At 38.9% G+C, this 71,365-nt stretch overlaps 6 protein-coding genes across 8 annotated transcripts; 5 read left to right on the top strand and 1 right to left on the bottom strand.

Moving 5' to 3' along the window:
* The first annotated feature begins 363 nt into the window (after positions 1 to 363).
* LOC122657347 (probable E3 ubiquitin-protein ligase RHY1A) lies at positions 364 to 4,733 on the top strand. Of its 2 annotated transcripts, none has more exons than XM_043852019.1 (4): positions 364 to 401; positions 640 to 863; positions 2,599 to 2,789; positions 4,220 to 4,733. In XM_043852019.1, exons 2-4 carry the CDS (start codon positions 651 to 653, stop codon positions 4,671 to 4,673), a joined length of 858 nt encoding a protein of 285 aa, XP_043707954.1. In that variant the 5' UTR covers positions 364 to 401; positions 640 to 650; the 3' UTR covers positions 4,674 to 4,733. The 2 variants fall into 2 exon arrangements, with proteins under 2 accessions (XP_043707954.1, XP_043707953.1); XM_043852018.1 differs by lacking the exon at positions 364 to 401 and adding an exon at positions 466 to 577 and having other exon boundaries at positions 626 to 863.
* A 7,414-nt stretch (positions 4,734 to 12,147) lies between these two features.
* On the top strand, positions 12,148 to 12,936 carry LOC122658216. Its single transcript, XM_043853130.1, has one exon. It carries the CDS (start codon positions 12,148 to 12,150, stop codon positions 12,934 to 12,936), a length of 789 nt encoding a protein of 262 aa, XP_043709065.1.
* A 7,138-nt stretch (positions 12,937 to 20,074) lies between these two features.
* On the bottom strand, positions 20,075 to 21,544 carry LOC122658215 (hydroquinone glucosyltransferase-like). Its single transcript, XM_043853128.1, has one exon. It carries the CDS (start codon positions 21,542 to 21,544, stop codon positions 20,105 to 20,107), a length of 1,440 nt encoding a protein of 479 aa, XP_043709063.1. The 3' UTR covers positions 20,075 to 20,104.
* Positions 21,545 to 21,671: 127 nt separating this feature from the next.
* Positions 21,672 to 42,357, top strand: LOC122658786 (probable protein phosphatase 2C 63). Of its 2 annotated transcripts, XM_043853903.1 has the most exons (6): positions 21,672 to 21,677; positions 29,393 to 29,396; positions 36,870 to 37,143; positions 37,252 to 37,625; positions 40,038 to 40,274; positions 41,626 to 42,357. In XM_043853903.1, exons 3-6 carry the CDS (start codon positions 36,888 to 36,890, stop codon positions 41,893 to 41,895), a joined length of 1,137 nt encoding a protein of 378 aa, XP_043709838.1. In that variant the 5' UTR covers positions 21,672 to 21,677; positions 29,393 to 29,396; positions 36,870 to 36,887; the 3' UTR covers positions 41,896 to 42,357. The 2 variants fall into 2 exon arrangements, with proteins under 2 accessions (XP_043709838.1, XP_043709837.1); XM_043853902.1 differs by lacking the exons at positions 21,672 to 21,677; positions 29,393 to 29,396 and having other exon boundaries at positions 36,715 to 37,143.
* Positions 42,358 to 48,150: 5,793 nt separating this feature from the next.
* On the top strand, positions 48,151 to 49,086 carry LOC122658788 (probable esterase KAI2). Its single transcript, XM_043853904.1, has 2 exons — positions 48,151 to 48,544; positions 48,642 to 49,086. Exons 1-2 carry the CDS (start codon positions 48,177 to 48,179, stop codon positions 49,084 to 49,086), a joined length of 813 nt encoding a protein of 270 aa, XP_043709839.1. The 5' UTR covers positions 48,151 to 48,176.
* A 4,691-nt stretch (positions 49,087 to 53,777) lies between these two features.
* LOC122660379 (DEAD-box ATP-dependent RNA helicase 38-like) lies at positions 53,778 to 69,201 on the top strand. The gene is made up of 8 exons (XM_043855661.1): positions 53,778 to 54,043; positions 54,224 to 54,517; positions 54,608 to 54,835; positions 56,357 to 56,422; positions 66,607 to 67,008; positions 67,098 to 67,206; positions 68,546 to 68,631; positions 69,128 to 69,201. Exons 1-8 carry the CDS (start codon positions 53,813 to 53,815, stop codon positions 69,188 to 69,190), a joined length of 1,479 nt encoding a protein of 492 aa, XP_043711596.1. The 5' UTR covers positions 53,778 to 53,812; the 3' UTR covers positions 69,191 to 69,201.
* The last annotated feature ends 2,164 nt before the right edge of the window (positions 69,202 to 71,365 follow it).

Below are 71,365 nucleotides of genomic sequence, written 5' to 3'. Positions count from 1 at the left end.
ACGAAGATTGATCGGAATGGTTAGCGGTTAAGATACTTTAAAACGGTACTAGTTAACTCTGGTTTTGTTTGTCGTGTGATTCATGGAATTGACCTTTTTTAATGCGAAAACCGACGATCCATTGTTACGTTGGTTGGCGGGTCCCACTCCTGTCAGATTCTTCTTCTACTTTGCCTTTTCGATGAATTTGCCCTTTTTTCCATTCGCTCTCTACTTGACTTCTTCCATTGTTCAATTTTTAAGTTCGAAACTCTAAAAGCCAAATTCCTAAAAACTAAAATCGATCGGTGAGACGATGCAGAGTGAGCCCAGCCCAAGCCTTTAACCATTAGTCCATCTCTTGATTCTCTTCTACCATTCTACGTTAACCTGTTTATTGATTGGTTGCTGGGAAGTTACTGGTAATCTTCGCTTCTTTTTCCCCTTTCATTTTCCAGTGGGGTCTGATTTTCTTTTTCTTTTTCTTTTCTTTTTCTTAGGATTTTTAAAGATCATAAGCCTTATAAATACTAAGCACCAACCACCAAGCAACAACGCTTTATATCCCCTACTTGGAACAGATTAAAAGTTACAGAGCGGGAGGAAATAGCAGAAGAAGAAGAAGAGGAGGATACAGTGCATTTGTGGTTTCGGTTTTAGAGTGTATTTGCATGCCGGGCGCTTCAGAGCTCTTCTATGGAAGGAGGTCTCGCATAGGCCGAATCACCCCTGAACCAGGAGGAATCGGGATAAGTGAAGCTCCCGATCGAAACCCTTACCATCACCACCACCACAACAACAACAACCACAACCATCGTCACCATCATAATCGTAATCGCAGCAGCCATGATGTCAGGCCTCTTTGCTATCGCACTTTTCAATCTGTAAGCAGGAAAAAATATATATATATATGGAATTTTTTTCCTTTTTTTTTTTTTGGTAGCTCTGCTTCTTTATTTTACAATTGCTTTCTTCATTTCTCAGTTTTCCTTTCTCTGGCCCTCAATTATGTGAGTATAACAGTAACCACACCGGTTCAATTTTGATATTTTAACTGAACCTGAAACCCTAGATCGAGATAGGATGAATTATAGTTTCCTATCTATTATTTTCTTTAGTCTTCTTTTTTATTACTACCAAATTCGGAAATTGATAAGAGTAGAATATGTGGAGATTTAAGATTCATATTTAATGTTCATGGGATTGGATCAGCAGTGTTTCTTAAGATTCCATTGAAAGCCATTTTCCAAATAAAAGAGAATCCCGTTAAAAGCTTCTAATTTCATGTTGGAGTTATATTTCCAGTCCTTCTGATTTCCTCTTAGGGTATGCCACTCACTTGGTCTAGTTCAGCTGCAAAATTGTTCTTGTATCATCTTTGCATTTTCTCAGCTAATTTGTTTGAAATTTGGTGGTACTAGTTGGATCTCTCACTATATAATCCATGTGGAATGCATGCATCTGTTCATAGGATATGTACTATAAGAGCTAATTGTTGAAGTATAAAAAGGTAATTTTTTCCCCGTAAAGTTCATGAGGTATGGCTAGCTTCTTAATATCTTCATACGGTGTTTTCTCAGCACCCTAAAGTTTGAACCTTGGAGGGAAAAAAAAAGAAAAAAGAAGAAACCAAGTTTGCTATGAGCTTTATTATGCTTATCATTGTCAAAATGTGATGGAATTTGCTCTGCTGTTTTGTATACCTTCATTAAATTCTTTGGTTGTGAGGTTGAAGTGCTTATGAAAAAAGTGGAGCTCTGATGGTTGGCTGGCTAGCAATAAATATTAATGGCCACATTTTCTGAATTCCAGCATAGGGAAGTTTAGCTAGTCCCGTAATCGTTAAGAATTTGAATGCAAGCATTTCAGTGTAATTTTTGTTGCACCAGCTATATGGCAAAATTAAATCCAGAACCCTGTTTGTTAAGGGTGTGGTGGAGGTTGATGTACATTTTGTTTCCAAGAAGTTGAACTTCTTTAAGATAAATATCAGATGGAATCACTTATTCAAGTCATCCCTGGCATCCATAATCAATTAATCATACTGAACCAGTATGTTAACTAGTAATGTGTTAGAGGTAATGTATTATGGTGGAAGGCTCAATGGACTTCCCCTGCTCAAGTTAGATGTGGAAGCCGATAACATGCCCTTCATTTGGACCATACAGTATGTTTGTCTTGCAATTGAATCATCTCCTGAGTTGATGTGTTTGGATGTTTCCAACTTGTTTCATTATATGCTTTCTTTCTTTCTGTAATTGCTCTTTTAGATGATCTCTTTCCACTGAAACTGAAGAGCAGTCTGCTGACTTTGTATTGAAGTCATCCCAAGTAACTATATTTCTCGTGACGTGTTTTGTAAATTTCTGAATGACCTCAAGAATCTTAGTTCTCATGCAATAGATGACGTTAATTAGTTATCTGTTCACATGGAGTGGTAACTGCTATCTAAGAAATTGTTTGCAACTCTTTTGGGAGGTTCCTAGCAATGATATGAACTACCTACCTAATTTTCTTTGATGAATGAATGAATGTTCTGGATGAGTCTTTGTTTAATTCATTCTCGTAGTTGCAAAGCATAATCTTGAACTCATCCTTAGATGACATTTTCATTTTCAGGAGCGTGAATCAATTCGAATAGAAAATGTTGCTAGCCAATCTGGTACAAGCAATGATACCAGCACAGAAATTTCAAGCAGTAGAGCCAGCAGGCTGAGATTCACAAGGAATGACAGGCTTCCTGGAGCTGTACTACTGGCAAGGGAAAGGCTTGTTGAAAGACTGAGAGGTGTATCTCTCTCTGGTAACAGGTTTGTAAAATTTTTTAAGATTGCATTGTAGAGTTGTTCGTGTTGTTTATCACTCTCTGGTCACTGGTTTGTGAAAATTTCTAGATACACTGAAGATTTTTTACTATTCATGCTTCACACTGTTGGCATGTATGAGATGGTTTTTCTTCTTATTATGCTGTTATGTGCTCCCATAGAATAACAAATTGGAACCTGTCATTTTGTGATTCAATATGGAAAACTACCTTTCAGAGTTTGCTAAAATTAGTAAGAGATGACTGAATAAATTGAAGTTGTTGCCTTGTTGGCTCGCACAACATTTAGATATCACATATTTTATTTATATATCGCAAAAATATCACATTTTAAATTAAATAAAATTTTAATCTATAGCATATCTTGAATTATAATATACTTTTAGTCTATATGTAGTACAAGGGACGATTTTCATGTACATGAAATACCATTGCCCTGCTTTACCCAAAAAAAAAAAAATACCATTGCCCTGTGGCTCACATGTTATGACTAGGACATTTTTCTAATTGTTCTCATATTTGTATGGACCAAGGAATCACCTGAGAGGAAAAAATAACCTGATGAGACAGTCATAGCAAACATCCGTATGATCCCGTCAAAGCTTCAGATGGATAAAGCTTCTGGGAAAAATCAATTTAATTGGTCCACTGGAACAATGCTGTTATGTTCTGCATGCTCTGTTGATTGTTCCCTTTTTGTGGGGTCCCCCTTTCCCCCCTTTTCTTTTCTTCCATTCAAAAGAGAAAGTGGTTACAAATACTCAACTATGTTTTACCTCTCTCCTCCCCCCCTACCCACACGCCAAAAAAAAGAAAAAGTGCTTCTCAACTATAAATATCTTTGGCATATGTGTCTGCTAAGTGTTGTTGTTGATGCTTTGTCTGCCAAGTGGTGTAGTTTAATGCTGTGTCTGCTAAGTGTTGTAGTTGACTGCTGTGTTGTCATTCCTTGCATGTCGGGCCTATTGGTTTGGTATTAATTCCACAAGCAATAATTAAGGGTATGTGGGATACAATTAGAAATTGCCCCTCTTCCATCAATTCTCTTTTGGAGGAACCTGTGTACGTCAGTTACATATTCACAGATATTCATATGCACATATTTGGATGTCTCCATCTCTGCGCAGTAAGTCTTAAGGATAAAATATCAAAATGAATTTGCATGGATTAATTGACGCCCAAAAAATTAAATGGCTTGAATATGTTACTACTTGGATGGGGATTAAAGATTTGCCCTCTTATCTTCCATTATATTAATGTTTTGGCCAAGATTTCCATGGATGTAGAAGATGGCCTGTGAAGTCCATATGCTTATTTCAGATGTATTGATGTTTGATAGGCATTATGATGGTTTCCTGTGTATGTTTCACCCATCTGGGTAATCAGGTAATGACAGCTTCTCTTTTCTGATTCCAGACAAAGTGGCAGAGCATCATCAGGCATCTCCTGGGATGAGTTTGCAGTTAGCGATGACTTTAGGCTTGTTGACGCTGGGGACTGGGAGACTGAGGGCCCAAGGGAGTGGTTCCCATTAAGTGTTTCTGATTCCCAAACAGGCCTATCATCTTTGCCGGGTTTAAACCACAAGAAGCCACCAGGACTCAGCAGGGAGGAGGTGAAGTGTCTTCGCCATGAGGTCTTCAACAAGATGGGCGTAAGTGATGAGAGGTTGGTACTAATTGCAGCACAGGAGTGTAGTATATGCCTGGAGAGGTTCCAGGAAGGAGATTTGCTGGTCTCCCTTCCTTGTGAGCATAGGTTCCACTCTGCGTGCTTGGAGCCATGGGTGCTGACTCGTGGGGATTGCCCGTACTGTCGAACAGGTGTAGTTGTTGGTGATCACCCGGTGGGAACGAATATACTTCCATGAGCAAAGTGGGTGTTCTTTTTACTGTATACTGTAGAACCAAATGGGAGACTGCTTGGACTCCTGAGTTTCTCCACACTTTTTTGTACCAGTAGATGCTTTTTTCCATTAAGATGTCAGACTCTCCTTGTCCTGGCAATAGTTGTAGACCTCTGTATTCTACCCATAAATTCTACCCGTAACTATGGTAATGATCTCACATGTTCACCTCTTACCTCCAAATGAGGATTGGATGAGGTCGCTAAGTGCGGAGAAGAAGAGATGGGACTGTTATGTTTGAGTATCTCACAGGTCTCGAATCCACTGAACTCTACTTTGAATGCTTGAAGCAGCAGATACAACATTCACCAAGGATTTCAATTCTCATTTGCTCAATCTCCACAGGTGAGTTGGCAGCAACAACTGCAGGGCTGAAAGTGCGGCCAACAGTGAGCGCTAGCTGGCGGTACCCTAGCAGGGTGCCAGCCTTTTTGAATAAGGGGCTATGAATTCGGATATTGGTGTATACGATTTTATTTCGTTACGAAGTCACTCAGACATTAGGTCGGGTGTCATTGTGTCAACCAGTTGGGCCTGGTAGGTTTTGATTGGGCCTACTCGGCCCCTATAGGCCCCGTACCATCTCTCCCCGTTCAGGTAAACTGGCTTCATTGGCTAGGACATGGACGCGTTTCTATTTGATCGGTCGATTTCTGGGCCATAGTTGAGCTCCCGGTAATTAGATTAATTGAGCTATAATTGGATTTACATGGGCAAATTGACTAACTGGGCTATAAACAGTCCTTAAACTGGCTATAATCGAAGCTAAATGGATTTAAAATAGGCTACTCGTACTATAAACGGTCGACTATCGGTCGGTCACAGTATTCGGCTGTTCTTGATCCAATGATAGTCAAGTGTTAGGGCACTACCTTGCATCGGGACCGTCCAATTATTAATTGGTCAGTGCTCATGCTTAGTAATCAACCAGACCAGTCTTGGGTTTCAACTGGTCAATTTAAGTCAGTGCCTCCTATCGGTCACAGTTTTAGGGATTAGTATTGAATCATCTGAAGCATCCGATCCCTATCGATATCAACGGTTGGTGATACCAATTCAGGGGAAATCCCAAATTGGTGGATCGGTACGAACCAAGGGTAAAAAAGCAAAAAAAAAAATAAAAATTCTTAAAAACCAAGAGGCAAATCTTTTCGATATGGCTGATCTAGATTGGTATCGGTCTTGACCGATCTCATGTCCGATACGGATTCCTAAAACCATGCTACCGGTGTGGGAAAACTTGACACCCCTAACTTCAGGATCCACACAAATCCGTTTCGGTTGACGAAAAAAGGGAGACCAAAAGCAAAGAGAAACACCCGCCACCGTAGATTAGATTCAAACCTTTTTCATTGACTGTCCAATACGATTCTATTGCGTTGACTTTTCTTTTAAATCATCAAATCCAAAATTATTGCATTTGGATATTATTTAGGATCGGCTCTGTGTGTAGAACAAACCACGTGTACATACACGTGTCTCAAGGCCAGCTTAGCATATTTCCCTACATATTTCTGCAAATTATGTACAGAAGCCTCGACAAAACAGAGAGAGAGAGATGGCGGAACAGATAAGTAGTAAGGCGGAGAGAGCCGCAGAAGAAGAAGAGAAAAGAAGATCACAGAAAGCGTCAGAAGCAGAGAAGAAGGAAAAGGTGTTGGAGGGGCTTCCCCTTGAGAGCAGCCCTTACGTGAAGTATTCAGATTTGGAGGACTACAAGCGTCAAGGTTATGGCACAGAAGGCCACCTCGACCCTAAGCCCGGCCGGGGTGCCGGTGCCACCGACGCTCCCACCCTCTCTGGTGGCGCAGTTGCCCAGCTCCAGGGGCTCCCAGATCATTAGCCCCACTAGCTGGGGCCCCCTATGCATCCCGTTGATGGTGTGGTCTTTTTCCTGGTCAGCACCTCACCCCATGTAGAGAGAGAGAGAGAGAGAGAGAGAGAGAGATCCATGTATAGTACTTTTCACCATTTCACGGGTTAGTCAAAAGAATGTTTGATTTTGCATTTTCTCATCTGATGAGATAAAAGACAAATAAGTAAAGCTATTGTTCTTGGATGAAGTGCTCATCATCGTCCGAATCTGGATTCTCTAATAACTCTGACGTCTACGGAAAAGTTAAGCTCAGAGATTGGGTTGAGCTCCCCAACCGTTTGCAACCCAGTCCTACAGTTGGATTTTTTTTCTTTGTTTTGTTATTTTCCATCCTTATCCTAGGGTTGTATTTTTTTTATTTTTTATTTTGACTTATTTTCCCTCCTTTAATATACGCTTTTCCGATTCTATCGAACTCCGACCGTGCTCCGTGATATTATGATTATTATCAAAGGCTTTCGTAACATTAGATTTCGAAAAACCCAACTCGGGTTTATCATTGTTTGTTTTTTTTTGGTAGAAAATTTATCATTGTTTAGGATATATATTCTCTCGGAGAAGGTTGTACATGCTGTCCCATATACTCTCCGGTAGAATTCGATCTTGGATCTTCTGCACAAACATGTGAGAAGCAACCACCTGTTCTATTATGGAAACAAAAGGGATGGGTGGTTGCTTCTCACATGAATGTATCCATGTATGTGTATGATCCAATCTCAAGGATAATGGGGGCTTTTTTATGGTAAATGACAATGGGTCTTTTCCGAAGGAGGAGGGAAAAGGATGATGACACATGTTGGGCATCCGACGAAGTGTCCAATCTTTTCCCATATAACATGGCTTGTATTAGTGAGGGAACCAATGGGAATGCATGTGGAATTATCAATAGGATGGGATTTCCACTATTCATGGGCAAGAGCTGCATGACCACACTCCTGGCCAAGCTCTTTCTAGTTTTTGAATATGCGTGGAAAAACTCAGCCATATCCTAATTGAATGGATTCATCAACACGAATCTTTATAGTTTTTCCCAAGTTATAATAATTTTCATTAGAGATAAAGAATTATAATTTAGCTTTCCTCTAGCCGTGGCAGAAGCTGAAGGGTCCAGTCCAACAAAAACACCCAAAATTAAGGATAGTTTTACTCATTTCACAGGTGGGATCCAAGTAGCACCCCCCCCCCTCCATAAAATGACCACAACCCTCAGTTTGAGAGGGATTTATATTGTACACGTCCAATACTGATACGGATTGACCAATCAATACATTTAATATGATACCTTTTGTTTAAACCATGATTGTAATAAATAATGATCATCTAATCTAATTTAATGGCAAAATATCATTACAATCATAAACTCTTTAAAACAAAAAATTCTTGATTATAAATTTTTTAATATAAAAAAAATACTTAGACCCGTATGATCATATATTGACCAGTTTGTATATATGAGAAATATGGTCGTGGTGTCAGGCTTCAATGTAAGGGTGTCAATCTATCATTTGGTTGGGCTAAATCGATTTTTATCCGGTATTGATTGAAATTGAAACCAAAGCATTAAGTCGAAGTTTGGTTTCAATTGGTTTTGGATTTAAGTCTGGTTCAATCTTAGTATTTGTTAGTTTCCTCTAGCTTGTTGGGTTAGTATTTGTCTAATTTTAGTCCGGTTCGATTTCGGTGCTACATACAAGTATTTTACGAACTGGTTTTTCCATTTGGTTTTTATCATTTTGGTTCAATTTTTTGTATCAATGGTCGGCCTGGACCTTTGGGTTTTTATACCGGCTCCAAAACCCTAATCCAAAACACCTGATAAAGATTTGGTTTCAATTTGATTTGATTTTGTCCAATCGGTCCAACCGGTTCTGGTTGATTTTGACGTCCATACTTTGATGTAACCAATCAAGAAGAATAGTAAACAGCAATAGGTTGGAAAAAAAAATCCTCCCCTAAAGTGTCCTAATCTTGCAGTGCACTATTGTGTGGGTCTGAGAGGTTGACACATGGAAGATGTGACATCCATCGATGCCAATTTCAAGAAGAAAAAAAACTACCTTGCATCGAGCTCGTAGGTTGGATGAAGTTTCTTTCACGTGTCGAGCCCTCAGGCCCGCAGTGTGGGTCTGAGAGGTTGACACGTGGAAAATGTGACATCCAACGGTGTAAAACTTGAGAAGAAAAAAAAAAATTTGCCTTGCATTGAGTTTGAACCATTGGATGAAACTTCTTTCATGTGTCCAGCTCTCAGGCGGCCCACGGTGCAACGCAAAATTAAGACACTGTAGAGGGTTTTAGTTGGGAAGAATTTTCATTTGCAAACGAAGGCTCACGACATTTGATGACAGCATCATTTAAATCATAAGGTCTGCTCATCATAACCAGAGTCCCTGTGGATTATCTTTCTTCCTTTTCACAGTTTTGAGGAACAGGCAAAAATGTCAAACGTGAGACCAGTGATTTGACACAAGCGATTCATCATCTCTGTAAGAAGAAATATATAAATTCGATTAAAAAACCATAAAATTACTTGGTGGTGTGGATTCAAAATGAACTCGATCAGACTCATCTCGTGAGCGTGAGAGTAAAACCTTAATTATAGACCACAAAACTTGAAGGTGTAAAAATAGCGTGACACGTAGTCATGTTGGGTATAGCTTAATTAGTTAGTCTTGATAACAATCAATGTAGTGCACGGAAGCCTCCTATATTGACCCTTTTGCCTTACTTAATTAGGTCTTTCTCGTTGTTTGAATTACTAGACTCAAAGTAAACAAAGAAGCAATAAGAGCTTGGAAGATTTAATTTATAGTTGCAGAGGCAATAACACTTTCTTCTCTTCCAACTTCCAAGCTTGTAGGAGACGCAATCATCGGATCAGGTAACACTTTAGACTTCTTTTCTTCCTTCTTAGTGATCTAAATAGTTTCTGCAAATTGAGTTAACTAGGATAGATTTGAACCCTAGCTTGAACCAGCAAGATCCATTTGTTGGTATTAATAAAGTGTTCATGGAGAGACATTCTGGGTATGTGAATATAGGATGTATCATCAAAATCATGTTTTTTGGGGTTGGTTCGATCCACCGTAACTAATAAATGCATGGATTGTATATGGATTTCGATTGAGGAGAGAAGACTGGAACCTCACTTGTGAGTTCTACCTGATGATATTAAGATATATATCAGGAAAACAAACGAAGAGTAAGTTGAGAGTAGTTATAAGGGTGGGCGGTGGCTGGTTAAAGCATGGTTTCTCTTTTAACCTCACTTTGGTTTATTTTTGTCTCCAATAATATATATGCATTTAAACATGCATGTGGAGCTTCTTTGTTTTTTGTGTTTTTTTTTTCCATTTTCCCTGAAAGATATAAATTCCATCTATCATAGATTTTTTTATTTTTTTATTTTTTTTTTTTTTGTGTTTTAATTTCAAATTAAATATAGAAAAAATATCGCTGAGCAAACCGCGTAGCCTATGTCCCAATCATATGAATTTTTTTTTTCTTTTGAAATTGGGAGCTTATTTATCTATATTTTTTTCTTAAGAAGGGGGGAGCTAGGGAGGGGGGAAGGTAACAGTCAGTAAACTAGAACTCGAGACCTCTTGGTGAGCATGGGCATGAAGTGCATCATAGCTCACCAACTGTGGTAGCCAGTTGTTGTTATGCACAAGCTACACAAGGAGGTGCAGCAAATCGGTATAGTACATAGGAGGGCATCGAGCAAGGTTATTTCTTGTGAGAAAGAGAGAGTGAAACACAGAGGTGTAAGTGTACCTTGCACCTACGGCTCAGAGAACCTTTTCCTTAAGTTCTTTTAATAATTGAAAAAAAATTAAAAAAATCCTTGTGGGAGAGTGCATAGGCTACCTCTACTAAGACCAAGTTTTGCTTCATAGCATTGGATGGGTATCGAGAAAAATTGAGGGGGGGGGGGATTTTTGACCCGTATTGTAAGGAAGTAATTAAGACCCTACGAACTATCCTCCATGAGTGGTGGAAAAGTAATGTTCGAGTCACCATTGTGTACTTTATGCCCCTTAAGGAGAATTTTTAATGGGAAAAAGAAGGTTACTTGGATGTGCGGTCACTCAGACATAGAAGCCTACAAACTTATCACTTTACTTCTATTAAAAAAAAAAAAAATCTCATCAATGTTGATGTCCACGTGTAGACTATTATTGACCACACACTAATGCACCCCCCCCCCTCCCCTCCCCCATCATGTCAAGGCAGTGATCTCTTGCTCATTTTAATTAATTTTCTCTCTTCTCAAAAAATGAATAAGAAATTCATATGTGTGGGGGCATATGTAGCAGACGGCTCATAAAACCCTTACCCATTTTATAAATAAAGTTGTGTTAGGTCCTCCTTTTGGATCATGTCTAATACAAATAATAACAAATGACTATCTCTATTTGGCCTAGCTAGCCTTGGCCACTCTATTCTTCCCTTAATCCTTGAAAACAGAGTTTGTAACTATAGGATGCTTTAAAATTATAATAATAATAATCCTTTGATTCCAATTGGTGTTAAGGGCATGAATGCATGATGAAATGGGTTTCACACTTCCACGCATGCTTCTTCAAGCAAACTCTGTTTTTTGTTTTTTTTTTAATTAAGTCTATGATTAACACTAAAACACCTGAATTAATTTATACTTTCATACAATACAGTTATACGTTTCCTCCCTAGCAGGAAAAGGTGGAAAGAGAATCTAAAAGAGCTATACAAAGACTCCAAACAAGCTGTAAGCCCCATCTTTATGGAAAAAAGAACTTGAATAGTCACGGACAAGGATCACAGAACCGCAAAAATTAATTATGATCTCTATTAATCAACCAAGAACTATAACTAACCATCTCTGTATCTCCAAGAACCCAAAATAACCCAACATTCACAAGCAGTGCATGACAACACATTCATATACCTTTATAACTTTTTTTTCTTCTTTTTCTTGGTTGTAATGGATCAATGAAGCTTTTCAGAGTCAAAGTCGCCGCCATTTCAATAAATTCTGTTGTTGTAAGGAATAACTAGAGTTTATAGCCTCCCCTTTTTTTAATTTGGGTTAATGGGTTTGTCTTTGTCGTGTGACATAGCCAGGTCCTCTGTTCCTACTGGGAATTAAAATATAGAGAAACAAAGACACGCTCGTTCACTTGCAGTGATTCAAATCAAGAGCTCTCAGGTCTCAGCCTTCACTTGGGCATGCTCTTTCTTTTTCAAAATTTCTTCCTATTCCTAGAGTTATAGACTTTACTGTGAAATCAAATTCTCTTTCTCAAAATTTGTTCTCTTTTGTTGTGTTGTGTGTTACAGCCTTACAGGGGAATGTACATGGTGGACAACATTCCAGCCGTGATGTCGAAAAAAGAGGAAAAAGAAGAAGATGAAGAAGATGAAGAAGAAGAAGCATTGTCTCTCAGCGATCTTCCCGTCGTAGAAACATTAAAGGATGAGAAGGAATTGGGAGATCAAAGTCTAGGATTGGAAGAACTACAAGAAGAAGATTTCGAATTTGGGTCATTGGGTGCCGATGCTCGTCTCAAAGAATCGGACATGTGTGCTGCCGAGGATGTTTTCTTTCAAGGGCAGATCCTTCCGCTGCGACTCTCGGTCAGCTCCGACGGCGGAATGGCTCGGATCGGACAGGATAGTCGGAACCCTAGCAGGTGTGCTTCGAGATCAGAGTCCATGGATCATGGTTTCACCAGCAGCAGCAGGAGCAGTAGTATAAGAAGCCGTAACTCTAACTCATCCTCGAGTGGTAGCTCCGTAACCACCACCATCACCAGAAAGAGTGGAGGTTACAGGGAGAGAGATCTGTCGCGAAATAATTTTCACGCTCACCCAAGCCCAAGACCGCAGATTTGGCCAACCACAGCTCCGCCTGGAAATGGTGGTAGTCGGAGCCGGAGATCGACGGCGTGGGGTCTTTTCCGACCGGGTTTAGTGCGAACGCCTGAGATTGAATTGCATGATCTAAAGCTAAAGGTTCGAAATCGGAATAAGAGTTGTGAGAGTAGCAGCAACATCAAGAATGAGACAAAGAAGCGGGAGACGAAATTGATGAAAACGACGACGCAGAGCACGAGGGTGAGGGTGTTTGAGGGGTTTACAAGTGGGTGTAAGTGTTCAGTGAGTGCAGTTGAAACAGTCCCTTCGAGGTTTGCTATTATTAAGAAGGTGAATGTGATTGAGAGAGAAGAGAACGAACTGAAAGAAGAACAGCAGCAGCAGCAGTTGCAGCAGGAGCAACACAAGCACGGGAAGCAAGCCATGGCCCACCGTCGAACCTTTGAGTGGTTAAAGCAACTTTCGTTGGCAGATCTGCAGCAGGAGACATAGATTAGTAGAGAGGCACGCCTGCCTTTCTACTTTCTCTCTCTCTCTCTCTCATCATTATGATTTATGATCTTGATTTGTACTCTGTCGTATGTTAAGACATTTTAGGAAAGGCTCTGTTTCCTAAGAACCTTCTTTAATCTCATCTCTGTGTCTCTCTCTCTGATCTTTGTGAGTTGGAACTTCGAAGAAACGAAGTTTAAGACTGACTGTCTCTCTTAATTGGGTTTCTAATTTTGTGAATTACAGAGGAACACAGAGACATTTGCTCTGTAAGTGGATGGAAATTGGTGCGTTCGTGTGGGCAGGAAGTGGGGTTCATGATTAAAGCTGAAAGCCATGTGATGTTTCTTCTGGTACTTGTGGGGTGACTATGGACCGAGATGTCTCTCCATGTGTCAACGCCGGGCAAAGTTTATTTGGTTGGCCCAATTAGATTAACTTATTGATCAATCCAAGTTGTTCAAATTTTATGGATCTTGATCGTGTCTAGGTGTGTATGGACATGGACATACGTGGAGGTGTTTTTATTGTTTGATAGATAAATAATCTAATGAAAAACATTAAAAAAAAAAAACAGAATGTACCCGTTGCATGAGGCTTCCGTCAGATCTACGAAGTTCAAGTCCAGGGAAGTCATAATGGCCCTTGCCTTACTATTGCTTTTGCAAAGAGACTGCTTGAGACTCAAACTTTTGACCACTTGTTCACCATGGAACAACTTTTATCATTGCACAAAAGCCCACCATTAAAAAGATTTATTACTATTTAAAAAAAAAATATAGTGATCAACATCCTTCTTTACAATAGTGTACAAATCCTGAGGGATTTTCGAAGAAACTTTCAACCATTCCCACATCCATAGAAGCTACGTAGCCAATTAGTTCATTCATCTCACGCCAAACGTGCTGAAAGAGACTCTACAATAATTTGTCCACCAAATGTAAAGTGACACTTCTCAAATGTTGCACTGCCTGAGGACCTTGAACTTTTCTCTTCAAAATGTCAATAGTTACTTGGAATCAAATCTAATAGCAATCTTCTGAATATTCTTCTCCACAAATAAGATACCATCGGTAAATGGTCATCGTCTTCATATAAAATATAGACGACTTGTTCTGAACATAACAAAAAAAATTGGAGTAGACAGATATTCTACGGTGCACTGCCCTATCCTACCAATGTTGCACCGACATAAGGTAGCACGCAATGACTGCCTTACCCTCACTCGGACAAGGCACTTGGGCAAAGGTAAGGTGGTCATTGCACATGACCCTGTGTCTACACAGCACAGACAGGACAGGGCAACGCTTCATAGAAGATTTGGATCCACAAACTCATCATTGGTCAACCCACTATAAGAATCTTTATCTTGGACAATAGAACCATCACAATGAAAAGCAATGGTTATCTTTGGAGGAAATTAAAGTCCACGAACAAAATTTTGAGATTTGTGTAACCCAAGAGACTTGGAGAGAATCCACTGAATAGCAAGAAAACCATCCGAGAAGATTAGAGAAGTACTACTCCTAGCTTAATATCCTTTTGAATAGTTGCAACAATTTGGGGTAACTAACGTCCTAGTCTTATTTTGAAATAAACAACCTTTCCTATCTTGCCAAAGATGGTTAATTGTATAGAAAAATGGTAGCTTACCAATTTTTCCAAATGAATCATCTCCTCTAAAACTCATGCCGTAATGATATTGCCTTCTCTATGATGTGTCATATCTGTCTACTAAGATGATAACACAGTTTTAACACATCCTCCAACACCGTTGGAGTCAAAAGCAAAGCATCCATAATCACCCTCCAACTAGTGATTTGATTGTCTAGGAATATTTCCAAAAAACTAAATAGTATCAACCCAATCTACTTCAACAATCTTATTATGAACTATCTCCCATGTTAATCTTGTTGTAAATAGACCAAAAGCGTTACCTTTCCAAATCACCATAGTAAGATCAAAGGAATGACACTTCAGTAATGCTAAAAAAATAACGTTCAAGATGGCGATTTGCAGAACAAAACAAAAACAAAGAAGTTACACAACACACAACACCAGAGATTTACGTGATTTACCTTCAAGATGGGAAGCTACGTCCACGGTCGAGCAATAGAACAGATTTCACTATCTTTTGAAAATGTTACGAAACCTCTCTTACAGCCTTCCCAGAGATGAGAACATTATATAAAGAAGTCCTAACCCGAGAAAATACAAAAATGCGCCCAGACCGAAAAAAGCCAAACCGAATAGGGTCGGATCAAAATATTACATATATCTCAAAACATATCGATTCGAAGGTCTCAACGACCCCAACACAACTTAGAGCCTTTGACGGTGATGCACGCCTTTTTTTGGCTATTTGAGTTCATTTCGAAGCAAAAAATGGCCCTTTGAAGATCTCAACTTCATTTTTTAGACCGAAATCAAGTTTCACCAATAACAAATACATTAGGGAGTTGTCATGCTTCCATTAATTCCATAGACGACATAGCAAGCCTAGGTCTTCAATCATCATCTTGAAGGATACAATCTCCAAATCTGCAAATCAGCACGCCTATGGGATGTCACTTATCCAGCCATACCAATAAGGTATTGTACCATAGGTTCGACCCAATCTCTATATTTCATAATTTTATTCCAAATCCACAACTAGAGTTTTTAAAGTACCATTTGACCCACACTCTGTTTGATAAGAAATTTTTTTTTTAATTAGAAAATTTTTACTTCTTTTTCCTTGAATTTCCTTTCCATCTAAACGGAGCCTAAGCTGCTAAAGTTGGAGATTTTATTTCGGAAAATCCCCGGAATGTGCGTTCCAGTCTTCTAGAGGATCCGGAGTCAAAGTGGCGCATCAGACTAATTAGAGCCCCAAAATGCCAAATGGTCAAATGTAATGGACTTATGACCGATGACCCACATGGCTCACAGGCCCACAAGTGCGTAGTCCACGCTTTCCCTTTAAAAGTGGAGCAGCCCCTAAAGGCATTTCTATTTTTCAAAAAACGATGAGCCGGTTCAGAAATTTCCACTCGCTTTCACTTTTTTTGGATACAGAAACGAATTCAAATGCCTCAGCAGTTGTCGAGGGACGAGGGCCCTGGGTTGAGCAACCACCAGTTCCAACGTTGTCGAGGGCCCAGATTGGTTTGGGATCTGACAAGCAAGGCCCAAGCCCATTTCAACCTCTAGAAGCAAGACCAGGCTTGATCAAACATGGCCGTGTGGAATCATTATCCCCTCCAATTTGTTGTCCCTTTCAATTCCTCTAATTTCTCACATAGGGTGGAAATGACCATACTACCCCCAGCCCGAAAACGCTGCTTAAGATAGGGTTCACTTCCCCTTATTAGAGGAATTGGAGGTGTCCACGAATTAGAGGTGATAATTATTCTATCATAAACTCATCTCGAGGGTAAAAATTGTCAGGTCAAATCTCACGTAAGTTATCCAAGGTATATAAATCTAGGGATGTCAACCGGTCGGTCTTGGTCGGGCTAATCAGTCCCCACCAATTTAAGTTCCTGCACTGTTACCACCGTTTAGTTAATCCAGCCTCATAGGCCAAATATGGACATGTTTATATTCGGTTGGTTGGTTACTAGTCTATAACCGGGTTCATGTTAATTGGGACAATTGGGGTTATAAACGTACCATAAATAGAAAAGAGCCGAATAATAATTGGTCTAGGCCCGAACCCGTCCCGTTTACTAATGGATCAGTCTGGTTTCGATCTTTAACCGGTGAGTTTGGGTCGAGCCTAATCCTTAAATCCTTTTTTGCATTGAAAAAAAAAATTCCCCACGTGGCATTATGGTAAGGAAATGTTACCCTGTGACAAAAGTAAATTAACGAATTTTGTGACATCTAGACATTGCCAAAGTATAAAATTTACAAATTCTTGCTTTCGTATAAGCTATTGGACTCGGGTTTCATGCAAAAATCAGTCTCAATGGATGGACGCAGAAGTGAATGAAAACCAAGTTTCCTCCCACAAGAGGTAGATCCCTACCAGAAAGAGCACAACCGACCCTTTGGTATCAACCACCGGCTAGCAACGTCTATCATCATGCTGGAGTAGGGAACAAGCATGTGCCGCAGCCACACCGAAGCTATACACTTTGCTGCTAGACAATCTCGAATCCAAGACCTTTGTGATACACAGTGATATTACGAGACCTTTGCAATGCCTCATAATGTCGCTAGCCACTGAAGCAAGAGGCTATTGATTATTGGGAAGATTGTTTGAATCGCCAAAGCATCGATGATTGAAGATTGAAGTATCTATGAACATGGATTTAGTTCACGGTGATGATATTGATCTCGAGCCAAGATAAGATCATAAACCCATTAAAATTACAAAATAAAATAAAATAGAAAAAACCATATCCATATATAATTGGTTAGGTATTGATATTGATCATGACTAATATGATGTGGAACCAATGATATGACTGATCCAATACCCATGTATGTGTAACAAGAGATCAAATTCGAAAGAGGATATTCTAATCCAAAGGTACTTGAATGGATTGATCTCCTCTCTCATGATTACAGATTTACAGACACCATGCATGCGTCTCTTATGTTTGTCAAGACTCCATTTCGTTAAAAGCGAACTGAATTAAAATTGTTTACCCCCAAAAAAAAAAAAAATTTGAAGTAAAATGAAACCAAAATTTCATTTGCATAATCAGCGTGGTTCAACCATTCTGGATCAGCTGGAATCCGAATCGCGCTTGGTCAATTCGATGCCGTTTCTTAAACCTTGAGTTAGATGGAATGGAAGGAAAAAAGGAAAGAGAAAAACTTTCTAATGAGAGTTTGCTTAGACCTGAAGTAATAATAGTTTATTAATTTTACTTTCCTTCCACCCTAGTTCTAACCAAATGGAGCATAAATAATACAACTCATTTAGATCAAATAAAGCACATGGTGCTAGAAAGCCTAGAATACATATTTTTAGAGGTTTCTCATTTTATTGATACAATATATATAGTATTTAAAAAGCATCATACGAGTTTCAAGCTTTATTTAGCCAGTTTCTATCTAACATGAGTATATTATGGTATTTTACTGTCTTAAGCCTTATCCCTTTTTCAGCCATGGACTTATCATTTAGTACTGTGATGGTTGGATATATTTATATGGGCAACCATTCTTTACGTGGGAGCATAGGGGCCACATGCACACGGCAGCCAATGAGAACATGCGCTGACACGTTGGTGGACAGAAATTCCGCTATGCATGGGAGCAGGGCAATCATTCTCCCTTCCTCCCAATGTGTCTAGACGTGGCCCTTGCATCCCATGCAGGGAACTTTTCTCCTATTTATATATAGATAGGGAATCCCCTTCAATAAGATACGTGTGAAATTTAGTGTATCTTTAAATAGTATGATCTTTTCCTCATATGCGATATAGATCAACTTATGATTAAATAATAATTTAGATAATATGTTTAAAATTTTTGGATAACTGTACCATGTGGGCCTGTGGCTGCATAATCAGATACATGCCCTTTTTATTATTTTTTTCTATATTTTTTGCCTTTGTTATGCCTTATTCTTTTCTATTAGAATATAGCATTAGAAAGTCTACTTGACGTCCTAATAGAGACCAGAGAGGCTCATCTTTTAGATTTTACCAATTTTGGTGGCGTACTTTGCCCCTTTTCTGTTTGAGTACAATTTAGTTTCTTGTATGATTTTCGTACAATTCTAAGTTGCACAGATAAAATTAGGATGTGGATCCTACTTCTCTTGGATTTCATTTGCACGGCTTTGACTGTACAAGAATGGTTCTCGTATGAGAACCTGAGCCTAATTTTGATTTATACTTTTGAAAGAAACAAAAAAATGAAGTAACTTCAAAACAATTTCACAAAATTCTGGGATTTTCCAATAGAAAAATAAACTTTACTTTCACCTATGATGAAGAGAAATCTGCCATTGGAATCTCATAATGGTGAATCGAATCGAAGCATAGGCCCCATATATGAAGAGATTCTTTTTTCCCTATAGATGAATCTTTTTTAAACATTATCTAATGATATGGACAATAAGTCAACAACAAATTTTAGAGGTCAAAAGAAATTTGCCATCGGGTCCCAACCCAGAAGAAGGAAAGAGCAACAAGCCACACGTTAAGGATTATGGTGGATTGTCATCTTGCGAAGAACAGTAGTAATAATGTAATGGAAAGAGGTTTCTTATATACTTCTCTCACGTAATAAACAATGGGGTCTATGTTGACTCTCTATGTATTCTGCCCAGATAAACGGTAGAATCTATTGGAATGATATTATTTTTCAAATTGTCATTGGTGTAGCGTGTAGATTCTTTATTACATTCATGGTTTGAGGCATCGATAACGTGCCATTCTATTGAACAATACATACAAGTTTTGTATGTGACCGATATTGTATCGGTGACACAGTAGAAACAAGGGGTTAAATGATCAAAAAACTCATTTTTAAGGGAGAATGGGAAGACAAATTTATTTGTTACGGCCAATTCATTCAGAAACTTATCTGATTCCGTATCGATTTTCGGGTTGATCGATACCCATTCTGATTCTGTACACTAAAACCATGCTTACATTGGCATTTGGGAAATCCTATCCCTATTGTAATATAACATTAAATCCGTTCAAAAAATAGAGTTTAGGAATTGGAATCATTCAAAAATAGTTGTTTCCTTAGCAAGGATCTAGGTATACTTATCATATATCGTTGGAAATTGATAATGATATGAATCATATGGTTTTCAAAAGAAACTTAATTCCACTCAAAAGAGACTTGATTAATCTCAAGAGACTTGTTAATCTCAAGAGAACCCCTGATCCGTCAAAGGCTAGAGGTTCCCTCAATTTATAGATGAGAAAGACATTTAAGAGGAGATATGATCTCCCAAAACACAAGAATCAATGTATTAAGAAGCTTCATAAAAATACATAAAATGTCTCTAATAACTGAGTTGACAAATTAAAGAAGAGGTAAAGTGTTATTGAAACGTATTTGTATTTAAACAAATATTTAAGGTTATTTTGAATCTGAAATTATTTTAAAACCTCTTTTTTTTTCTCTTTTGCTAGAATCCAAGTTTTAAAAACTTATTTAAAATTAACATTTCTTCACCAAGGGTAGAGAGAAATTAGATCGTCGTAGATCAAATGGCAACGTGAGTCTTCCACTTTTGTGCCACCTTTAACAGTGATTTTGGTGTGTACCCATCCTCACAGAGAACCTTCTCTGCTGTAGCCTGGAGGTCTCTCATCTGCTTTCGAATTCTATTTCCTTCATCTCCTTCCATGAGGCATTTCACAGTGACCGCAATCTCAGCTCGTCCCACTACTCCATTTTCCTCTGCTTTGGGCTTGAGTGCCACCTTCAAATCCTCCACCAACATCTGTGAGTTCATCCTCTGTTCTGCAAAGAGAGGCCACGCAATAAAAGGCACACCATGTACCACACTCTCGAGGATTGAGTTCCACCCGCAATGGGTGATGAACCCTCCTGTCGAACCATGGCTAAGCACTCGTACTTGAGGGGCCCATGAAGGCACCACTAAGCCCCTCCCTTTTGTCCTCTCCAAGAACCCCTCAGGCAGAAATGCAAATGGGTCTTGTATGCTTCGGGCATTAAAGTAGCAAGCATTTGATTTGTTTTGAACTGGGCTCTTGATGACCCATAAAAATTTGTTCTCACTCAGCTCCAATCCAAAGGCCAATTCGGTTAGTTGCTCCATGGAGAGGGTCCCACCACTCCCAAAGGACACAAATAGAACCGAACCGGTTGGCTGGTGGTCCAACCAACGCAGACATTCCACATCATCATCATCGGCCCCAGCCTTCAAACCCTTCCTGATGAGTGGTCCAATCGGGTAAACCGGTGGGATGGTTGGGTCCGACCCATCATTCAAAGCCTTGATAGCACGTCCTTCCACGCCGTCGAAGCTATTAAGCAGAATACCCTTAGCCATCCTATAACGTTTGTAGTGGTAGAGACACGACTTGTAGGCATCGTTGCTCCTATCTTGCAATGGAGATGTCAAATCGGTTGGAAGAATCGGGATACACCCGGGTAATTTGAGTGGGTCGGGCATGTCTCGGTACTCTCCACTGTACATCTCATCCATCTTTGGGACATGGAGTGTCAACGAAAGAAGCAGAGCATCAGCAGAGAAGAAAAGGTATGGAGGAATATTGAGTTCGTTGGCCACATCGAAAGCATCAGTGCTGAAGGAATCAACTACCATGGCAACGATGGTATGAGTTGCAGAAATGAACTTTAAGGTTTCACGGAGAGAAGTGAGGGAACGAGAAGTAGTTTGGTTGATGAGGGTTTCAAGCTTGGCATCTTTGGGTAGGTCAGAGAAATCGACAGGTGTGAGATAGATGTAATTGATGGATTTAGGGAGGGCATCAAGGACATCTTGCTGAGCTTTGGCTGGGTTACCGTCGTTTGGGATGGTGAAGGTGACGGTGAAGTTGTGGAGGATGAGTCGTTTGGCTAGCTCGGCGAGAGGAATGATATGGCCAATTCCTGGACTGGGTAGAAGGATAACATGGGGATGAGCAGCTTGTTCATCATGAGTTATTGCTTCCATGGTGGCTAGTGAAGGAAGGAAGGAAGTTGGGACGTTCAAAGCAGCTCGATCTGCAAGTTGTCCTTGTTAGTGAGGGTTATAACTTATAAGGAGAGGAGATGGGTTGCTTACGTATATATAGAGAGAGAAAGAGGTTGTTGGGTTGTAGTTTTCTCTTTCAAGCTTCAACTGTAGTTTCTGTCGTGTAGTGCTCCTTCCATGGTCAGAAAGAAAGAGTTTGTTGGGTTGTGGTTTTCTTTTTCAAAGCTTCACTCAATTGTAGTACGTTTCGTTCGTGTAGTGCTTCCCATGATCTCTTATGCTAGGTCTTATTCTTATTATAATAATTGGGGAAGGTGTTTCCAATGAGGGCCCCTATATCTGGGGGCAAAAAGGTCATTTGATGATAGGAGAGGGAAAGAGCAATTTGGATCCTCTATTATTGAGCTGCCCAGCAGGACTGTACTGCCAAGACATGATGAAGTGCACAATGACCGTCTTACCCTTGCCTGAATACCTTGCCCAACTATGGATAAGGCAGTCATTGCACCCCTCGTCGTGTCTTGACAGCATGATCCTACCGAGCAACAGTAGAGGAGGGGATGCTAAGGAAGGCTATGCCCTGAGCAGTACGTACACATTTTCCTTAATAATTTTGAGATTTGACAGCATCATAAGAATCTTCTAGAGTACTTTTTATTTGCATTGCTTTGTTTGTATCGCTACTATTGTTGTGGAGGTTAAAAATATATTATTTAAAATTATTTTTCATACACTTGATTGCCTGCTTGATGAATCCCTCACTATTTTTTACTCTATCATAGACATGAAAAAATAAGAATTGATAATAGGGATCCAAAGTCCAAACAAATTTTTTTTTTGTAATCCTACAATATTCTTTTTGACAAATCACAATCTACAACTACCAAACATTCTGAAAGAGACAACAACAGTTTGTCAACCAAATGTAAAATGACACTCACCAAATAGTCAAATATGTTGGCACTACCTAAGGATCTTGCACTTTCCTCTTCAAAATGTGAATATATAGCTAACTTTAAATCGAGTTCAGATCTGTCCCCACCTCTCCCCATTTGGGTAGCTGATCCAGATTCAAATCTAATAGCAATTAATCTTCTAAATATTCTTATCCACATAAGATACCATCGGTAAATGGTCATCATCTCCATAAAGTATGGACGACTCCGTCCAAACAGAACAAAAAAAGTTGGAGTAGCGAACTCATCATTGGTCAACCCATCATTACAAGCTTAATTTATATTGGACAATAGAACCATCACAATGAAAAGCAAGGGTTCTCTTTAGAGGAAAAAGTTCAAGAAATTTTTTTTGAGATTTGAGTAACCTAAGAGGAATAATTATCACCTTCAATTCGCTGTCCGCTCCAATTTCCTTCAATTCCTCACATAGGAGTGGAAATTTTGATATTCTTCAATCATCAACTTGAAGAATATCAAGCATCAAACTGGATACAATCTCTCCACCTCTACAAATCAGCACACTATGGGATATCACTTATCTAGCCATAGTCTTGTTGGCATTCCATTTCCAACAAGGTGTTGTACCATAGACTCGACCCCCAATCTCTATATTTTAGAATTTTATTTCAAATCCATAACCAACTCTATAGGGGTTTAATTGTCCAATTAGAGTTTTTTAAGTACCTGTGATGGATTCCATTTGATCAACAGTTTGTTTGATAAGAAATTTAAGTAGTTTATACAATAATGAATAATCACATTGCATGATGATTACAGATATTTCTTGTTTTTATTTGAAATTTTTTATTTTCCTCCTCTTAAATTTCCTCTGCAACCAAACGGAGCCTAAGCTGTTAAAGTTGAAATTTTATTTTGCAAAATCCCGGAAATGTGCATTCCAGTCTCCTAGATAGAGGATCCAGAGTCTACGGCAAAGTGGCGCATCAGACTACTTGGAGCCCCAAATGGTCAAATCTAATAGAGTTATGGGTGATGACCCACACGGCTCACAGCAATTTGGATCCTCTACTGCCGAGCTGCCCGACAGGACCGTGCTGCCAAGACACAATGAGGAACGCAAGGACCCCCTTACCTTTGCCCGAGTGGGGGTAAGGCGATCATTACGCCCCTCATTGAGTCTTGGCAGCACGATCCTGCCAAACAGCTCGGCAATGGAGGATCTGGATCCGGCTCACAGGCCCACAAGCGCGTACGGTCCATGTTTTTTCCTTTAAAAGTGGAGCAATCCTTAAAAGGCATTTCCATTTTCTAAAGATAATTGGCCGGTTCAGAAATTTCCACTCGCTTTTACTTTTTTGACAGAAACGAATTCAAATGTCTAATATCTTTTGCTTCTTCCTTCAGTAAGTTGTCGAGGGCCCTGGATTGAGCAACCACCAATTCCAACGTTGTCGAGGGCCCAGATTGGTTTGGGATATCACAAGCAAGGCCCAAGCCCATTTCAACCTCAAGAAGCAAGACCAGTCTTGATCAAACAAGCCCATGTAATAAACTCATCTCAGGGTATAAAGATTGTGAGATCAAATCTAATGAAAGTTCTCTAAGGTACATGGATCTAAGGGTGTCAATCAGTCGGTCTTGGCTGGTCTAATCGGTTCCCACCAAATTAAGTCCTGGACCGCTACCAACCATGTTAATCTAGCCTCATAGACCAGGTATGAATAGGAAACAATCGAATAATAATTGGTCTAGTCTTGACCCGGCCCATTTACTTATCAATCGGTCTGGTTTCGGTCATTAACCGGTGAGTTAGGGTCGAGCCTAATCCTTATATAGATCCTTTTTTGCTTTGAAAAAAAAATATATCACCACATAGCATTATGGTAAAGAAAATTTACAAACTTTTGTGACATCTAGACTTTGCCTAAGTATAAATTTACAAATTCTTGCTTTCATTAAGCTAATGGACTAGGGTTTGATACAAAGATAAGTTTCAATGGGGTCTGCTACATAGATCTTTGTCCTCCAATAGGCTCTATCCGAGGTCATACTTGTTATAAGACCTAAACTATGTATGTCCTTCCTCACAACTTCATTTGCAATTATAAGAACCATAAAATCCCAAAACCCTCATTTTTTTTTTCCTCACTAGGAAGGAGCATCAAAACAGCCTATATAATGACATGGGGACAATCCTTCCATAGTTCTACCCAAGAAAAATAGATATAGGAAGAGCAAAACCGACCCTTTGGCATCAACCATCGACTAGCAACGTCTATCACCATACTAGAGTAAGTAACAAGCATGTGCCGCAGCCACACCAAAGCCATACACTTTGTTGCAGGACAATCTTGAACCCGAGAACTTTGCGATACACCATGAGATCGAGAGACCTTTGCAATACATCATGATGTAGCCAGCCACTAAAGCAAGGGACTATTGACTATTGGGATGATTGTTTGAATCGTCAAATCATCCATGATTGAAGATTGGAGAATCTATATACATGGATTTAGTTCACGGTATCGATGATAATATTGTTTGCCATCGAGCTAAGAAAGTATTGGTTAGGTATTGATATCAATCATGACTAATATCGATACGGATCCACTGATATGATCGATTCAACACCAATTCCTAATATTATGTCTATGAAACAAGAGATCAAATTTGAGGGAGGATAATCTAATCCAAAGGTAATTGAACGGACTGATCTCCTTTGTCATGATTATAGACACCATGCATCTCTTATGTTTACCAAAAAATAAAATATTTTTTTTAAATTAAAATGAAACCAAAATTTCATTTGCACAGTCAGCATGGTTCAACCATTCTAGATAAGCTGGAATTCGGAACGTACTTGGTCAATTCGATGCCGCTTCTTAAACCTTGAGTGAGATGGAATGAAAGGGGAAAAAAAAGAGAAAATTTTTTTCTAATGGGAGTTTGCCTGGAACTGAAGTAATGATAATTTGTTCTTTTTTTTTTTTTTTTTGATCGATAGTTCGTTAATTTTTACTTTACTTCCACCCTTGTTCTAACTAAATGGAGCATAAGTTATACAACTCGTTTAGATCAAATAAAGCACTGGGTGCCAGAAAGCCTAGAATACATATTTTTAGAGGTTTCTCATTTTATTTATACAATACATAAGAGTATTTAAAAAGCATCATACGAGCTTCAAGTTTTATTTAGCAAGTTAATTTCGATCTAAAATGAGCATACTATGGTATTTTACTGTCTTAGGCCTTATCCCTTTTTCAGCCGTGGACTTATCATTTAGTACTATGATGGTTGGATATAGTTATATGGGGAACCATTCTCTGCATGGGAGCATAGGGGCTACGTGCGCACAACAACCATTGAGAACATACACTGGCACATTGAGAGACAGAAATTCCGCCATTCATGGGGGCAAAGCGATCATTTCCTCCCTCCCCCACCCCCCCAATGTGTCTGGGCGTGGCCCCTGCATCCCATGCAGAGAATTTTTCTCCTATTTATATATAGGTAGGGAATCCTTTCAATAGGATACATGTCAAATTTAGTGCATATTTAAATAGTATGATCTTTTCCTAACATGCCATATAGATCAACTCATGATTAGATAATAATTTAGATGATTTGTGTTTAAAAATTTTGGATAACTATACCATGTGGTTGCATAATCAGATACATGCCCCCGTAATTATTCTTTTCTATCTTTTTCGGATTTGATATGCCTTATTCTTTTCTATTGGAATATAACATTACAAAGTCTACTTGGACTCTTAATAGAGACTAGAGAAGCTCATCTTTGGGACTTTCCCATTTTTGGTGGCTTACTCTGCCTCCTTATTTTGTTTGAGTGCAGCTCAGGCTATTGTAGCCGCATAAATGGAATCAGGATGTGGGATTCACTTCTCTTGGATTCCATCTGTGCGGTTCAGATAGTACAAGAATCTGAGCCTAAATTTAATTTATATTTTAGAAAGAAACAAAAATTAAGGAAGTAACTACAACAATTTCACAAAATTCTTGGATTTTCCAGTAGAAAAATAAAATTTATTTCATTTATGATAAAGAGAAATCTGCCATTGGAATCTGTTGTATTATTATTTTATAGAAGCACTTTTGGGTCAAAGCACTTGTTTCAAAAAGCACCTTTTCAAGTGTGTGTCAAAGTTTCAAAATTGTGTTTTGTTTCATTCCCTCCTTTTTGTTTCCTCCTCTATTTTGTTTGAAATTGGTTGTACTCTCTTGTGTGCAAGAGGTAGAATTGAGCTCAAGAATAGTCCCACATTGGTTGTGGGAGAGTTACTTGAGGGTATATATATAGGATTGTTTCCTTAAGGTGTGAGCCTTTTGGAGAGAAGACACCCTACTCTCTAGTGTGTGGGGGGTCCTTGGGGTGCTTTTGAATCGCTGCAGCCGAGCCGAGCCGAGGCCGGGCCGGGCCGTGGCCGAGGCCGAGGTCGGGTCGGGGTCGGGGTGTGGGTGTGGGTGTGGGTGTGGACAAAACCTTATAGGAGTTTTAATGTTTTGTTTAAAACTCGATTTGGTTCATCCATACGGTTGAACCACACTTGTCTATTCGTACATATATATGAATAGTTACACCCCCTCCCTGTACGTATATCATCTGTATTCATACGGATGTATAGAGACGTATTGTCCCTGCCACAGTCCGTTCCAGAGACAGATACTGTATTTTTGTTTAAGTATTAAGAGGGTCGTATAGCCGTTTGATATCCCTGGTACTCGTATTAGGTTCTCGCAACCTATACGTTTAGGAGTTGTATTTATCTTGGAGGGTAAGGTGCAAGGTCAACCCGTCTGCGAGTAGGGGCATCTAAATCCTTAAGGAAAGTATCTTACAGATACGACTCAACTCGATTGTCCGTGCTTCTTCCTTTCTGGTTCGTTTCACTCTGCAACTGGTGTGCGATAACAGGTATTTCTCTATTTCTGTATATCTGCTTTGTCTTACAGTATATGCCTCTTATAACAATCTTAAGGATTTAGAGCTTATTTGGCTTATTTTTGTGTAAGACTATGGCTGGGAATAATACTGTGGATACTATCTCTGTGGACCTTCCCCTATCGCTGCGCTGCCCAAAATCTGCGCTACCATACAACCAAGTATGGAGAAACCGAGAATAGTCTCGAGTTTGATAAGATAGCACAGTTCACGGGCAGAATTTTAAACGGTGGAAGCAGATGATGCTATTTGCATTAACGCAAATAGGGGTGGCGTTGCATTGATCGATCCCAAGCCTCCTGATAGTGAGGATATTGATCTCGATATGAAGAGGCTTGCTTGGATCGAAGCAGATTTTCAATGCAAGAACAGGATTCTCAATGCTCTATCGAATGAATTGTATAATGTTTACAATTCCTTTGATCATGCCTACATGATTTGGATTGCTTTGGTCAACAAATATACTGGAAGATGCTGGCTTAAAGAAGTATGTGGTGTCAAATTTTCTCAACTTCCGGATGATCAAGGTGAAACCATCTCTTCTCAAGTAGACAGATTCCAGTTATGGTTGGGAATTTGGCTAAAGAGAACATGATTTTACCGGATCTGTTTGTCACGAGTTCTTTAATTGATAAACTACCCGACTCTTGGAAGGATTTCAAAACTACAATGAAACACAAGAGGAAGGACTGGTCTTTTGATCGTGTGGTAGTTCGCATCAAAATAGAGGAACGGAACCGCATTAAAGACAAAGGTGAAAAGCCCATTGGATACATTCGATCCAATGCCCATCCGTGAAACAGAGAAGAAACCAAATCTTAAGAGGAAAGGCAATCCTGCTCGTAAAAGTTCAAACTCAAAGAGGAAGAAAGAAAATTGCTTCATGTGTGCAAGCGGGTCACTTCAAGAAAGACTCATAGAACAAGAAGAAGGTTTTGCCGTATAAGGCAAAAGTCAATCTTGTTAAGAGGAAATCTTTGCAGCAATGATAATCAAGTATTTTTGGTTGAAAAACCAAATGATCGGATAATAGACACAAAGCACGAGGCACATCTTGGGGACCGAAACTCTTTTTGAGTTATTCTATTTTAGATGATAAGGTCTATATGGGCAACTCTCATCAACCAAGGTTATCGGAAAGGAAAATTACTTTGAAGCTCTTTTCAGGAAAGACACTTGTTTTGGACAATGTCTGCATGTGCCGTAAATAAGACGCAATCTTATTTCAGGGGCCGCTTCTCAACAAGGCGAGAATGAAGTTACTTTTTGAGTCCGATGACAACTGTAGTTCGAAAAATGATGTATTTGTGGGCAAGGGGTATCTTAGCGATGGTTTATTTGTACTAAGTGTTTTCGAGATAATAAAAGAAAAGCCTAGTGCTTCTTCCGCTTACTTTATTGATTATTATGATTTATGGCATGGTAGATTAGGTCATCGCAATGCATCTTATATTTCTTATATGCATAAGAAAGGCTTAATAGACAATCATATTAAGCAACCATTGACAAAGTGCCCCACATGTGTGGAGGCAAATTCACTAAAAGACCACATAGGTCAATGGAACGACAAAGTGGCCTTCTTGATTTGGTGCATAGTGATCTTTGTGACTATAAGTCACTTGAATCTAGAGGAGGTAAAAATATGTTGTTACATTCATAGATGACCACTCTAGATTTACCATGGTTTACCTTCTTAAGTCCAAGGATGAAGCAAGTAATGCTTTTATATCCTCTAAGGCAGGTGGAAAATCAATTAGGGAGGAAAGTGAAAAGGCTTAGAACGATAGAGGAACAATACTCTAATCTTTCTCGTTTGTGAGGACCATGGTGTTATTCATGAGACCACCGCCCTTATCAACCTTGAGTCTAATGGGGTGGCAGAAAGGAAGAATCGAACATTGAAGGAAATGATGAATTCAATGCTCATAAGCTCAGGGTTACCCCTAGACATGTGGGGGATGCCATGTTATCGGCATGTTATATTTTAAATAGAGTTCCGCACAAGAAAACCGGATTGTTACCCTTTGAATTATGGTATGGAAGAAAACCTACCATAAAGCATTTAAGGGTATGGGGTTGTCTAGCCAAAGTGGCTATACCGAACCAAAGAAAAGGAAACTAGGACCAAAGACATGTGATTGTGTTTTTGTTGGATATGCAGCTCACAAGATCTGCATATCGATTTATGGTTATTAAAACCATAGATGATGTGTTTGACGAAAATGATATCATTGAGTCAAGGGATGCAGAATTCTTTGAGAATGTATTTCCTCTTAAGTCTAACCTATTAGAAAGGAAGGTTGATAGTAGTGTATCATCTTTTGGCCAAGAAGTGTCAAAGAATATTGAACCTATATCTAGTGATTCAAGTCAATTACGGAAGAGTAAAAGGCAAAAGAAAGCTACTTTTTCGGATGGTGATTGGGTTGTCTATCTTTTAGACAATGATCCTTTATCGTATAAAGAAGCGGTGACATCTTTAGATGCCGTGTTTTGAAAAGAGGCCATCAAAAGTGAACTAGATTCCATTTTAGCCAATCACACATGGATATTAGTTGACTTACCTAAAGGTTCCAAATTGTTGGACACTAAGTGGATATTTCGAAAGAAATTGAAACCAGATGGATCACTAGATAAGTTTAAAGCCCGGTTAGTAGTAAAAGGCTTTAGACAAAAGAAGAATATAGATTACTTTGACACATTTGCTCCAAGTAGCAAGAATAACTACTATACGAGTAATGATGGTATGCATCTATGTATAATTTGGTTATACACCAAATGGACGTGAAAACAGCGTTTCTAAATGGCGACTTGGTAGAAGAAATATACATTAAGCAACCTGAAGGTTATGTTGTGCCTGGACAAGAACACAAGGTATGTAAGTTGGTTAGATCACTTTATGGACTCAAACAAGCTCCAAAATGGCATGAAAAACTTGATTCGGTACTTGTATCGAATGGTTTTCTCATAAATGATGCTGATAGGTGCTTGTATAGTAAGTTCAATAAAGGCAAAGGTGTGTTCATCGTACTTTATGTAGATGACATGTTGATAATGGGAACGAGTTTAGACATTGTAAAGCAAACTAAAGGTTTCTTAATGTCTAAGTTTGATACAAAGGACATGGGGGAGGCTGATGTAATTCTTGAAATTAAGATCATCAGAAAAGAAAAAGAGATTATATTATCCCAATCCCATTATGTTGAAACCATACTAAAGAAGTATGGTTATAATGATTTATCATCGGTTAAAACACCTTTGGACATTAATTGTTTTTACAAAAGAATTTGGGGAACTCGTCTCTCAAAAGAAATACTCACAAATCATTGGTTCATTACATATCTAATGAACTCGCACTGCACTGTATATCGCTTTAGCGTTGGGAAATTGAGTCAATACACTCATAATCCAAGTATAGAGCATTGGCATGCTATGACAAGATTATTGCGATATTTAAAGGAACGATAGCCTATGGCCTTCACTACAGGGAAGACCAAGTTAGAGGGCTATTGTGATGCTAATTGGATTTCGATACCAAGGAAACATTAGCAACTAGTGGATATGTTTTCACACTAGGCGGTGGAGCGATTTCGTGGAAATCGGTAAAGCAATCCTGGGGTACAGGATCCACCATGGAAGCCGAGTTTATAGCTTTGGAAAAGGCGGAACAGCGGTGGCTCGTAACTTTGATGGCGAGATATTCCATTGTGGCAAAACCATTGCCTTCGATATCACTTCATTGTGATAATCAAGCGGCAATAGCTAAAGCTAAGAATAAAATGTACAATGGAAAGAAGCGCCACATCCGCCTAAGACATAATTTTGTACGGCAGATATTAATGAAGGAACAATAGCTATTGATTTTGTGAAATCAGAAGCAACTTAGCGATGTTTTCACAAACCGTTGCCTACAAAAATAATTCATGATTCATCTAAGGGAATGAGCTTAAGGCCGTGATATAGGTCATGTGATGGACACCCAACCTATGTGAAGAGGTAAATTCCCGAATTAGGTTCAAAGGGTACAAACGAAATCACTAGATGACACGTCTAGTACTACTACATTTTTGCTCATTCTAGGTAGATAGGAAAAGTAGTACCACCACAAAGGAAGGAGGATGAGTCTTATAGACTCTTAATCTAGTCGGATCTCATGTAAAGTGGGGGTGTGTTAACTGTGGTGCACACTATGGACTGACCTAAATAGATGTAGGAGGTGAGGCCGTCTCACCGATGAGAATTTTATAGGCGAATTCTCTAAACATCTATGAGACCAGGATAGGGGGACAAGGCCAGTTAAAAATGTCCATCTTTATAAAAGGGATATCACAAACGGTCAACTAGTAGGATGTGGTGGTGAACTAGTCGGCTACACCGATGAGGAAAGGTTCAAGAAGTCGACTTCACTGTACTCAGGGCGTAGTTCATCGGACCTAGTGTAGGTTCAAGTCCTGAAGACACCGCAACGATGTGTCCTACTATGTCTAATATACTTATCACTCGATATGTATCACTATTTTGAAACTTGTGGGGAATTGTTGTATTATTATTTTATAGAAGCACTTTTGGGTCAAAGCACTTGTTTCAAAAGCACCTTTTCAAGTGTGTGTCAAAGTTTCAAAATTGTGTTTTGTTTCATTCCCTCCTTTTTGTTTCCCTCCTCTATTTTGTTTGAAATTGGTTGTACTCTCTTGTGTGCAAGAGGCTAGAATTGAGCTCAAGAATAGTCCCACATTGGTTGTGGGAGAGTTACTTGAGGGTATATATATAGGATTGTTTCCTTAAGGTGTGAGCCTTTTGGAGAGGAAGACACCCTACTCTCTAGTGTGTGGGGGGGTCCTTGGGGTGCTTTTGAATCGCGCGCGCGCGCCGAGCCGAGCCGAGCCGGGCCGGGCCGTGGCCGAGGCCGAGGTCGGGGTCGGGGTCAGGGTCGGGGTGGGTGTGGACAAAACCTTATAGGAGTTTTAATGTTTTGTTTAAAACTCGATTTGGTTCATCCATACGGTTGAACCACACTTGTCTATTCGTACATATATATGAATAGTTACACCCCCTCCCTGTACGTGGAGGTATACATACGGTCACACCTCCCATGAAAGGGTACACCCCTGTACGTATATCACCTGTATTCATACGGATGTATCCCTTCATGAAAGGGTACACCCCTATACGTATATCACCTGTATTCATACGGATGTATCCCTTCATGAAAGGGTACTCCAGTATTATATATATACACCATGTCATGCCTGTTTTTGAAATAGAAAACAGAGACGTATTGTCCCTGCCACAGTCCGTTCCAGAGACAGATACTGTATTTTTGTTTAAGTATTAAGAGGGTCGTATAGCCGTTTGATATCCCTGGTACTCGTATTAGGTTCTGCAACCTATACGTTTAGGAGTTGTATTTATCTTGGAGGGTAAGGTGCAAGGTCAACCCCGTGCGTAAGAGGGGGCATCTAAATCCTTAAGGAAAGTATCTTCGAGATCGACTCAACTCGATTGTCCGTGCTTCTTCCTTTCTCGGTTCGTTTCACTCGCAATCGGTGTGCGATAACGGGTATTTCTCTATTTCTCGTATATCTGCTTTGTCTTACAGTATATGCCTCTTATAACAGAATCTCATAATATATGGTGAATCGAATCGAAGCATAGACCCCATACATGAAGAGATTTTTTTTTCCCCTGGATGATGAAAATTCAATTTTTTAAAAAACATTATATAATGATATGGTCAATAAGTCAACAATAAATTTTTAAGGTCAATAGAAAATTAGAAATATGAGATCGGGTCCCAACCCAGAAAAACGGGAAATAGCAATAAGCCACACGTTAAGAATTATGGTGGATTGTCATATCTTACGAAGAAAAATAATGTAATGGGAGTAATGAACAATGGGGTCCATGCTGACTCACTATATATTCTGACCATGTAGGCTCCATAGGGATGGCGTTATTTTTAGTCGAATTAAGTGAAACGAACCGAAGCGAATAAATTTGGTTTGATCCGATTTTAATATATGAGCATTTAATTTGGTTCGGTTGATTACAGTTTTAGTTCATAAATCACCAATTTGAACCGAAATCGAATTGAATATCACACTTCAATCCAAAACTTAATAGTTTTGTTTTTCAAAATGGTGTTGCCTTTCATTTTGGAACTATAATTGTGATGTGTTTCTCTGACTCTAGTGATAGGGAAGCTCAAAGATAAGATTTGAAAGTAGAAAACTCACTTGGGATTCTTATTTATTTATTGATATTTCTAATACCTTAAGGTTTTGTGAGCATTTTATTTATACAAATGGGTTTCTTGAGAACACAGCAAGGCAACAACAATCGACAACCTAGCAGAATGGAACCTTATTGAAGAACCGAATTGGAACCGTATAGGAAAACCAAATTAGAACCGTAATCGAACCTCATTTTGCGAGGTTCTGTGTTTGAGTGTAGGGGTTGCACGCCGCATATAACATTTTATTTTTTTTGTAGATATGGATATATCATGTCCTATAGTAGAATAGATGTTTTGTGACTATAGAAAAGGGAAAAAGTTTGCACAATGGCGGCTCAAAAATGAAATTGCACACTCCCTCACATATCACACCAGTCATGTGAGGGGTTGAAATGTCATAAATGTCTCTCCCTTATTGTCAGATTCCAAAAAAGGTTCCCCAATTTGCATGAAATTGCAATTGGCAGTATAAGGAACCCTCTCCCTTTAGAAAAATAATAGATAATTGTGACAATAATAATTCTTCTTTTAAAATTCGAAAAATCTTATTCTAACCTAGGTTAGTGAAAAAAAAATTGTATTTTTTTGGGGGGGTCTTTTTTAATATAATATGATTTTTCTTCTCAATAAGGGTGAATCCTATCATTTTACATAAATATTACGTTATATAATTTTTAGTTTTTTTAAAGGAAAAATAACGCTGCCTGGTCACGTGTAGCCTATGCCTAGACACAACCCCCTAAAATGACCATCTTACTTGTGGTTTGAGGTATCAGTATCGGATTGACTATATCAAGTGATTTGTATCAGTATCTCTAGCCATCGATCCTGATACCGTACCTATATTCAATCGGTGAAACAATACATACCGACGGTAAAATAACCAAAAACCTTTTTTTTTTTAGGAAAACCAAAGGCAAAACTATATGACATTGATGATTTGTGCCTATTTGTATCAATTTTGAAGGTGACTAATATCCAATCTAATATCGTGAACTAAAACCATGGCCTCATCCCCAACAAAATGAAATTCCCCCTAGTTGATGCTCTTGCTCGTGCTCCCACTGGCCCTACGTTAGTGCAAGGGCCACGTAGCCTAGTGTTTTTTTTCACGGTAATAGGTCATGTAGCCTAGTAACGACCCCTTTTTAATGTCTGTATTAAATATTAGGGAAACGATCCCTACTAGGTTGCGTGGAATCTGTGTCTAGACTCATGCATGCTCGAATTTACCACCCTCCGTCAGTCAAATAAAAAATCTCTTCCATTTGATGCCCCTTGCGTGCACTCTCATTAATCCATAAATATTACCCTACATGGTCGAGTGGCACCTATGCCAAACACGGGATGGCATGAAAGTACCGCTCTAACCGATGAAATAAAAAAATCGCATCTATTTTAATGTCCCTATGTGTGCCCTCAATAGCGATATCTTGCCCATTAAATAACTTTTGAGAATAAATCAAAGGTAATTTAAAAAAATGATATGACCCCTTAATTCAAGATGACATCATTGTTAGAAAACTAGGTTTTCTGACTCGACTCGTCTTCTTGAAAAACCTGGTGACTCGACCTTGTCAAACCCAGTCATGACAAAGTCACGTTTTTTTTTATTTTATAATACAATAAATATGTATAAATTAATAAAAAATCATAAAAATACAGAAAATATGGGGGAAAAATCAAGTAATCACATATCAATGCATTTGGAGTTTATACCATTGAACAAGAGAAGGGAGTCGAGGAGTTGAGGTTTTTTTATTGTTTTAGATTATGGATTTACTATTTAGTTAACTCCGTTTTTACGTGAACTAATCTTATAATTTTTTTAAAAATGATTAAATTCATCGATTTTGTCATGACCTCGAATAAAAACATATCAAATCATATTTGACTCGGACCATTTATGACTTAGTCTTGTCATTTTTTACTCTGATCTAATCTACATGACTTTTAACCAGGTTTTCAAAATTTTGACTTGACTACAATTTCCCCAATCAAAACCCGATTTTCCAACTAAGGGTGACATTTGCACCCAAATAAATAAATATATCACAGACTCAGTAGGTAAAACCGTACAACAGCTTCTTGATCGAAAGTAACCCCTGGGAATACTTTTTCCAACTTGGTGATTTTCGCGGAAATTAGCGGATCCAAATTCGTCAAACACAACCACGGACTTCCTGCACGTCACACCGTGAAGACCAAATAAATGTATGTATTCTCACATAAGACTCCGAAGACCTCCTAACACAACAATGGCAAAGACCTGTTATTTTCAATTTTCAAACTTTCTTTCGAAACGGAGGAAATAACGAGAAGAGCCAAGAATGAAGCTCATCATCATTTGTAGCTTTGAAATTTGAAGACGAGTTCCATTTGAAATCAAATTTTTTTTTTTTTTAATTTTGAAAAAAAAAAATCAAAGAAACACAGGAGAAAATTTTAACCCAAAATAAAAAGACCGGATTTCTCTCCACCCAAGGATCCATTCCCCACGGGGGTAGGAGAGGGCGAGAAAAGATATCCGGGGGATATTTTGGAATATACCAAAACCCTAGTATGCCCATCCCACCCACATAAACCTACCATTCAAGGGGTATAGTGATCATTTCACCCACCTCATGTGTCTGGACGTTGGCACATTGAACATTTGGGGACTATATATATGTACATATGTACGATTGTTCTTAGCTTATCGCTTATCTTGTTGCTTTAAAGATATGCACGGTAACATATCAGATGTCTTCATTTTTCTTTTGGTAATGAAAAATTAAAAACCAGATGTCTTCATCACATGTTATATTTTAGCGAAAATAATTTACGACATTTTTATTTGTTCCATGTAATAACCCCACTAAAGATAAGATCATCTACACGGTTGTGAAATGGCGATAAGGAAAGAGACAGGGAGGGTGAGAAGGAGTTGTTGGCTGTTGACAGTTCACGCGTATTAGTAGTGGGCACTCGTCTTCGTCTGATAGACTACGCGGCTTCGATACGGCTTTTACACAAACACTTTATACCCAACACAACATTAACAGCAGGGTCATCTCTCACTCGGTTTTCCAATAACTCCTTGTCCTCTCCTTCGCCTTCTGGCTTCTAAGTTTACAGACGCAAAGCCGTGCGTAGCTTTCAAGCAATCGAGAAACTGAGAATCTTCTCTATCTAAGCAATTCTACAGAGAGAGAGAAGCAGAAGGAGATGCTGCGCTCGTGTTACAGACCACTGGAGCGATGCTTCGGCCGAAGAGGAGGGGACGGACTTCTCTGGCACATGGACTTGAAACCGCATGCCTCCGGTGACTTCTCGATCGCAGTCGTTCAAGCTAACTCATCCCTTGAAGATCAAAGCCAAGTTTTTACCTCTCCTTTCGCCACTTACGTTGGCGTCTACGACGGCCACGGTGGCCCCGAAGCCTCTCGCTTCATCAACGGCCACCTCTTTCCTCATCTTCAAAGTAACGGAGTTACCTCCCCAATCTTTATTTTCTTCATCCTGTTTTATTTCCCTTTTTGATCTCTTTCCTACTGGTTACGACAATTTACTAAATTAAGTTCCTGTACAGAGTTTGCCACGGAACAAGGAGGATTATCCGCGGATGTCATAAAGAAAGCGTTTGATGCCACCGAGGAGGAATTCTTGCATCTGGTGAAGCGTTCGTGGCCGGCCCGTCCGCAGATCGCGTCGGTGGGGTCGTGCTGTTTGGTTGGGGCCATCTCCAATGATGTTCTGTATGTTGCCAATCTTGGGGACTCTAGGGCCGTTCTTGGGCGAAGGGCATCCGAGGGGCGGAAGATCCCCGTCGTGGCGGAACGCTTGTCCACCGATCACAATGTGGCAGTTGAGGAGGTGAGAAAGGAGGTCGAGGCGCTCCATCCTGATGATTCTCATATCGTGGTTAACAGTCGTGGAGTTTGGCGAATTAAGGGCATAATTCAGGTATAAACGATGATTTCCACTTTCTTGTTCTTGTTTCTCCTGCTGTCACTGTGTGATTCTGATTCCCTCTTTTTCGAACCCTCCATTTGTTTCTCCATTCATGATTGTTGATACTAGTACCAATCATGATCATTATTGGTTTAATTTTGTTGGGGAAAGAGGGTCTTAGGAAAGCTGATTTGAAAGTTACTCATTGAATTCGAAGGCAAATTAAACATGGCCTTGCAAAAAATGATTTCTACTGCTGTTAAGATTGTTTTTTTCTGCTCTAGATTAATCAATTGGTGCTTGAATCTGTATTATTCCATGGTGCTGTATCACAGTAGCATCTGCCATACTAGTTCAAACTGGTTTGAATTAAAAGTTGAAGTTACATAGCAAATCCATCAAACTCTGAAGCATGAATCAGCTTGAGGGTTCGTGTTGAACACCTTATTTAGGATCTATCTTTATGGTATAAGCTTCATGTAATCTATAATTTGGTACATAAAAGGATGTCATCTATTATCTTGTTAACTCATTTTCCCAATTCTAGCCTGTTTTTTGCTCTGGATACTTCTACAAATCGATGATTTATCTTTTGTGGCATAGTTTGCAGTTAATGGCTACTAGTGTACTTTTGAAATTGAATTCTTTGGAAGATCAGTAAGAAATTTACGGTTTACCGATTATGAAATGTATTTAGAAATGCTTTGGATATGTTAGTTTTATAAACAATCATATATTAATAGCTCCATTCAGCCGTTCTTTCTTATGATAAATAATCTTTTACTTCCAAAGTTGTATGGGTACTGGTAAGAGTAAGTTGCATCATACACACAAAAGCAAATGCATAACCGAGAATGGATTCAGTGTACTTTTATCGGTGCTGAGATGACAATTTATAATTTCAAACAGGATTCTAATGGTCTATATCATAGGTTCTCCTCTTTAAATCAATTGTATGTGATAGGCAGAAAAACACATATTTACAGTGTCTGTCTTATCAGAAAACAAAGCAGAAAAGTTATCCATCTTGGAAGACCTTTTGTGTTTTCACCATTTGGAAATTAAGGATTTTGTAAGATGGTTAAGACAGGTGGGAAGGTTCCTATTTTAGCTCTATAACCATGGTGCTGAATGATTGTGGTCCATACCATTCTTGAAGAATCTATATCTTCCTACTTTTTCTTTTCTTTTTCCTTTTTTCCCCTTTAGCTATTTTTATGTTCCACCTTTTGTAGGCCCTAGAATACACTCCCCCCTCCCCCCCCCCCCCCAAAAAAAAAAAGGGGCAACTGTGAGTTTCCATGGTGATGATGGCCTCAATTACCGCACAAGCATTTTCTTTGGCTTCTGCCTTTACTTTGTATGCACATTTTATGGTTGCAGCAACTCTTCCCGCAGCATTTCTCTTCTAGGTTCCGAACCCTCGGAAAAATATGTGCTTCACCCCCCCCCTCTCAAAAAAAAATGTTGGTCATTTGAAGCTTGCTCCATAATTCTAGAAACCTTGGCTGAAAAGTTGTACTCTTTATGTGCAGTGATGATGTCATAACTAATGATCAATTATTTTCTTGAATAGGGAAATGAAATTCAACTCTTCAAAAGAAATGATGCTGGATGTGCCATTATTTATTTATAGCTCATGAAGGATGGAACTGTAAAACAAGATATTTTTTGTTCCTATCTGTTGATGATTCTCTTCGAACATAAACCCATCTTTAGACGTTATCTTGTTCTGTACCTTTATCTTTCCGCTTTTCTTTTTGTTCTTTTTGGTATAGTAAAATCCCTTATCTGCTATTTCGTGAAAAACAAAAGAGGAAAAGGAAGAAAAAAAAAAGGGGGTTCCTTATATTCCATTATACTCATGGGTCAAATCAATGTCGCAGAAAAGGTGCCAAATTCCTTATCTTTTTTTCTAAATTATCCTTTGAGGGATCACATGTTATGCTTCTTGGGTCACACTCATGTTCTTCTAAGTAAATAAAAAGTTGTAAGCGAATGATACTTGATATATACATGTAGACCATGAAAAGCAAATACTGTCAGACTACTCAGGATATGCACCCTTTAGATTACGGTTATCTCATTGTCTATCATGTCATAATATTGTTCATCATCATGTAAGGTGATTGACAAGCATGCTCTCAATTGAAGTTCATTTTCGGGCCTAGAATGCACTTTAAAGCTTTCAAGCATAGTTGTAGCCTGGATATGGTAGTTTATCTACACATTGTTATTCACTTTTGTAACTTCTCTGATCTATTCTTCTCAGACTTCATATACAACATTTGGGAAATTTCATTTGAAGTATACTGAAGTTAATTTCTCTCTTGTTGGCTGCTATTTTGTTCATGTCATTCATAATTCAAAAGTGTCTGATGAAAAATAGAGGTATATTGTTTTAATGATTTCTTTGTTTTCTAGGTCTCTAGATCTATTGGGGACATCTATCTCAAAAAACCTGAGTTCAATAGGGACCCCCTTTTCCAGCAATTTGGATTTCCAGTCCCTCTTAAACGACCAGTGATGACAGCGGAACCCTCAATCCAGATTAGAAAGCTAAAGCCACATGACTTATTCTTGATTTTCGCATCAGATGGATTGTGGGAGCATCTAAGTGATGAAGCAGCCGTAGAAATTGTGTTCAACAACCCAAGAGCTGTAAGTACTGCATTACTACCTTACCATCATCATTTTTCTGTTGAACAACTTAGCATTTCCATTACCACTCTTTGATTGCTATTTCATATTTGTGCAATCACTGGGATAAATTGTTCAGTATGCGGGGCTGGTTTAAAGGCTTTCCTTGTCAGCATGTTCAAGATTAGCTTGTACTGATATTGTTGTCCTGTGGGCTGATACTGTTGTCTCGTGGAGCATTGGGCCAGTCTGGGCCATTGTTTTACGTATTTTGATCAGATAAGGAAACTCTGTTGAGTCTACTTAGTAGTGGTGGACCCCAATCAATTCGCTGCCCGTTCTGTTTACCATTGATACTCAGCCTGGATCGGCTTAGTCCTGGATTCTGAGTTGTAAATCCTTGTTCTGAGCTTAGTCCCCACATAGACTTGGTTCATACAGGAAAAGGTATGCAGAATCTTATACAAGTTTATCCTATGGGAGAAGCTTATGTGCAAGTAGAGTGGCTCACTAACTTTTAGCCTGGACCCTACAATCAAGGTTCAAGAACTCGGTTTCGGTACAGGTTTCATCCAGCCGAAAAACCGAGTTGTGCAGAGATCTCGGGGAGTTGGTGTAAAATTTTTTTTTGGAACTCGAAGACTGGTTTCGGTGGGTTTTAAACTTAGTTTGGGCCTGCAACTTTGTACTCAGCCTATATTAGTCCATTTAAACACAATGACACTATCAGATTTTGCAAAAACAAAGTCCAAATAGGAGTTTCACTTTGGACCCTAGGTTGGTAGGCGACGACGTATTAATAGGCCCTATTCTAAACATAATTTAGTAATTGAAAGCAATCAAATCATACAATTAATATAAAATATCTTAAATAAACATTACAAATGTAAAAGTGTACAATACATGAATCTTAACATATTACATATATCTCTTATCATAAACTACCATAAAAATTCCTCAAAATTCAGGTCAAATGCACACTTCTCTGTCAAGTTCACCGAGACAGTCGACTGTCTCGGTCTAGATATGTACATTATAAAGGTGAGTTTGGTCCAAGTCTTGGTCAAACCGACCGAGTTGGGGTAATATTTCATTTCGCCTCAAGTCTCATCTCGCTTTTTTTAAAAAGAGATTACCGAGATCTCGGCGAGTTCTTGAACTATGCCTACAATAGCCCAATCCAAGCATGAGCCTTTGACAACTCTGCGGATATGAGATGGAACATCTTAACTCCTCAATTTTGCTCTGCAAACCACCTTCATATTGAGCTGGTTGCTTCTTCATGATTCTGTACTGTCTTTGTTACTCATTTCTGGAGTTCTTTGACAAGACATTCATGGCTCAAAGTTTTTTGTGGTGCATTCTTTGTCAGGGAATAGCAAAGCGATTAGTGAGTGCTGCCCTTCAGGAGGCTGCAAGGAAGAGGGAGATGAGATATGATGACATTATGAGGATAGAGAAAGGAGTCAGACGGCATTTCCATGATGATATCACTGTGATCGTGATTTATATTGATCACATTCAAGGCTCTTCTAGTGGTAGATTCAAGAACAGTACTGTTGATTGCACCTCTGCTCCAGTTGACATCTTCTCTCTCAACACAGATGACGCAGAAGAAGAGCACATCCACACTTTATCTTGAGCGATCCTGTCAAGCTGAAGGATGCACACCGAGTTACTGACCAGTTGCCTTTGCAAATTTATTAAACAAAAAAAGATCAATAATTCAAAAGATACAAGCATGTAAATTTTATAAATAGGAACCATGGGTGTCCAAGGCGGGACGAAGACAGAAGTCCAATAAGAAACAATACAGTTAGGGATGGTGTACATAAACAGAGTCGGGGAGAGATTGGTGATAAATCCAAGCTGCCATGTGACTTTCCAAATCTCAGTTCTGAGTTCCAACCTCAGTTCCAGGATTTGTTCAGGTTCTTGGTAGCAGTCATTTGGAGCAGTTTTCTTCCGTTTTTGAGTGAAGGGGGGAAGAGTGGCAGTACTGCAGTAGGCATGAACTGTTCAAAGAGTTGACTTTTGTATTCTTTTCATTTACTTAGATTGTTGTTACTATGAAATTTTGATTTTTTGTGATTGTTCACATTGCATAGCCTCTTCCTCGTAGCTCAGTGTGGTGGTTGGATGGATGCTTTGACAGAACTAATTGTAAAGGTGCCTCACATGACATTTTGAATCCATTCAATAGCAGCAGGCGGGTGACGGGATCAAAGTTGATTTAATGAGCACTTCATTACTCTGACTTCAACTATTGGAGGAACCATGCCATGACAGGGCCAGCCCCAAAATCTGTAACATCCCATCCACTCTCCCTTCTTTATGAATTGCTCATATTCTCCTGGGGCACTTACTAGTGATTGCTCCGGGTATTGCCACTTTAACCAAAACAGTACTTGACCAACGTATGGGAATCGCTGGCATTACCACTAAGACTTCTGTTTTAACCTTGTGTTTGGCTATTCAAAAATAGTTGAAGATCGGATAAAACATAAAACCCTTACCTCCTTTCTAACCGCCAGCAAAGATTGAGACTCGCTTTTGGAATCAAGGCAGAGAACAAAAGTTTTGAGGGGATGGAATTGACTCGGTTTGGGAAAAAGATCCAAAGGCTCCAAAGATGTCTAGCAAATAACAATTTTCAATTAATGCAATCAAATAATTTATCAAAAAATTATTTGTTGACTTATTTTAAAATATCAATCTAAAATGTAAAGGGTAATTTACACGTACCACCCCTGAGGTTTGACGAAGGATATTTTCACATCCCCCAGTTTTGGAAAATTCTGCGTACCTCCCTGAGGTTTGCAAACGGTAACAAATAAGCCCATTCCGTCAGTTCATAACTAACACTGTTAAAAATTAGACTTGAACTGACGGGATTGTCCTTACAAAAAAAAAAAACACCTGCAACTCATCTTCCTCAATCGATTCGGGGAAGATAAGTTGCAGGTATCCTTGTAGTGAACACCATGGAACCGATCCTGATTCACTCTCTTTCCTTTCGCTCTTCCATTTGCTTTAGGTTTTAACCCATTTGTATCTGTGTTTCTAGCTTTTGCTTTTAACTCTACGATCAGCTTTATTTCTGTTCAGAATCTAGGGTTTGTTAATTGTTACCGTCTTCAAAACTACAGTTTAAGTTCAAAGAGTAATAACTAATGGGATTTTATGCTGCTTTGATTAGGTTAAAAAATTTCGGATTCGTGAAATGGACTTGTCATTCACGCAAGGTCGCTGGAACTACGAACGATGGGGTGGATTTGATCCTGTATCGAGCGCAAATGCGAAACCTCCCGAGGTTGAGTTGTGGGATCTCTTCGATGTCCCCAAGATCAAGCCGATTCAACCTGGAAAAATCTGACCCACACCTTCTCGGGTCTCTTCTGTGCTTCGATTAACTTCTATGTCTGCACAATTAACTCCCCATCTCCTTCTTCTCCGCCCGGGTTTCCTCTTCTTCTTCCTAATCTTCTTCTATTTTTTCTGGTCCACATTTCTTTGCACCATAGTTGTCAATGGATTCCAGAGAGCTTGAAAAAAAAATGATGGCAGCCAAAGGCTTCTGATTCTGTGTTGGGTTTGGAAAAATGGGAATAAAAGAAAAGAAATAGGGATTCGATGCTTATTGGGAGGGAAAATGGAAAAGGAAATCAAAGACATGATGGGATCAGAAATGATAAATTAGGTGAGGATGGGTGTGGTCATGGCTGGAATTCAGATTGGGGTTGGGTTTTGTTTAGACAAGGATGTGGATTAGATTAGAAGTGAAAAGAAATGGAGAGGAGAATCGGTGATGGTGGGATGAGGGTTTTTAGAATGAAAATGATAAAAAAAAAAATAAAGAGAAAAGAATAGGGATGAAAGGAGAAATAGGGGTTAGTGGAGATGATGGCGGTTTTAGCAGAGATGGGTTTTGAGAGAGGGTCGGTGATGGGGTTTCGGAAATAGAAGATGTATTTGCTTTTGGGCTTGGAATCATCTACTGCTTATGCTTCTCCACATTGGAGCTTTCGACCATTCTCCAGTACCCTTAGATATGGTGCTCTGCCACGGGAGGTTGTTTTTACTGAGAACCTAACTCCCTGGTTGAAGTTGCTTCTTTGTCGAGATAAAGCTGGGCTTGTTGTTCTAATGGACAGACCTTCTATCTATAGCCTGCAACTCATCTTCCCCAAAATCGATTGGGGAAGATGAGTTGCAGGTGTTTTTTCTTTTTCTTTTTCTCTTTTTTTTTCTTGTAAGGGCAGTTTTGTTAGTTTAAGTCTAATTTTTAACAGTGTTAATCATGAACTAATGGAATGGATTTATTCGTTACCGTTTGCAAACCTCAAAGGAGTACGTAGAATTTTTCAAAAGTAGAGAGTAAAAATATCCTTTCGTCAAACCTCACGGATGGGATGTGTAAATTACCCAAATGTAAATCAAACCAAATAGAATTAATAAGTGCCATACCGAAAAAAGGTGGACCCTACCTACCACGGCCGTCTATTCCATTATCTTTGGTTTGGGTCGTGTTTGGACCAAAGAGCTGAAGACAACTAAACAGATATGGATACATCGTACATCCCATCAACATCAAGCGTGACTTTCGCTGGATGGGTTTCCCCGTACCATTGAATTATGTTAGCAGACCGTTACAATTATGAGAGGGTGGTGTGGTGTCAATGCAAATATGAAATAAGCATAAGGGAATAGTCGGAGAGGGTGGTGTGGTGTCAATGCAAATATGAAATAAGCATAAGGGAATAGTTGGAGAATAACATTAATGCTCATGGCTAACCCGGGTGTGTTATGCGTTTAATGGGTCCATTCTAATATATGGTGGACAGTAGATTGAGACAGTTTAGTATAAGATAGGTTAAAAGACTTGATTTAATACGTTCTATCAGTTTTGGAGCTTTTGACGTATTGGTCAAGTTTCTAAGATTTTGTATCAGAGTTGGACATCATGTCACGGGTTCGAGTCACATAAAGGACTACCTGGGGTAGAGTGAAAGTCATCAAGAAAATGCTACCTACCTCTAGGCAAAAACCCTTGACCAAAATGGAGCTACTTGTAAAGTGTTACCCATCGCCAGAGTGAAAGCTACCTAGAGTGAGAACCATTGAAGACGATGGCTACGGAAGCGTGATGATCGATTATGTGCCTAATGGGGCCTACTCTAGTGTATGGACGCTAGATTGGACCAGCCTAGTATAGGATAGATTAAAGAACTTGATTTAACGCGTTCCATCTGTTTTGAAACTTTTGACGTATCGATCAAGTACCTAATAGGGTGGTATTATGTTCTCTTGTAAATCAGCTTGGCATCATATTAGACAATAAGCCCTCAAAGTAAATTGGGCTTAGAGATGTTTGAAGGATGTCTTCTATATCATGGATCAACTGCTTAAAAAGGAACTTCTAAGTTCGGCCTTTTTGCTATTTTTGTTTGACAGATATAGAAGCATAAATCATCTATTTTTTTAGTGCTTCTTTATTGAAAAGATTTGGAAGGACATGATCAGTCTGTGTTCCTCTCTTCAACTCTTGAGTAGCAACATAATGGAAGTAGCTCCTTGAGTAGTTAAAACTTTAGGGGGATGTGGTAACATTGGTGACATTGGCAAACTAGTGTTTTACGACACTGTGTATCACATTTGGAGGGAGCGAAATGGTAAACTCATGCATAATAAGATAAGACTGAGGCCGGCCATTGTTAGGACATCAAATTTGAAATTTCATCCAAGTATTGTTCCATCATCTTGAAAGGGAATCCATCTTCACGCAACAACATACTTATTGACCAATGGGGTGTTTCTATGATATCTACGTTTACTTGACGTAATGCATGTAATTCAGGAGGTAGTTTCTAGCTTTTCCATTCTTTTAATAAATTTCATATGACTTATAAAAACAAAAAAACAAATGCTCCTTTATTTAATTGGAAATGACTTTGCTATCCTCTTGTATTTGAAATCATTTTATCACATCTCATTGATGCGTTTCTCTTCCTTTATATCGCTTGTTCAAAAAACCCTCTCCCAAAAACCAGACATGCAAAAGAGAATTTAATCAATTTCGTTTGATTTAAAAAACGGGAAGATTAAATCGTGATGTTAAAATCCTAACTGTCCCATAATTGTTTTAGCGAGCTTTGGATCTTGAAATTCAGGTCAGGAATTGTGTGATCCATATCTCAAATAACACCAAGGGAGACAATTCGCTATGATGCATGCCAAGGTGTAGGATCCACATGTGGAATGTGAGACGGCGCGTGCAGGAATACATACCAGCATGATGCCCCTTTTTTTTTTTTTCCATTACACAATGCACGTTCCATGGTTATTGATGACTTTATTAATATTTATAAATTAATTCAGATACGAGTAAGTCCGATATTCAGTTCAACTAATAATGACAAGAGCTGCTAAGTCCTAAACCACAATAATAATAATAATAATAACAATAATGACAAGAAAAGCCAGGCATGCATACATAGGGTTGTGGATCCAACCGTAGTTTTGAAAATTTATGTCAATTCAATTTAATCCATTTACCTAAAGTCAACCTAATTGTTTTCTGATTTCCCTAATAAATCAAACTTTCACCTCTACTAGTTTTTTTAAATATCTAGACTAGATTATCCCTCAATGACATATTTTTCTCCTTCACCTTTTTTATATGTATGAGTACATATTAAAATGCTTGGCAAAAGATCAATGCCAGGTTAATTACATGAATCCTATACAAACGCAAGGGCCAATAAGAGCGTGCAGAGGCATTATTGGGGATGAGATCTCAATGAACGTGATAGAGATCTTTTTCCCTATAAATGATTTAACTATGTATAACATAATCAATCCAATAAGATATGATATTATATTTAAATGATTTGATACTCTAGTGGTGAAAAATTTTAGAAAATGTGTCACATGATTCAGGGCGCTCCATGTAAACACTAACATTAATACTGACATTAAGGGGATAAATATCATTAATAATTATGCAATACATAATTAAATCATTTCAATACATACCTAAAAGATAGGTTTAACAACAACAAAAAATACCTAAAAGATAGATCAAAAGTGAAGTGAAAAAAATAATTTCAATTTTTTAAAAAGCCAAAATTAAATTAAAGTTTCCCATGCCATACACCTTTCTATCAATCTATCTATCTCATTCCTCCTATGACATGACATATTTACCCCTAATGTGGGATGAGAGAGATAGACAATGAGCGCTAGCCTACACTAGTATATGTAGTTGGATAGAGAACTCAATTATTTTTTTATGGGAGAAAGAATGTTGCATGATTATATGGGTCTTACACTTCGACACAAGAATGTGTGAAATTATCATCCTATCCTTCCTGAAATAAAACAAAACCATCCATATTGATACCCCAATGCAAGCTTTCATTGGCTCTACATTGGTACAAGGGCTACACAACCAAGCAACGATCCTTTACCCTTTTTATTTTTATTTTCATTCACCTCCTCCCCTGATAGTCAAGTGGATGATGACATGTTCCTCACACCGTCATTAGTGTAGCATGAGAGATCCCATGAAGACTGGCGTGAGGAGCCCTCAACCTTTGGATAAATATTAGTTAGCAAAAGTTTGACGAAGGTCAGGTAAGTGTAGGATGGATGAAAGTCTTTCAAATCCAACAAAATCTGTACAAGAGAAGCATTGGAACATTACTCTTTAATTACTCTTTGTGGTAGGGTTACTAATAATAATAAGCCCAGTTCATCAATTCGTTGTCTTCGTGGCGTATGAACACATGTGGTGGGAATACGGCCACGTACTTCACTTACCCACCTCGTTTCCTCTTCAATTGGGACAAGGTAGTCTTCCGCCCTTCCTTCTGAGTCTTCCAACACAGAAGAATCTAGAAGAAAAAGAAGAAGAAACAAGAGATGGGAATAGTGGAGGAAGCACACAATGTTAGGGTATTGGGTTCAGGACAAAGGATTATAGTGCTTGGACATGGGTTCGGCACTGATCAATCTGTGTGGAAGCACCTGGTTCCTCACCTCCTCGACGACCACCGTGTGATCCTCTACGACAACATGGGTGCCGGCCCTACCAATCCCGAATATTTCGATTTCGACCGCTACACCACCCTCGAAGGCTATGCTTATGATCTCCTCACCATCTTAGAAGAGTTGCAGGTCGAGTCTTGCATCTTCGTCGGCCACTCTATATCCGCCATCGTCGGTGCCCTCGCTTCCATCACTCGCCCCGGTCTTTTCTCCAAACTCGTCATGATCTCCGCCTCTCCCAGGTAACAATTCTAAAGAGGATTCATCATTTATTAAACAAAACTAAAGCTTCAATTCGTCAAGTACCTAAAATTTCTTTTCTGATGATGAATCAATTAGGTACTTGAACGACGTGGATTACTACGGAGGGTTTGAACAAGAAGATCTGGACCAATTGTTCGAAGCGATGAGATCGAATTATAAGGCGTGGTGTTCGGGGTTCGCGCCGTTGGCGGTGGGAGGTGACATGGACTCGGCGGCGGTACAGGAGTTCAGCCGGACTCTGTTTAACATGAGGCCTGACATAGCGTTGAGCGTGGCGCAGACTATATTCCAGAGCGACATGAGGGAGGTGCTGAGCTTGGTGACCGTACCTTGTCACATACTACAGAGCATTAAAGACTTGGCGGTGCCGGTGATGGTTTCCGAGTACCTTCACACCCATCTCGGCGGTGAGTCTATTGTCGAAGTCATGGGGTCTGATGGACATCTCCCACAGTTGAGCTCGCCGGATGTAGTAATTCCGGCTCTGCTTCGCCACATCCGTTTTGATATTGCCGTCTAATACTCAATCTCTCCTGAGTTTAAGTAATAATAATCACTTTCAAGCTAAATTTAACCTGTATTTTAATCTGAGAGTTTAGCAAAATAGAAAATTTTCTTGTTAGGTGGAAAGATGATGTGGAAATTGCAATGTGCTTAATTGTGTGAATCTATGTGGCACGACTTTCATTGGTGTGAGGCTGTGAGCTTTGAGTTCAGTGACATGAGAGATCTAAAAGTTTAAATATTTTTTTTTTCTTGGTAAATGAGTAAATCAGAATGTATTGAATCAATAAGGAATGAGGTCCCAGTGCTTAGTTCAAGTACATGATGATTCCCAGATCGACTGATGTATGAAAAGGAGAGATATAGAGAGAATTATCACAGATTTGGGAGATGTGAAGAAGAAAAAAAAAAATGTTGTAATGGCCTATGGCCCTGGAATGTATTCTCTTTGTCATGGTTACAGACGCCTAGAAACTGTGAGTTAAGAAAACACCGTCCAGAATGGCGATTTACAGAAGAAATACGAAAAACAAAGAAGAATAAGCACATACAAACATATAGGATTTATGTGGTTCATCCCCAAGATGAAAGCATCCACGGTCGAGCAACAAAATGAATTTTACTATTCTCTGAAAATATTATAAAACCTCTCTTACAATCCTCTCAAAGATAAGAATATTATATAGAGAAATCATAACTTGAAGAAATACAAGAATACCCCTAGACCCATAAATTGTTAAACTGAACAGGGTTGGACCAAAACATAACGTAGATCTCATAATATACTATTTCAAAGATCTTGACGAGCCCAACACAACTCCCAACCTTTGGTGGAGATGTTCGCCATTTTTTAGCAATTCGAGATCGTTTTGAGACCGAAATGGTCTTCCGAAGATCTCAATTGCACATTCTAGATCAAAAATCAGGTTTCACCAATAACACTGCACACGGGACATCTAACGGCCAGGCTATGCGGCACACATCTCGGAGATGAGCTCGATGCGGTAGGGGCATTTTAATTTTTGCATCAACCAGCCTCTCTTGGGCAATTTTCTTGTAACATATTTAGAAATATGTGCGGCACAGCCCAACCATTGGAAGCCCCTCTAGACACTCTCTGGCGTTGGGCTCATTGGAGATGAGCTCGATGCGATAGGGGCATTTTGATTTTTACATCAACCAGCCTCTCTTGAGTGGCAATTTTCTTGTAACATATTTAGAAATGTGTGCGGCACAGCCCAGCCCAGCCATTGGAAGCCCCTCTGGGCACTCCCTGGCGTTGGGCTCATCTCCATGCGGTATGGGCATGCATTTTGATTTTTGCATCAACCAGCGTCTCTTGAGTGGCAACCTTTCGTCCTAATTTGGTGAGGATAGCTTTGTTGTGGATACAAACATATAGTATAGTCTTTGAATCCCAACCCTATTGCAATCTTGCTAATTTAAATCTTGTTCCATTAGACCCATTGGATTCTTTTTTACCATTTTTCTTTTGACCACACCAAAAAGAGATTGTTGTCTTGTTTAGTCCATGGAGGGTAGCGATAAGCTTGAAATGTGATATGGTATAGTTGGGAATGCTGTTGATCACCAATTTGAGGAGAACCTCCTATTTGGCATATTATATAGTATAAATCACACGTCATCCCCTGGTTTTCAAATGAAACTCAAATCACCCATTGGTTTTTGAAAATACTTAAATCATTCCTGTATTAGACCCCAATATGACAAATTAGTCCCTACTGTTAGTTTTATGCTGTTAAGTGATGCTGTCAGCCAGTTAAATAAATTTAAATCCCTAAACTACCCTTAACATCCAAACATAGATTTTTAAGGGTAGTATTGTAAATTTAATTCTAATGTTTTAGTACAAGGGTAAAATAGTCATTTCACACCAATAACTAACAGCAGACTAACAGTGTTACTGTAAAGGGGCACAGATGAGTATTTTAAAAAACCAGGGGTGATTTGAATTTTGTTTAAAAACCAGGGGGTGATGTGTAATGTACCCTTTTATATAAATTATTCTTTCCACCCTCTGATTTTGCCAATTGTTTGGGCTTTTTATTTTTTCATATTATTCAGACTTTGATATTCCAAGATAGTTTGGTAGGCTTATTTTGAGTTTTATTTTTCTTCCTTTAAAATCAAAGAATCAATTAATTCCTTACTAATTCTGAAGGCTAATGGCAATAAAATTTAGTTGTGATTTTTCAAAACTGATTTGTTGGCCCCATATTCGACAATAACTATGGAGAATTGTTTCCACATTGTCATTTGTTGCTATTGTACCATGTATTAGATAAATATTGTCATCTTATTGTACCAACAAATTTTTTTTTGCCTTTTGAGATAGATAATGGATTTGGATGCAATATGGTGAGAAGACTTGCATTTGAAGTTCTTATTTACCATATTTGGTTGGAAAATAACCTTAAAAGATGGACCTCTAAGTCTAGATCCTCCCTGCATATCTAGACAACTATTCTCTTTGATGTTCGATCCAAGATACATGTAGCGCGTTCTCGATACGCCAACTCCCCTAGAAATATGTTGATTATTGATGCTTGAGGTTTATCCCCTTTTATTATATTGCCCCCAGTGTAAAAGGTAGGGAGAAAAAAAAATCCTCTATAGTGCCCTAATCTTGCGGTGCACTGTAGTGCAGGCTTGAGAGCTCGACACATGGAAGATGCAACATCCAACAATGCCAAGCTTGAGAAGAAAGAAAAAAAAAAAACTACCATGCATCGAGCTCGCACCGTTGGATGAAGCTTCTTCCATGGTTCAAGCTCTTAGGCCCGCATTGCAGTGCACCGCAAGATTCCTGCACTGTAGAGAATTTTAATCCAAAGGCAGGGCTTGTAAGTTGTATTTGAATCTTTTTCTTCTTTTGGTATTGAATTTTCTATTCATAAAAAACAGAAAAGAAAAATATTTAAAGAATAGACTTGTAATGTTTGTGCATGACTTGCTCATTCTCAATGGATCTCACTTCTTCGCATGCCTTATGAGATCATCATAGAGAATGAAAAGGCAAGGGCAGCAGGGGCATCATTGTCTTATTCCTTTTTATTGGAGGTCTTTGGTAGGATTCGGATCCTCTCCTGCGAGCCCAACGCCCAAGGAATACCAAGGGAGGAGTCTGGATCCTCTACTTCCACCTGCCTGGTACTGCCATGCGCCCCACACACAAGCAAGATAGAAAATATCGCCTTACTCCCGCTCGGGTGGTAAAATAGTATTTTCCTTATTGCTTGTGTGTGGGGTGCACATGATAGTACTAGGCAGGCAGAAATAGAGGATTTCGATTTGCTTAGGGAGGCATCCAATGGCGCTGGGCCACTGGGCACCCGGTTCAAAGGAGAGGAGCCCGATCATGTTTGGTAACACCATTAATCAGGATTAAGTAATCCACGATACTAATACACGTGAGTGGAGTCCAGTTTTGGTCGATTCCCATCGTATGCAGTACTTTTTTTTTTTTTTTTTTTTGGTAGGACCATCGTATGCATTACTACATCAAGAAATTAACAAAACCCCAATTAACTTCATCAAAAGCTATATTCTAGAAATAACTGTAAGATTGATTAGTGATATGTTTTTTTTAAAAAAAAAAAAAAAAAAAACAACAATATATTAATAAAAAACGCAAAATCCCCACATCAAATGATCGAAACCGAACAAATTCTCAGTTTTTCAGTTCTCTGGTTTTGGAACCCTAGCCCCCTACTCCATTCTCAATCGAGTGCAGCGGCAGCCAGCGAGTCTCCGTTCCCTGATTGCAGCGGCAATTGGTGAGTCTCTTCTCGGTAAGAACCTTCCTCTGCCCTGGCGAGTCTCTGTTCCTTAATATATGTTCAAAATAAGCATTGTTCTACCATTATTGAAGTAGCTTGAGACGACATGATCAAGTAGTACTACTCAAACCATAAACCTCTCCCATTACAGCCGCATGAAGAATTGTTGAGCCAATATTAATATTATTTTACTCAATCTTGGGGGGTCATCATCGCTGCTAGTTGTTATGGCTAGGAACCTTAACATTGCCGTCTGTCCCCAACCTTCTGCCCAATGTAATGATGTCTTGCTCCCATGGAATTGCTGTCATGGCTGACAAGGCTCTCCTCCTTCTGCACCATTTACATAGCAATCTACAAAGCTCCAACCCTGTCTGGTTCATGGAGTGCTGTGTTGCTATTGAAAATTTTCATCTCTAGAAGGAACACAGAAAAAGAACATTCAATGGCAAATACTCAGCTGGTGCTGAAATATTAAAGCTATTTGGCTTCTTTTTTTTTTTTTTTTTGGGCTGCTTCTTCTGAAATAGCATATATTTGTAATTCTGTATTCTTGTACATATGTTCTCTTACAAAATGACCCTGTATCCTTGTACCTCTGTTATGAAATAGCAGATATTTGTAATTTCAGTTGTTAGGCTTTCTTATTATTAAAATTTTTTGTTTACTAGGTGGTGTTCATGTTTTTTGCATAGTGAATATATGCCCATATTTTTGCTCCCAGAGCAGCTGTATTAAACACGTACCATATCATTGATGTACTAATTTTTTTATGCTGCTTGAAAAGTATTATTGTCGTCTAATCTGTTTAATTGCGGTACGATTTTTAGGGTGAATCATAAGGGCAAGAGATTGCTGTCTGGTCACATGAGCTTGAGCTGAATCAAAACCGAACTGCAAAACAGTCTTAACTTCTTTTCTCACGTCAGCAACTTCTCTTCAATGGCGGACGACGACAAGAAGGCTGCTGATGGAATGGAGAATATGCCTAAGGTGAATCCACCGGAAGTTAAACGTTCTTGGGGTGACGAAGAAGACGATGAAGAATCGGAATCTGCCCCATCTGGGTCTGGAGACAAAGCCGAGGAGCTAAATGTTGCTTCACTGGCTATTGATGTAAACAAGAATGTCAACAATTTTCTAGATGACCCAGAAGATTCAAACATCAGCGCGGTAAGGGATCTCTTTTCTCATTCCCTTGTGATTGTTAGGGATTGTGTATAGTGGTTGGTATTCGTAAGTTGAGGTGGGTGCTTTGTAGAAACTGAGGTTTTTGGTATCAGCACTAATCGGCTTCTCCAATTAAATTGTTTGACCGTTTGTTTGATTTTTAGGGGTTTAATTTTGACATAGGTTACATCCGGGGATACACCATATACATCTGCGTCTACTTTCGAGGACTTGAAGCTGTCGCCTGAATTGCTGCAGGCATTATATGTCGACATGAATTTTGAGAGGCCTAGCAAGATTCAGGCAATTAGCTTGCCAATGATTTTGACCCCACCCCATAAGGATCTAATAGCTCAAGCGCACAATGGTTCTGGTAAGACCACTTGCTTTGTGCTTGGAATGTTGAGTCGGGTTGATCCAACTCTAAAAGCACCGCAGGCCCTTTGCATTTGTCCTACAAGAGAATTGGCAATACAGGTTTGGTTTTTAGCTTTTAAATTTTATCTTGTCCCCTCGTTTTTGAGTATATTTTAGGTGTAGAATTTAATGGTAGACTAAATGTTGCAGAACCTGGAAGTTCTTCGGAAGATGGGGAAATATACAGGGATAACTTCTGAATGTGCTATTCCGATGGATAGCACCCAGTATATCCCAATTGCAAAACTGCCACCAATGAGTGCACAAATAGTGATTGGTACACCAGGTACAATAAAGAAATGGATGTCAGCAAAGAAACTTAGCACAAGGGATATAAAAATTCTTGTTTTTGACGAGGCTGATCACATGTTGGCTGAGGTAACTGTTGATAATTGAGTGTCAAATATATTTCGAAATCGTAATTCCTTGACTTATATAACCTCTTCGGCATTTGAAAATATTTTGATTCTTCAAGAAATCATTATGGGTGGAAATAAGAATAACTAAGCTATGGACAACATTTTAGAGATTCATTCCAAACTGTCTCTGTGGTTAAAGCAAATAGATTCGTAATCATGGGGATAAGAATCTTTCATGGATTATAAACAGAACAATCCTACATTAGATTTTTTTTTTTGAGTAGAAAAATCCTATATTAGATTGGTAGAACTGATCTCCATTATTATTTTGTGAACTTGTTAAAGTGAGCTGTTAGGAACGTAAGAGGTCGGGAGACCCAAACTCATTTACCTTGCTTGTTGATGCATGCAAAAAATTTACAGGATTCAGAGAGTTACGTTGCTTTCATTTAGATATGGGAAAAGAATCGCCATGATGCCCGAGTACTATTTCCCTCTCACATGGGGTTCTTCATTATTTTCTCTCTCCTGCTTTGACCATGTGGCCCCCATGTGGATGATACCATTCTCCGCACCATCATTTGTGTGGTGTGCAAATTACCCTCCACACTATCGTCGTGGGGAACCCTCTCCCTTTAGATATATAGGTAAGGCATTCTTAGTCATAAAAATATATCTGTTTTTCTACTTCAGCTTGGATATCCTTGGCCCGGCATTACTTATTCCACCTGATGATTGTTGTGTCTCTCTGTGGAACCTATAAATTTCCATGATCATTCAAAGTTATCTTACTTAAGTTTAGCTACAATGAACAGTACTGATCTTCTTGATTGGTGATTTGTCTTTTATCATGAGATTGAGCAACAAGCATGTCCTAAAAATGGGATTATCTTTCCCAAATTACCAGCACTACTTTGCTTAATTCTTAAGTTTACATTGAACCTTTTGGAATGTTTGGATGTCAATTGCTAAAGGACTGGCTTAATTGGAGTGAAAGCTGTTGATTACTTTTAATACGTAAGAAGTATGTATCAATATGTAATTATGTATTTGACAGGAATGAGACTTCCTGATGGTGGGAATATCTATTTACTTTGCTTCCTGTGGAGGAATCCTTATCTGAATTAGCATTTCCCATCCAATATGAAGAAATGTCATTTCAGTGCTTTACTAACTCATAGATTTGGTAGATTGCATTGAGGAGCTTACTGGGCTATTCTTATTTCCACCTGCAAATGTAGGTATTGTCTTTGTCACATTCAACTTCTGATGGGGAGATGCATGCATTTTCTTTTATTTTATTTCTGTTCGAGCTTATTTTTTTTGGCACTGAAACTAGTTCATGCTGCATTCTTAACTTTGAAAGTTAAGAAAAATTGCTGCATTGGATTTTGAAATTTTCAATTTTGATATATTTGGATGGAAGGTAAGAACTGATTACATTTCACAATACCAGAGAATTCCTTTGCCATTTATAGTAATAATTTAACAATTAACTATCCTCTCACTGTTCATTTAATACTCTCTTCTTTGGTTGTAGGATGGCTTTAAGGATGATTCTTTAAGGATTATGAAGGATATTGAGAGAAACAGTGGTCACTGCCAGGTTTGTTGCAGTACTATGGAGCTATTTTTCTTAATGTTAAGAATAGGGGTTAATCATTAGGGTGCTATTTTTATGTAACATTAAGAGTAGGGGTTAATCATCGAGTTAAATTGCTGTTATGCTCCTCGTCTTTTGCCTATGTTATGGTTGAACAGAAACTCATTATTAACTTAACCGAGTCAGCATCTCGAGTATTTGAGAAGCATATTGTTGTTTCTCATCTTTAATTTCATTAAGTTTAATACATTTAAACATATTGATGAAAGATTGTACCTTGGAAAAATAAAGCATCGAAAAATTTAGCACCATTGAGTTTGCCAACATAGCTCTGTTCCACCAGGGAACTGATACCACCATACCAGGTAGGGGGAGTAATGTAGATGAGGTTTAGCTAAGAACCATTCTACAGTAGGATCGATAATAGTTGCAGCATCATCAATAATACAAGCAAATCAGAATTAGAAAGTTAGGAGGTAGAGATTAGGGATGTAAACGAATCGGATTCAGCTCGGATAGTGCTATAGCCACATCCGCATCCAATTAGCTTTCGGACGGATTCGGATAGTGCTAAACGGATATGGACATGGATACAGATCGGATATTTTATCCGTTTACATGTAAATATAGCTTTTCGGATAGCTATTCCCTATCCGTATCCATATCCGTTTAGCTTTCGTACGGATTCGAATAGTGCTAAACGGATACAGACACGAATACGAAAACGGATTTCAGCTATTCATTTACACCCCTAGTAGAGATCTGTAGAAATTAGTGAATGGCTTGATTGATCAATGAGATCAATCAAGCTCTCTATTTATAATAATAATAATAATAAAAGAGATTACAAAGGGAAACACTGTTCACGTCACTGTTCACGCGAACAGTATCACAACCCAAATATAACTCTAATTCTAACTAGTTAAATAGAGCTAGAATAGAACTAGGAAAGGGAAAATAACTAAAATAAAAATAACATCCCATGGGTCGATCTTATATCATGGATCGACCCATGTCACACATAATACCCAAATACCCATATTCCAACAAGATCAAACTGGCCAACAGATGGCTACCAAACTTAGGTTGAGTGGAGGTGATGCTGATCAGGTCCTTTGCTCCAAATTACAGCCAATTCTGATGGCTGAATGTTGAGTTATGAAGATAACTCAAAATTAGAAGGTTATGGAATAACTTGCAAACCAGCCCTGGGAATGGGCTCCAAAGGGAATCAAGTTTCAGCCTTTGATGGGGTGAAGCTTTGCTGCAAGTTTGGTCCAGTTCTGACGACCAGCAGAGGAGATCTGAGTTGGTGATGAAATTAGAAAGTTAAGGCTGCAGGACACTCCAGCCAGTTACAGGGACTCAAACTAGGGTCGAGTGGGCTTCTTGTTGGTCTGGTTCAATCCTCAAAAGTCTTGCTGAAACAAGCTCCAGGCTTCAAAGAAAAGGTGGCTTGATGTTGTAGGAGGAACAGGACAGAAAACTGATCTGCAGGGGTGCACCTCGATCCTTCTCTGGTGATGATCAACAACAATCAGTCGTGAGCTTGGTTGGGAATCACTTATGGTCTTCAGCAGCAGTTGATTGCACACAGTTGCAGTCACAAAACACAGCAGGAATATGGTTCGGTTGGGTGTAGAAGACAGTGAGAAGAAGATGATAGGAAAATAGAAGGTAAGGGATAAAGAGATTTGGCTCTCAGCAGCCGTAAGGTTTTGGCTCTCTCAGCCAGGCCCTTTGCCCTTCATCCTCACAATGGGATAACCAAAACTTGCACAAAGCAATCTAAGCAACTTCGTTAATTCGTAAAATCGTGGGGTGCCTCTATGTGCAGGTTACAATATATAAAACGACTCAAGGGGATGAGTAAAAAATAGAAAGAAATAAAATAACAGTCTCTTAGGGCTTCTCTGGTATCATTTTTCATTTTGTTATTTTCCTATTTCGAAAAATCATTACTGAAGACCATTTTTGATGAAAAATAAAGAGTGTTTGGTAACTACTAAACATAATTGATTGTAGAATGAAAAATAGGTTTGGTGCAAATGATTTTTATAACAATTTTTTAAGAAAGAGCCCAAACCCAAAGCCCATATGTAGTTTAAGTGGTGGGTGAAGATGGCATCTCTTCATCCATCTTTCTCCCCAATCTGAAACCCTCTTTATCCTTGTCATGTCGTTACCTGATTTCTTCTCCATATTCTTCTTCTTCTTCTTGAATTGAGACCCAGCCCAGCCTTACTCTCCCTCTACAACCACAGTCATTGAACCCTCTCCCTCCCATCTTCCTCTCCATTTTTCTTTTCAGCCGAAAAACCCTTCCATTTTTTGGGTTGAAAAATCAAACCCTAATGGAATTACGGGAAAGGATGAATTGTTTTCAGGAATTTTTCTCAAATGTTTTTCAAGCTCAAAACTCATGCCATCACTTCTTTCTTGGAATTTGGAAACATATTGGTGTTCTCTCTCCCAATCAGACTAGAAAATGCAGAGTAATACAGTTACCCCTGATAGAAGTGAGGGGGAACTGAGGACTTTTTTCTTATTCGTAGCCGAGCTTTCACAGGCCTACTGTCTACCGCAGCCATTTCGTTCTCACAGAGATTTATTTTACTTTCTGCTGGATTTCATTTATTGGAGATGGCGGCAACTTCGGCTTCTGGACTTCAAATGGCAGCAGCAAGGTCCTGTATTTATTCTTCTCCCAAATTTTTAATGGTACCAGTGCATTTTTTGTCTCAGAGGCCAGAGGCACCGCACGGCCTACGCTTACTAGCTCTTCTCATATGTCGTCTGCGCAACGTTTCATCCGGGACAGAGAAACTTTAAGAGTAAAAAGCGAATGAAAAAGCATGAGGAAATAAAAATGTGAAAGGTATTATAGGTCAACCTCCAAAGTTTAAACAAGAAATGAAAACAAAAACAAAACAACCAACAGAGATTTAATCTTTTTTGAACTATGAGAAAATAAATGATATTCCTATTCCCCCAGTCCGCAAACGAAGAAAAACCGAGCCCAATGCGGAATTCAGTAAAATTTTCAGTTCTTTGAACCAATATGAAAGTTCAAAGACTTCTGTTCTGGGATGGATTAGGGGCGGCTGGGGTGATTTGGGCTGCAACAGGGGGTGGGCGGGGTGGAACAGAGGACGGTGGGGCTGGGCAGGGTAATAGGGAAGCAATGGGCGGTTCGGCTGGGTGATTTGGGGTTGCAGCAGGGGAGGGGTGGGGTTTCTCGAAGAAGAAGAAGAAGAAGGGCGGGTGGAGGAGGAGGAAGCAGAAGAAGAAGAACACAAAGGTTGGGGGTTGTAGGAAGAAGATTTCTAATTAAAGGAGAAAATGACTCCTCTACCCTCACCTTTGAGACTTTACACGCACATGCTTATTGAAAAGCGAAAAAATGAAGGAAAAAACAGATTTTGGCCATAATCCGGTCCATTATCATTTTGGGGATGTTTTCTATTATTTGGATGTTTTGTAAATAGAAATAGGGTCCATAAATTGTACCAAACACTTGTAAAAACGTTTGTGTCAGAAAATGAAAATGAAAAGTGATTCCAAAGAGGCCCTTATATGGCTGAGACTTGCTTTAAAGTAATGGGACCAAAATAGAAAGTAACTAGAATGGAAACTCTAACTCAGCTATGCAACTAAAATAGAAACTCTAATTTAGAAATTGTGGAATTTCATGAATACTGGCTTGTGAACAATGTGCCCACAACTTCTTTATTTATAATAGGAGGAAGAACATTCCAAAATGGATACAATGACCATAATACCCTTATAGACAAAATTACCCTTGTACCCATTACAGTACAATACTCCCCCTCAAGTTGGTGCATATATATCAAGCATGCCCAACTTGCTAATTACAGAAGAAAAAGACTTATGACAAAGACTTTTAGTGAGAACTTCTGCTAGCTGATCACTGGACTGAACAAATGGGACACACACAACTCCTTGCGCCAGCTTTTCCTTGATGAAGTGCCTATCAACCTCCACATGCTTGGTACGGTCATGTTGGACTGTGTTGTGTGCAATACTAATGGCAGATTTACTCTCACAGTAGATGCATGGGAAGAGTTATTGGAAGATATAGGTCCTGTAGGAGACCCTGTAACCAAATTAACTCACAAACTCCATGTGGCAAAGCCCTAAATTCAGCTTCAACACTTGATCGAGTTACAACAAAGTGCTTCTTGCTCCTCCAAGTGACAAAGTTACCTCCAACAAAGGTACAGTACGCTGATGTAGATCTCTTGTCGTCATGGCAACCAGCCCAATCAGCATCCGTATTTGCTTCTACTTGAGTATGGCTGTGAGGAGAATATAAAATTCCCTATCCAGGAGAAGACTTCAAGTAGGGTTGTAAACGGATCGGATTCGGCTCGGATAGTGTTATATCCGCATCCGCATCCGATTAACTATCGGACGGATTCGGATAGTGCTAAACGAATACGGACATGGATACGGATCGGATATTTTATCCGTTTACATGTAAATATAGCTTTTCGGATATCTATAGTCTATCCGTATCCGCAACCGTTTAGCTTTCGGACGGATTCGGATAGTGCTAAACGGATACGGAAACGGATTTTGGCTATTCATTTACACCCCCTAACTTCAAGTACCTCAAGATTTTGTAGGCAGCCTCCAAATGAGAAGAGTGAGGATCATGCATGTATTGACTGACCAAGTTCACGGCAAATGCTATATCAGGTCGGGTATGAGATAAGTATATCAAGCGACCAACTAATCTCTGGTAGCTACTTTTATCAACTGGATCTCTTTCCTTGCTCTTTAGATGAGTATTAGGCTCTAGTGGTGTGTTTGTAGGTTTACATCCTAGCATTCTTGTTTCACTTAGCAGATCAAGGTTATATTTTCGTTGGGACAGAGAGATGCCACGAGCTGAATGAGCAACCTCAATTCTCAAGAAATATCTAAGTCTCCCTAGATCCTTCACTTCAAATTCAGTTCCTAGGTACTTTTTCAACTTCTTACTTCTGCAGTATCACTCCCAGTGATCACTATGTTTGCAATATAAACAATCAACATTGTGATATGCTGCCCCACTTTCTTTATAAATAAAGTGTGGTTTGCATTACTCTGCTTGTAGCCATTTGACACCATAACTTTATGGAATCTCCCAAACCAAGCTCTTGGTGATTGCTTCAAGCCATACGATGCTTTCTTCAGATGACACACTTTTCCCTCAGTCTTTGAAGTAGCAAACCTGGGTGGAATTTCCATGTAAACTTCCTCTTCTAGATCACCATGGAGGAAGGCATTCTTTACATCTAGTTGTTGAAGTTCCCAACCTTGGTTAACAGCACAAGAGATTATCACTCTAACTGTGTTCATCTTCGTAACTGGGGCGAATGTTTCCTGGTAATCAATGCCGTGGGTTTGGGTAAACCCTTTTGCAACTATTCTGGCCTTGTACTTTTCAACAGACCCATTTGCAGCCAATCGGTTTTTTTTTCCAGGTGGAAGAGATGTCAATTCCCAGGTTTGAGTACAACTCCTTTTAGGTTTCCTGATAGCAATAGGTAAATCAAGGCTAGGATCATAGGCAGGCTTACCAGGAGTAGAGCTTGGAGCAGGTTGAGTAGAACTTGGAGCAGGTAGTACAGGTGGAGACGGTTCAGTGGTGGTAGTCTTTTTGTGCCATGTTCCTTTGGCGAATGTTTCATTGAAGTAAGGATATTTTCCAGTCTCCCCCTGAACAAGAGGCTGCTCAACTTCTCCTTGTATTGGAGGCTGTTCCTGTTCTTGCCCAATGTTCCCTTATTGAAGTTCTATTTCTGTAAATGGTTCTTCAACAGTGGGAATCTCAACTTCCAATGGCTCAATGAGAGGGGACACCTCTTCACTCCTAGGCTCCCCCTGAAGAGGTGTAGTGGGTGAAAATAGGCCTCAGATTCACGGAAGACAATATCCATAGTAATGAACATCCGTCGTGTGGGGGGATGGTAGCACTTATAGCCCTTTTGAGTGGCGGAATATCCCAAGAATACACACCGTAATCCTGGAGGATCAAGCTTACCAATATGGTGATGATTGCAGGCAAAAACAACACACCCAAACACCTTCGGAGGGACAATAAAGGATGAATTTCCTAAAAGGACTTCAAGGGGGCAGTGAGCATCCAAGACCTGAGTGGTCAAACGATTAATGAGATAGGAGGCAGCAAGAGCAACATCTCCCCAAAACCGTGGAGGGACACTCATGGTAAACATGAGAGAGCGAGCAACCTCTAAGAAATGGCGGTTCTTTTGCTCAGCAACACCATTTTGGGCCAGTGTGTCAACACACGAGGTCTGATGTATAATCCCATGAGAGTCAAAGTAAGTGCGGGCGGCTGTCCATGTACTCCTTCCCATTGTCAGTGTGCACAATCTTCACTCGGGCATCGAATTGAGTCTGAACCATTTTGTGAAATAATTGGAAGCAAGTAAATACATCATTTTTCTAATTCATCAAGTAAACCCATGTAGTTCTACTAAAGCAATCGATAAAAGTAACGAACCATCGAAACCCAAAAGTCAACACACACTGTGCAGGGCCCCACACATCCGAATGAATCAAACTAAAAGGAATTAAACTTCTTTTGTCAGAAATGGGATAAATAGCTCTAGTTTGTTTAGCAAAAGTGCAAGCATCACAAGTAAAATTGTTTGGATTACAACTTTTAATCAAAGTAGGAAATAAAGTGGATAACACGCCAAGAGACGGATGGCCAAGACGACGATGCCATTTATTGAGTTCAGCAAGAGCAGAATCTGAAGTGCCAGAAGTAGATGTGTGAGAAGCCAAAGCAAAATTATCAGAAGATGATCCGTCAAGCACATAAAGTCCACCGACCACCTTACCATTACAAATCATACGACCCGTGTCCAAGTCCTGAAACAAGCAGTGAGAAGGAAAAAAGGTTACTTCATAGTTGTCATGGCGTCCGGGCGCCGGAGAGGGCTGCATGGCGACCTACGCCATGGCGACCTACGCCATGGCGACCCTCTTTGATTTCTTCTTCCGACTCTCTTTCCCTCTTGATTTCTTCTTCCCGTCTTCGATTTCTTCTTCCCTCTTCGATTTCTTCTTTCCCTCTTCAATTTCTTTCGATTTCTTCTTCGATTTCTTCTTCTGTCTTCTTTCCCTCTTCGATTTCTTTCGATTTCTTCTTCGATTTCTGAATTTTCTTCTTAAAACTTGAGAAACAATAGAGAAAAAATAAAACATGGCTTGAGTATACATCTATTAACACATTAAAAATAGAGAAAATAAAAAATAAAACATGGTCGACATGCTCGCCATGGCAACGCCATGGCGGGCGACATGTCGATATATCGACGTGACACCCCTCCACCGACTTGGATCGCCGTGACGCCGTGACAACTATGGGTTACTTTGCATTTCAAGTCCCGGGTGAGACTACTAATAGACAAGAGATTAGTAGAGAATTGCGGAATATGTAAAACAGAGGAAATACACATAGAGGGTAAACACTGTACAGTCCCTTTTCCAGAGATGGGAGAAAGGGAACTATCAGTGACACGAACTTTGGAAGTACCAGGTAAAGGAGAATAAGTCAAAAAATTAGAAGGAGAACCTGTCATATGATCTGTTGCGCCAGAGGACTTGCGTGTAATGCTAAAATAGAAACTAGATCTATGCTATAGAAATTAAACTACTCCTAAATCCCCACGCATAAAGGACCGTGCAATCTGATCTTGGGCCCCTTAGAATCTTCTAATAATATTCCACCAAGGCAAAATAAGGGGTTGTGTTTGATAGATTAATTAACCGCAAGCGCACGGATCATGTGTAGTTGAGGGTCGAACACAAGGAGGAATGTAAAATAAAATTCAGCTCACAACGTAGGCAAAGTGCAACTATAGAGATGAGATTGTCACTATAAACTAACCACACAACTATTAAGTAATGAAAATAATCAAACTATCAAATCACGAAAATAACAATTCTAACTAGAAGATGATAAAAATCAGATTTGAGAAAAGAACTTAGGGATGGAATCCACACATGATGTAGGGTAGAATCAATGATCAACACCACCATAGATTGCATGCATAATGGTTAGGTCTATAGGAGATAAGGGCCATTGGGCTGTCATGTCCTATGAGTAATCCACTAAACTAGCAACATAAAAAGTAATGAATCAAAGGTTGGGACCACATGAGAAACATTGACAAGTAAGCATATGGGCTCAAAGTAATGACATGAATGGTGTGGATATTGAAATCGACAAATACGCATATGAAAACAAGGGGCTGACATGCAGAGTATGGATGGTTCGACATGCATTCCAATCATATGAATAAAAATCAAAATTAAGCACACAAGGTAATGTAGACATCAATCCTCCCTTCTCTCATGACTTCATCCTACCCTAAGTTGGGGTTTAGTTATCCATGAAAGATAAGAGAAGAAGAAGGGATTGATGGGAAAAGAAGCATTATACTAAAACAGAAAATTAAAGCAAGTAAGATACTTCCCAAATTGACGAACACAGGGTTGAAGAAGAAAATCTAGCTTTGAACTTGAAGAACTTGAATGTAGCTTGCTTGAACTTGAATTGAATTAAATTACAACTTGAATGAAGAATAAAAACTAACCTAAGCTTACATTAACTTGAATAAAAGTTGTGTCCATGAAATAAAACTTCAAATAAAAATTACAACCATTAAATCAAAAGCAAAAAATTTAACTAAGCTTAAAAAGTAGAAGCAAAAGAGAAGAAGAGAGAATGAGGGAAAAGACATCCTTCTACGGAGGAATTGGTGCCTTCTAATAGGAAAAAGGGGAAGGGGAGAGGGAGATGGTTAGGGAGAGAGATGTGTGAGAGAAAAAAAGGAAAGAGAGAGAAGAGAAAATCGTGGACAGGGGGAAACCGTGTGAGAGAAAGGGGAATGGGAGAGTGATTTTAGGGAAAATAGGGGAGGGAAAACATGGAGTGCAAGGGAGGGAGAAATTAGGAGTGTGAAATAGAGAATCCGAGAGGGAGGGGAGAGATGGGAACCGTGAGAGATTTGGGATGGAATTTTAATTTTGGATTTATTTAAATAAAAAAAATCAATCTAAATCCCAAACTTGGTCAAAATCCTCTTTTTGACTATATTTTTCCATCTTGGCCCCAGATGATCCCAGCTAGAGAATTAAAGTTACACCATTTTATATTCCGGATGATATGAGCCAATAGCCGATATTGCCCGAATGATCCTCGGTTCATCAAAATTACCATTATGCCCCTTGGAAAAAATCGCAGGACTTATGGATGTGGCCTTGTGCTGAATTTCGAATTCTGCCTGCTTTGGTCTTCATGGCCCAATGGTCCGGCCCATACATGACATATTAAATTAACACTTGGGTTTTGGACCTGGGCTAAATTTTGACTTCTTAAAAATTGGTTCAAGCTGCGACTGGGTCTGGCCCACAAAGGTCCAGCTTTCTTGATCTTAGCCTGGCACTGCTCTCCTAGCACTCTTTAAGCTCTAACTACTCCTCTTCGACAGAAATAGACCTAACACCTGAAAACACCAACAAAACCTCGAGTAGCACTGTTCTAATAATTAAAAGACAATAAATAAAGACAATAATTCGCACATAAATATGCTCATCAGGCTGTGACACTGTTCATGTGAACACTGTTTTGGCCTCTTTTTCTTCATGTTTTGTTAGTAGCAAACTGGCTCACATTTATTATCTATTTATCTATCAAGTCCTAACTGGGCTATTGAAAGGAATTATATGTTATTATGATCTGTTCCACTACAGATCAAATATCAGGTTGCTGAGAGAGAATTTTTTTTGAAAAGAATGGAGTTGAAAATCCAGTGCAAAAATGATGCTTATTGTAAAGAACGGACAGCTGAAAATACAAGTGCAATATGATTGACTTCTACTTTGAAATTTTACACATGGTCAAGGTCAATCGAGACCATTTCCTAGATATGCAATGGTTGGATTTGTCACGTCTCCCTTTTATGTCGCACAACTAGGTGTGCAGTCAAGAGATAACCCTCTTGACTGTGTAGTCCAGAGAAACTTTTGCCTATTATTTATTGGAACTCGTATATCATTGTGGCATTAATTATTTGTTGTATGCTGAATTCTCATCTCAACTTTACACTTAATTGACTTGTTTCGTTTGCATTCTACGTCAGGTGCTTCTTTTTTCTGCTACTTTCAATGAGGTTGTGAAGAATTTTGTATCGAGAGTGGTTAGAGATGGAAATCAACTGTTTGTAAAGAAAGAAGAATTGTCACTGGAGGCAGTGAAGCAGTATAAGGTGCAGTGTCCAGATGAACTTGCCAAGATACTAGTGATCAAGGACAAAATCTTTGAATTGGGAGAGAAGTTGGGACAAACCATTATATTTGTCCGTACTAGAAATAGTGCCGGCATGTTGCATAAGGCACTGGTTGAATACGGTTGGCAATGCACTACTATTCAAGGTGCTCTTAAGCAAGCAGATAGGGACAAGATAGTGAAGGAGTTTAAGGATGGTTTGACTAAAGTCCTCATATCAACTGATGTTCTTGCCCGAGGTTTTGATCAAGCTCAGGTGTTGTTCTTTTGCAATCTTTTAGATTGTTTGTCTTTCATCTGTTGATGTTCAACGTGTTCAGGTTCTGATATGGTTTCTATGAATAGATTAATTTGGTCGTCAATTACGATCTTCCTGTGAAGTATGGTACATCTGAACCTGACTATGAGGTGTATTTGCATAGGATTGGTAGGGCAGGTCGTTTTGGCCGCAAAGGTGAGTTCTCAAATTCTGTTTTCAATTTTCTTTTCCCTGCTAATTCTTGGTGAGGATTTGGCTGTGCAAGTGTGCAGGAGATTCTCTGTTGTCTTCTATCTAATAACCATTATATGTGATATAAACTACTACAGGAAGTTGGGTTATTGGAGTTTCAAATCATGTGATTGTACATGCCAAATGGATTGAGATTAGATTAGTATTAGCTGGCATTTTAGATTCCTACCACAATGTGCAATTTACATGTTTCATGAGAGTTTAAACATCCAAGAATTTGGTGGAGGTTTCAATTCCTTTGATCAGGGGAAGTGTGGATATGGAGATCAAGGCTGATATGCTTCATCTAAAATTAAACCCATTCTTAGAGGTATTAATTATTAGGCTTTGCAGCTGTAGCTGATGCAGGAGAAGCTCTTTGGACCAGGCCGAACCCATTTGGAAACCCATACCAGTATGAACCGGGTCCCAACCTTTTTCTGGTTCAGTAGGATATTTAGGATTTATTTTATTTCAGAAAGATAAATGTAATCTTTTATTTTGGGTAGCTATTACACATATAGGGAAATTTCCAATATGAGTTTTATTGAGTATCTAGTCTGTTAGTCTAAGTTTTATCAATTTGTAAGGAGTCCTAGAATAGTTGTTTCCTTGTGCAAGTCTTTTATTTCTTATTTATATGTTTGTAACCAATGATTGGACAGATTGAAAGATGAATTGAGTTGGTTGTGTTTGAGATCCTGCGTGGCTGGTGTTGTGCGAGCTTCCCCCCCACCCTTCTTCCCTGCGAACTCTCTCTTTCATCTTCCCTCTTTTCTCCCCATCCAAGCGAGACCCCCCTTCTCTTCTCTTACTTATTCTTCTGTTTCCATCACCTGCGTTGACCTTAGAAATGGATGGGATATTGTGATTAAAAGTATATTTTGTTTATTCTTCTTCTGGTTATGCATTTGAGGGGCATCACAGGCTAGACTTCTTTCAAAATTTGGATTTTTTTAAACAACCGATGGATTATATGCTAGAATTTCTGATTTGGCATGTCTCTCACCTCAATGTTCGAGAAATGGATGATGTTCAAATTTGATTGGTTGTTCTTGGTGAAGGTCTTCTATAACATCTTTTATTTATTTATGTATTTATTAATTTTAGTTACCTCTAACTGGATCTGTGCTTCGAGCTAGTGTTTTGTGTAACTATGTTATATTTCCCTACCCACTTACCCACCCAACCCCCTCTCCCTAAAAAAAAAATAAAGGAACTTTGTAGTAGGTTCTCCATGGTTTACCCATATCTGTTGTGTTTTATATTTAACCAAGGATCTCTGTTGAATTTGATTGTACAGGAGCTGTATTCAACTTGTTGTGTAGTGACATGGACATGATGATCATGGAAAAAATTGAGAAGCATTTTGGGCATAACATAGCTGAGGTAAATTTCAGTTGTACACTTGCAGGAGAGCTTAAACCATGTTATCTTCGTTTCTTCCACCATTTTCTATCCATTTGCGATTATTCTCCTTCCTTTTCTTCTTTCTTTAGGACCAGTGCAATTTTTTGTGGTATTTTTTCTGTCATTTGTGATATAAGTTGGCCCATCTTCCAACAGGATGTTCTTTTTTTTTCTTTTTTTATCCGGGGGTGGGTTTGGTTTTGGGTTATAGTCCTTCCTATCATATGCCACATGTTTTTTCATTAAAGAGTCTGTAAAAGCGCTCTTAAAAAAGTATGCATATATAATATTGTTAAAACCTTCTTATCGCATATTTTTCTGTTTCTTCCTAGTATTTTGGATGAGACATGCTAGCCATAGTTCTTGGTCCACTGAAGTAGTGAGACAATATGTGTGAGGTTGTGAGTCTGTTTTTATTGTTTCTTTAGTACCTTTGGTGGTTCCTAGATCTGAAGTATTTCTTGGTGCAATGCAGGTCCCTTCCTGGCTGAGTGATGACGATTTTGTAGCTGCTTTGAAAGCAGCTGGGTTGATGTAGATGATGGTGCAATGCAGGTCCCTCGGTGAAGAATTTGTGTTTTGATGAGATGCATGAAACTGGTATCTTCAATGATGTATTGGTGTTCATAGGCTTTCACAAGATTTAAAAATTTTCGTTGCAATGCTGTAGATGGTTTACAAAGTCACAAGGGTTAGGGGGAGTGGAATTTTAGATGACAAAGAATGCCTTGTTATGTGATGATTGAGTTACCAAAAAATATGATGATTGGGAAAAAGAAAGCTACTAGTCACGTTGCTCCCCGGCCCAGACGCAGGAGCGCTCGAAAGTACTGCCCTGCCCCCCTGAGAAATCAAATATCCCATAACTGTTGATGCTCGTGTACTTTCATCGCCCCACTTGCGGTGCAGGTGCTAATAAACCCGACAGCGATCTCTTTTCATGATTTATTAAATGAGTTAACTTATTAAAAAAAGAGGTTTTGTTATTTTTTTTTGTTGTTACAAATTACCTTCACCCTTTATTTTAAGCGACTGTAACAATTACTTCAGTAGTGATGAATTGGTTAAGTGACTTTTTGTCCCCATTAGAAACATGTCAACATAATAATCTTTTTCCATCAGTAGGCCATAGTTAAAATAGATTTTCAGCTGAATACCAAGAACAAATGTTGCGGCCTCCAACATCAGAAAGGCAACTGTCGAAATAGGTTTTCAGCTCAATACAAAGAACAATTTGTTAAAAAAGAAAAAACAAATCTGAAGACGAATTATTTGTCCCATGATTAAAACATGGGATAATGTTGACACAGAGTAGGGTGAAAATTCTTAAGGGTGTGACTGTCATTTTGCATGGTCCAGTGTCAAGTGTAGGGGCACACACCTCACACGACCGGGTAGCGCTCTCTTTCCCTATAACTTTATTCAATAACTAATGTGTCATTCTGGTTTTGCTACTGTGAAAACCCAACAAAGAAAAAGTCTCCATTAACCAGAGCTTCCTCCAAGGCTTTTAGGAAAAAAAATTCCTGTTTTTTGCAATGAATGCCAAAACAATGGGTAATAATAGTATAAAAGGTTTCAAAATTATGAAGTTTCTATTTTATAAGTCTATTCAGATTTTATTATCTTCTCATTTTTTTGGTAAATTTATTATCTATTTCGATACGGTATGATTATGAGATTTGCATGTGCAGGGTTCCTTCTTTAATAAATATCTTGAAAAAGATACTTACGTGCAATAACAAAAAAGAGACAATGAACATGTTTGTCCGTAATGTGATGGCCAATTACTGGTTAAGACTCTTTGATATGTCCGTAATGAACATATTAGGGTTTTTGACAGTGTCCATTTCCATACATGTTTGTCCGTTAGGTGATGGTCAATTAGTTAGTGTGGTTCGATAACTTTTGCTGTTAGTTATGTTGATAAGTGGAGGAACTAAAAGTTTCTACCACTTAGGGGTTAAATGATTACATCTCACATATACTATACTTATTTGCGATAATGAACAAGTTGTGAGATCACCTTTTTAGATCATACCACTTGGCTCGATCACAACCGTTGATTTTAAAGAGGCTTGGTTATAAATATGATCCCAACGATAACCCTAATGACTCTTATGAATTATGAATTCATAATGGAATGGTGTTTACGAAGAGAGGAAGAAAATGTCTCTTTTACATTAGGTTTTGCCATTGAAAGAGATTCTTCCATCAGGCAATGATGAATTTAAGTATTTCATTCCATTGGAGGATTTGCATTTATGAATCTCAAAATAACCCTAACCCTTTTTCTATTGGTTGATTGACAAATATCCTAATGCATGCTGGGTGTTCCTGACGGCCAAATTTTGCTTTGGCATGTGCGCCCCAACAATATTTGCTCAATTTCTCTTATAAAATATTTCTTTTTTTATTTTATTTTACCAATCAAACAAACTTTCGTCTCTTCTTCTCTCCTAAATTTTTTCTACCAAAAAGAGAAAAAGAAAACTCACTCTTTTTTTTCACTTTACCTTTAAATATAATTCCTAAGAATGTATTTAACTGATCTAATTACATATACATAAATACTAATGCAATGTTTATCCTCATGTGGATTGACCAATATATATAATCTTTCTATAGATTAATTTAAATTAAAATAATTTGATGCTTAATTAGTCCACAAATTTGGTGAGAATTATAGAGAATGTGTACCATATATTCAGTG

Source organism: Telopea speciosissima, chromosome 4 (assembly GCF_018873765.1).
Source record: "Telopea speciosissima isolate NSW1024214 ecotype Mountain lineage chromosome 4, Tspe_v1, whole genome shotgun sequence".
NCBI lineage: Eukaryota > Viridiplantae > Streptophyta > Magnoliopsida > Proteales > Proteaceae > Telopea > Telopea speciosissima.
Note: the sequence above shows the minus strand (reverse complement) of the source record. Positions and strands in the feature narration are given on the sequence as shown.

Coding starts and splice junctions, on each gene's coding strand:
- LOC122658788 (XM_043853904.1), top strand. CDS start 48,177: ATGGGAATAGTGGAGGAAGCACACAATGTTAGGGTATTGGGTTCAGGA. Junction 48,545..48,641: donor ATGATCTCCGCCTCTCCCAG/GTAACAATTCTA, acceptor TGAATCAATTAG/GTACTTGAACGACGTGGATT.
- LOC122658216 (XM_043853130.1), top strand. CDS start 12,148: ATGTGTGCTGCCGAGGATGTTTTCTTTCAAGGGCAGATCCTTCCGCTG.
- LOC122657347 (XM_043852019.1), top strand. CDS start 651: ATGCCGGGCGCTTCAGAGCTCTTCTATGGAAGGAGGTCTCGCATAGGC. Junction 864..2,598: donor GCTATCGCACTTTTCAATCT/GTAAGCAGGAAA, acceptor TTTCATTTTCAG/GAGCGTGAATCAATTCGAAT. Junction 2,790..4,219: donor GTATCTCTCTCTGGTAACAG/GTTTGTAAAATT, acceptor TTCTGATTCCAG/ACAAAGTGGCAGAGCATCAT.
- LOC122658215 (XM_043853128.1), bottom strand. CDS start 21,544: ATGGAAGCAATAACTCATGATGAACAAGCTGCTCATCCCCATGTTATC.
- LOC122660379 (XM_043855661.1), top strand. CDS start 53,813: ATGGCGGACGACGACAAGAAGGCTGCTGATGGAATGGAGAATATGCCT. Junction 67,009..67,097: donor GAGGTTTTGATCAAGCTCAG/GTGTTGTTCTTT, acceptor TTCTATGAATAG/ATTAATTTGGTCGTCAATTA. Junction 67,207..68,545: donor AGGTCGTTTTGGCCGCAAAG/GTGAGTTCTCAA, acceptor TTGATTGTACAG/GAGCTGTATTCAACTTGTTG.
- LOC122658786 (XM_043853903.1), top strand. CDS start 36,888: ATGCTGCGCTCGTGTTACAGACCACTGGAGCGATGCTTCGGCCGAAGA. Junction 37,626..40,037: donor GAATTAAGGGCATAATTCAG/GTATAAACGATG, acceptor TTTGTTTTCTAG/GTCTCTAGATCTATTGGGGA. Junction 40,275..41,625: donor TGTTCAACAACCCAAGAGCT/GTAAGTACTGCA, acceptor ATTCTTTGTCAG/GGAATAGCAAAGCGATTAGT.